The sequence below is a fragment of the Perca flavescens genome, chromosome 7, assembly GCF_004354835.1.
Source record: "Perca flavescens isolate YP-PL-M2 chromosome 7, PFLA_1.0, whole genome shotgun sequence".
Taxonomy (NCBI): Eukaryota; Metazoa; Chordata; class Actinopteri; order Perciformes; family Percidae; genus Perca; species Perca flavescens.
Window position 1 is genome coordinate 29,610,470 of NC_041337.1, and position 72,089 is coordinate 29,682,558.

The window sequence follows — 72,089 nt, forward strand, 5'->3', positions numbered from 1 at the left end:
TTGGGGGTAGCATTGTTGCCTCTATTTGGCACTGTAGAGATAGAGAGGGAACATAGGTAGAGAGAGGGTATGACATGCATCACAAGCTTCTTCGGCTGTAAGAAAGTCATTTGGAATCATGTTGCAGTTATGCTTTGCCTACCTGATACCCACAACATAGACATGCCTCTTTATCAGAGTTTTTATACATTGATGGCAGATTCCAATAACAATTGTGTTACCTGAAATGAACAGGAGAGTGAGAGCTCTGCTACTAAATCTAACCCAGTCATCAAATATAGACGTGCTGGTCTACTATAAGTAGTGGTGCGTGGGTGCGTGGGTGCATGCTTGCGTGCGTGTGTATTTTGTGTTTCTACTATAACATGTTAATATGAGTTTTTCTAATACTGCCCATGGCTGCTGCACCTGTATTCACCCTCTGTTGGAGCGCCTGTCTCTTTAAGCAATTATAAATATTGGTTATAGCCACTCTCAAATACCTCGGATTTTGTAGTAAGAAGTTTAGTTTAGTATTGATTTAGAGGTGCCTGAATAAATGTATCACACAACACCTACAATGTTTGAGTGCTGGATTTGTGGAGAGAAATGTAACTGGGGAAAATTCTTTCTGAAATCAAAGTTTTTTTTTTTTTTTTTTTTTTGAGTCATCTCACTCTAAAAAAACGTGTCTTTCCATCTTCATATTTGCCTTTAATTGCGATCATGTGGATCTGTTTGTGCTCGTGCTTGTGTGTGTGCGTGTGCGTTTGTGTGTGTGTGTGTGTGTGTGTGTGTGTGTGTGTGTGTGTGGGTGGGTGGGTGTGTGTGTGTGTGTGGGTGTTTATGAGCACAGGTAAATGTTGGCCACCAGTGGCCATGATGGGTTTGAAATCAAACCCACTCAGCACCCCGCCGGCAAGAGCAACAACAGCACTAGACACCACCTCACTCAGCCTCTTTCACTTTTCTATCCCATGCTCTCCCATTACTCTCCATTTCACCCCTCTCTCTCCTGACCTTCTTTGACTATCTGTCCATTTCACCCACCCACCCACCCACCCACCCCCTTTTCCTGCCATCTCCTCTCCATCCTTTCACCAAACATAACGGGATTGCAACATGCATCAGCAACTCTCAACTATCTCTCCACTTCTTCTATTCATTCCATATGCCTTCTTCCCCAGGAGCAACAGCTAGTTAGGAGATAGTTCTCTCCTCCCCCATGTGCACATCACCTGCCTGGTTGCTTTTCCCCTCTCCATACTAAATGGAAAAGTCGTAGATATGCATCTTCTTGCTTCGCTCTAATCAACTTTGACACTCACGCCATGAATAATGAAGCAGACATAGATGCTGGGGAAAAGGGGAGGGGGAGTGTGAGTCACAGTCTGTAAAAGAGTTTTGGGTGTTTATTGGTCGATTACCTGTCAGGTAATGAGATTCTACATGTTTTTACATCTACTGTATAACCTGTGAGAAGGATAAGAATAGGCTGCAATATTTGCTGGTTTTTCAAACTCTAAAAATGGGCTCTAATAAGGGAAATCAGCCTTTTTTTATTTACTGAATCACAAAGTTTATAACAAAAGCTGACATAGTTCTTCCACATAATTCTTTTTTGTGTTTGTGGCTTTAGAGAGTATGCTGAGGACAGCCAGTAGTCCAGATAGCCTACGATCCCGAACACCCATGATCACCCCTGACCTGGAGAGTGGAACCAAATTGTGGCATCTGGTGAAGAACCACGACCACTCGGACCAAAGGGAGGGCGACCGAGGCAGCAAGATGGTCTCTGAGATCTACCTGACCAGGCTGCTAGCTACAAAAGTAAGACAAAAGGAGTAAACTACACACCAGTGTTTTAAGAGTTTATTCCAGTCATTGTGAAAAAATATCCAACACTGCACTTTGGGGACCATTGGGGAACAGTAAAACTCACCACTGAAACTCAGACTAATGGAATATTTACAACATTATTATCTCTTTAAGACAAAGGGATCCACCTTACCTATTTGATGGGAGAGGAAACTACTAGTACACAAAGTTTGCAGGTCTAAAGGAGTCATATACTGTATTGAATCACATCTTCACAATTCAAGGCATTTCTATGTCAAATAATGGTACAAACATTTTACATTTACATGTATTTATTATACTTTTGTCCAAAGTGATAAGGAGCACATAGGAGAATAGTTTGGATTGAGATTTCCTAAAACAAAATGAGTTGAAATTGCTGCCGTGCAAGTGGCCACTCTATAGTGACTTGAACTTGGAAGCAGCAAGAAGGAGCCAGTTTAGGGCGATGAAAAGTGAAGTGACACAAGCTGTTTTTGGCTGGTTAAAGACCAGATATGGTGCCGCATTTCAAACCATTTGCAGAGTTTTTAGTGTGCGTGTTGGCAGCCCTGCCAGCATGGCGTTACAGTAGACAGGACTGGCTGAGATCACAAGGAGTTCAGTCTTGAAAAGATTGATCAGAAGGGGATGTTTCATCATCCATATTGAGGTATCAGTGAGCCAGGCTGAGATCCACGCTAACATAGTGGGGTGGTCTGACAGCATGGACAGATAGAGCTGGGTATTAGCATCACAGCATTGGTAAAGAAAAAACATGTGAGCGGATAATCAGACCAAGGGTGGTGGCATATATTGAGAAGGGAAGAGGACCAAGCACTGATCCTTGCGGTACCCCTGTGGAAAGAAAGTGAAGCTTTGCCCTATCACTAACAGTTTGAATGGAATGACCACTCTTTAAATCATACTGGTTTAGTTTGTGGGAGGAAATCTGAGACTTGAACTAAACCTGCTTACTGTACAACTTCAGGATAGGAAAGGTATAAAAAGTATAAACAGACCCATAACATTTCCATACAACTTGGATCCTTGCCTATCATTCCTTTACGCCTTCAGTGTCTCTCAGTTCATCGTCTCTATCCTAGATGTAAGAGGGGGAGAGAAATATAGCAATGGGCAGCAGTTACAAGTGGGCCGGTTTTTCAATTTCCAGTAGTTATAAGAAAAAACTGATTAATAAAAGTTGGGCATGTGGTGCAGATACAGGAGGTGTCAGGAGACAGGTAATTTGTTGAGGGATTAAAGAGGCCATACATGATGAAAAAACAGAGGCAAATGCAATTGAGAAGCTCATCTTGTCCCTGTCTCTCCATGGCTGTCTTTCTGCGTCTGTCTGCCCGGCCGTCTCATCTATGCAGATTTCAGTACTTTGATCCGCGACTGGGAAAGAATTCATTCCTGTTCCTTTTCGCAATGGCTGACTAAATACCATCCCCATACATTTCCTCAGTAATAGATTCTGCCAGATGGAGAAGTCTCGGAAACAAATGTGTCGTTAAGGAAATTCATTTAGCTACATTTGATATGATTATGTTGAAGCATTGTCATTGGAGGAATGCGCCATCCAAATCCGAGAGCTGGGGTTCCTGTTTGTGATTCTGCAGATCGAGACAGTCACAAAGCGTGGGTTATAACTGTGATTCCCACTGGGGCCATTCATACTAAAAATGCACACACTTATGGCCCATTCAGGTGCTGCGGATACAAGTGGCTGGAAATTGTACATATATTCTGTCACAGTGGAACTATGTTTATTGCCATTCTCTAAAGTACCTTCTCTTTGAGATTTCATAAGATGTTCTTCTTCTACAGTAATTAACAGGTAGATTTAAACAATATTTTTCAAGTGTTTTTGAGGATGATCATGAGTACCAGCACAAGAATGCTTAACAAGAGTGATCCAAATCAATTTAAGGAATAAAACAATAAACCCTCTTAAAAAAAAAGGTCAAAGGGATTTGCCATAATAAGGCAATATCACTGGAAAAAAAATGGCAATAGGAATCAGAGACAAACAACTGTACCTGCAAAATGCTTGTCAGTCATAAGATTCCAACGTCTACAGTACTTCTATATAGCAATTTTAAATATTAAGACCACTAATGTGTGCACAAAAGTCAATTACATTGGTATGGTGTTACATACAGTGCAATGTATAATGACCATCTCATGCTGGTTATATAACATGTCAACTTGTATTCAAGGTTTAATTAATACATCCATAAAAACAAGTGCTGCCATCCAAACCAACCAAACTTGATCACCAAAACATAGCATATAAATGTCCATAGAATACATTCATAGATGAAAACAACACTAAACTCGTTTCCATGTTAAAACAGCTAAGAGAACCATTCACACAACAACATAAAAACCAACTAAAACTTAAATAAATCCTTACAAATGTCTTGTTTTCTCTCTATCCTCGTCTTTCCATTCAGGGTACGCTACAGAAGTTTGTGGATGACCTGTTTGAGACTATCTTCAGCACGGCCCACAGAGGTAGCGCACTGCCGCTGGCCATCAAGTACATGTTCGACTTCCTGGACGAGCAGGCCGACAAACACTCCATCACAGACTACGACGTACGACATACCTGGAAGAGCAACTGGTAAATGAGAGAGTTCAAGTAATTACCATGGATGTTATTGGAACTGGCTACTGTTCCAAGATGGCAACCCCGTTCAGTCCAATAAAAAATCCATCTCCAGCACATAAAGATCTTCAAGTTTGGCCTCATGACATTTGCATTAGAGTCTCTCCCTAAACATTGGTAGATATTTGGTGGCTTTTAAATATGTGTATTTTAGTCATTTATTTAAGCAAACACGTCAAACATTGCCTGGTTCAAGCTTCTCAAATGTGTGGAGGTGTTGGTTTACTTTGTCTTATGTAAAAGTTAATGAATATCTTTAGGTTTTGGAGTGTTTGTCAGAAATAAAGAGCATGTGATGACATTACTAATTTCTGACTTTTTTGAACAAACAAATAACTGATTGTTCAAGGAAAAACCAAGATACATGCCTATTTGCAGCCCTGAGAGAGTACATTTTGAATGTTTTTGATAATTTTTCTGATCCAGATAATGTTATATACTCTCTGGAAAGTGAATATCTTTGTGAACTACACTGCAGAAAAACGTATTGCATTAAATCAATAAATCCAGGTCTGCAAAATTCATAAATCATTTAAACAGTTGCTGTGTCTCATGCTTGGTCATAATTTACTGGATGATTTAATAACATCTTCAGACTGGCATTGCAATATTTTTTCCATAAATTATTTATTTGCGTTTATTTCATTAAAATTTTATATTTGCACAGAATTTAGGTGAACTTCTTTATAAAGTTGTGACCAATTTCACACTACCTGTAAGCTGCTACATTGCCTAAGGGGCCATGGGGCTTACTGAGCAAGATTACTATATAAACCATTAGGAAAAAATTTGTTTATAAAGTGTCTATTCTGTGTTCCGGCTACAGTCTTCCTCTGCGGTTCTGGGTGAACGTCATCAAGAACCCCCAGTTTGTATTTGACATCCATAAGAACAGTATCACGGACGCCTGTCTGTCTGTGGTGGCCCAGACCTTCATGGACTCCTGTTCAACGTCAGAACACAAACTAGGAAAAGACTCACCTTCAAATAAGCTACTCTACGCTAAAGACATCCCCAACTACAAGAACTGGGTGGAAAGGTAAGTCCAAGTTCAACGCAGACAAATTCAAATCAATATTAAACTAGAAAAAGAAAAAAAAGAAATAAATGCTAATTGGAAAAGATCCATATGAGTTGTTGGAAGCTGGGAAGATTGACTAATTAGTAAAGTTGTTGAAAAATGAGGTGGAGAGATTGAAGTTAATTACACTTATAAACTACTAAGCTAAAAGCAACTGTGAGATAGTGAGAACATAACAGGTTGAACTTTTCTTTTCTGCTACTAGCATTTGAAGCATTTTTTACTGGACTCAGAGTACACAGTTCGATTAAATGAGTGCAAAGAAAGCATATACTGTAATTACAGCTTGATCCAGGCTCATAAATATGAAATACAGTGTACACAAGATTACAGAATATCTGTAATACCATGTGACATTTTAAACTCGCCATGTGAATTCAGGTCCAAGAAAAAGGCTAGCTGAAAAAAATGTGCTCTGGTTCACCCTCATCTTTTATTGAGCTCCAGAATGTTTAACTAAACTCAAGATAAGTTATGCACCGCCGATGCTTGTCCACAATCATTGTTTCTGCTGAGTGTGGAAGAGTCCAATAGTCTCTAAGTAGCTTTGGCAATGTGAATTACAGCTCCTCCCGCAGCTTGTATTGATGTTTTAAGAGTTGATGAAAGAGGCAGGATTTTTGTCTCATACCCAGATTGCCATGAACAGACAATATAAACTGCTAGCGATAAAAATGATGTATAAAACTAAATTATTGGATTCAACTATGTTAGTTAAAAAGTCAATTATATGGCCGCTGTGCATTCTCCCCTCCCTCTGGCTGCTGCAGGACTCAGACAATTATCCTGGTCCAAGGCCCATTTCTTTATTTTGACACACTGTACATAAATGTGCTACAGTTAGTCCTAACGCTTGCCGGGAGTATTTGAAAGCAGTATGAGATAAGAATTTATAGGTGATGGTTAATTAGGTGCAGTTAAACCTTGTTTTCTATTATGCCTCCTAACGACACTCAACCCCATTATGATAGTTGAGATATGGATTCTGCAAACAGGTCTGGGTACAGCTCAATATTAGGAGATTTTCTTAATATACTGTATTGTTTTCTGCCTGCCTCGCTTTCCATGGACATTTTGCTCTGCTGCAGCGGCCAACACCACTGAGTCGATAATGTGAAGGTTGTTGTTGCTCTGGCCAGATGGCCCTCAATAAGTGCAAGTTAACGCTCAGTCATGATAAGGGACTGTACGAAAATGATTGGGATGGGGATGGGGGGCTGAATCTTCTCTCTCGATTCCCTCTATTTTTAAATAGAGAGCCTCAAAATAAACTGTTATTACAGCCAGTGAATGAGTGGAGTGGACACACACGGCAGCTCTGTCGCTGCTGATGGAGTTGAGCACAGTATTTTCACCCCACCCTATATTCCAAATAGTAAAAATGTATATGGATATATATAAGACAATGCTATAGCCTAATATGTAGGAGATCAGATGTGTGGTTGACTGCCATAACCAGTTTACCTGTATTTAAATAATAAACTCACAAGGCAATAAAATAAAATATAAATCAGGAGTGATGATGACAACGAATGTAACACGCCCTCCAACCCGGTCGTATGGGTCCTTTGTTTCTACCGGTTCCTAACCTCTAATACGACCCACAGGAGTGTTTCCTAAATTAGCTCCCCCCCTAACCCTAACCCTACTGGTGGCAACAGATCAACACATCTTCATACCTAAACATAACGGTCGCAGTTTTAAAGTTGTGGTTAACGTTGTGAAACGGTTAAAGTTTGGTTAGGTTTAGGCAACGATCATGGGTTGGGTTAAAATAGGTATGTTTAGTAAACATTCTTATTTTACATATGTACGTAACGTAACATAGTTATGTACTTAACTTACAAGTTAACGTACGTAAGTTAAAATAAGTCAACGCAATCTCAAAGTGTGTTTGACCCATCCATCTACACCGACCCCCTCCCAATGCAGACTTTGGCGCTCTTACTTACTACGCCCCTGAATCCTTTGCTCCCGTCATAATTACTACGGCCACAAGAGGTCGCAGCCACAATAAATGTAAATGTTGGTTGTAATAAGCTCCTTTTACAAACAACCTATAGGTTCTTTTGTTTGTGGGGGGGAGGACAGTCTCAGAAATGTACCTACCCCTTAGCAAATGCAAAAAAAAATACCCCTCCCTTTCCCTTTAAATAGTTTTGCTACAGTCCCTTAAAAACGAGTCAACCTGTATATGTTATTAAATGATACACAGTGCACTCCTCTTCAGCTGTGTTTGGCTATATTCGCCCTCACGTGTCCATTCCTCCCGTCAAAGTGTCACTGAGCAAGACACTGAAACATCAGCTAAATATTGAACCTCAAAATGTGAACTGTATCAATCCCCCGAGTGAGAAGGCTGCCACCGTTTGCATTCAGAATATTTAACAACCAGTCCAACAAGTTTAGCCGGTGAGTGAACTTTTGGACGGAATACCAGTGGTGCAGTAGGTAAATCTCTCTGTCTGACCTTTCCTCTAGGTATTACTCCGATATCTCCCGTATGCCAGCCATCAGTGATCAGGACATGAGTGCCTACCTGGCAGAGCAGTCCCGCCTACACCTCAGCCAGTTCAACAGTATGTCTGCGCTGCACGAGATCTACTCCTACATCATCAAATACAAAGATGAGGTGAGCTCCCACTGCACGTGGAAGAGAATCGAACAGAACGCAAAAGAGTGTTTTTTTTATGTAATTACTCGGTAGCAGGGTGTGTCTTCTCCCCTCTACTAATTTTGACTAATGCCATGAGGTCATTTTAATTCAATTACACTGGTAAGGGCTGGAAGGTATTATCACCATTAGGATGCACATTAAAGCATGAGCTTAACACATTATGAAGCTAATGGAGCTTCATTAGAAGAGACCTGCATGTACAGTATCCTACATCTGCTGCTGGTTGATTGAAACGCAACATTTATGTAGAAACCAGGACTGTGTGTGTGTGTGTGTGTGTGTGTGTGTGTGTGTGTGTGTGTGTGTGTGTGTGTGTGTGTGTGTGCATGTGCGTGCGTGTGTTCGACATTTTGAAAAATACGGTTATTTGCTTTCTTGGTGGAGAGTTAGATGAGATGATCAGTACCATGCTTCTTTCCCGTACACTAAATATGAAGATACAGCCAGAGAGTCTTGTCATCGCGTGAAGTTGCCAAGCAACTCTACATGTATGTTTATAATAATATGTAATGACTCTATCTATAAATATGAGCATTACAAGAGAAACAGTGTGTACTATAAAGGACATTTTCCTGTGTCACACACATTCACAACCCTGCTATTTGTATGCACACAATGTAAGCCACTGGATCATGTTAAAACATGTTTCTCTTGAGTCATTCAAATGTACAACATACAAAAGCAGTCGTTTCTCTGTAACTCTTACTCTGCATTTGCTCATATTTAACGAATGCTGCCAGTCTCATCAAGGCTTTTTGTTTATGCACGTTTTTGTTTGGTAGGACCATCATTGATTCATGTCATGTTCTTATTTCTACATTCTCTGAATAATTTAAACTAGGTCTGGTGTTGTGTTAAGTTGAATGTTGTTATGTCTCTGTTATTATTTTTGTGATCATTGTTTCTGTGATGTATTGAATGTTGTTTTGTTATTACGATTGTTGTTTAATGTAATTATGCATTGCAATGTATAGATGCACTAGTTCTGGGCGGACTCCAGGAAGAATAGCTGTGGCTACGGCCCCAGTTTATGGAGATCCCAATAAATCTTAATCTGTATAGTAGTTAGACATTTTGGGAAATGCATTTATTCTATCAAGAGTTAGTAAGAGGACCGATGCCACTTGTATGTCTGTCCTTTTAAAACCAAATTGGACAAACAACAATGTGTGGTTTTAATTTTCTTGGCCGGACACTTTGGCTTCCTGGAGTTTCAGCTGGTTGCCTGGCAACCTCACCGTGACGACAAGACTCGTGAAAGTCACTGCACTGGCCAAGAAAAAGGCCGGCAGATAAGTTTGAATGTTGTTTTTTTGTAAGGATTAAACAAACAAGATGTTACATGTTAATTAGTGAGTTTTAGAAGTGCTGGTTATTGGCCTCCTTCCTGCACAACCCTTTACATTCTGCTCCCACAATTCATTCATATCCCGCCCTTTACTTTTACCCTCCTTCTCCAGTCCCTTATAGATAACTATATGCCGCCTCATCCTCTTCTCTTCCCCTCCTTCCTCCTTCCCATCCCGCCATAGCAACAATATTACAATAGTTATGCTGGCTGGTTGCAGCTGGTTCCATTCAAACCAACTGCTCCCCTTCATTACAGCCTATTATCCAGATGTAGGCAGCTGCACAGCCCCCATCGCCTCTAACACATACCCTAACCTTAAACGCACAAAAACACAGACACACACACACAGGCATAAATACATAGGGACATGCTTAACATGCTCGCATACACATGCTAATGCACATACACACACGAATATGAAATAGAATGATGCAGCACAAACACAAATGCCCACATAAATAGTATTTTTTCCACACACTGCACCAGATCCTCCCTCCCTTGTCACACCTAATGGCCACTGGGAGTGTGTGTTGGTGTCTTATTAACATGCCATTATAGACATCCCACAGCCCTAACACCTGCCCCGACCACCGTGTCCACGTTGTCAGCATCAGTTTAAAATGCAATCACTAACAGGGAAACTGAAATTAGCATCAGAACGCTTTTTTTCGCAGAAAGAGTCGGCGTGTCTGAGCATCAATTAAACATTTAGGGTTGAGAAGGGAAACTGTGTGCTTTGCTGCATGCAAACAAGTGAAACGAGTGATTAAGGCGCAATGGTGTAGTGTAATCTTCCTCCATATTTGTGTCCAGATCCTGTCGGCGTTACAGAAGGACGAGCAGTCGCGCAGACAGCGGCTACGCGGCAAGCTGGAGCAGGTCATCGACACCATGGCGCTGGCCAGCTGAGGACCGGCAAATCGGACGCCTCGGCTAGGGGGGAGAACCGGCCAACCAACTCTCCTTCCCTGACAACCTTTGTCGCCCGTGAAATTTTGACCCTCGGCATTTGAAGTCATTATCACCCTCACAAACAACAACAAACGGCAGCGAAAAAAAAAAGAAAAGAAAAGACTGCAATGGACACAAGTACCCAGCAGCAGCAGCAGCAGCAGCACACTGGAGAGACAGCAGAGTTTGGAAACTACGGCCCTGCCGGCCGGGTTGGCTTTTTGTTTTCTCTGAGCCGCCAACACAAGCCCCTTAACAACCAAATGAAGCGCACCCTCGTTCTTCAGCCGATACGGACCTCAGCTCAGAAGAGCGTTTGTTTTCATCAAGGCCCTCATTACATCTGGAGTCCTACGGGTGCAGCAGTTGGGTACTTTGGCCACAATCAGGACCGGTACATGCACATTGGTTACCAAACACTCATCTTGCTGGATATAGAGCTGGAAAATGCTACAGAAAAGGAAAGGTATAAGCCACCAGCTAGTAGCTCGCCACAGCCAAGGCTACGGTTCAGACTGTGAGCCAATACAAATCCAGGATATATCATTGCGATACTTGATCCCTGTGAGGAATTTCTCTTTTCTGTTTGCCGTCCTCCACAGAGAGGTCAGGGGTCAGAGACAGCTTACAGAGCAGCAGCCGTGGAGCTGTTAATGGATTCACTGTGTTGCTCAAAGACACTACAGCAGGGTGGATGGCTGCTAGGCAACACGTAGGCCACAGCCACTGCAGGGCAACCAGGCGAAAGGGACTTTGCAGGGAAACTCTTCCACCAGTACTGACTCTCAAACTCTCTAAACAAGAACTCCACTATTAGTCCAACGAAGGACTTTTTCAGTTTCATAACTCTGCATTTGATTTGTCATTGCATTTGATTCCGTTTTCTTTTTCTCTCCCCCAACTGAACTGCCCACTCTCCCCAGTGCTGTGCCACTTGTGTTACTGCTGAATTTGCACAACAAAGTTGAATCAAAAGAGAGAAGAGGATATATGAATATATATAGATATATAAATACAAACCTTTTTTTTTTTTAACAAATGAAAAGTTGAAAAAAAAACACGTTTTTCCATTTTAATGTACAAAAGATTTGATATTTCCAAGATGAAAAATTATGAAAACACAAAGGAAAAAGTCGTCCTGTGCCATGTTTTACTTTGAATGTTGTTTAGTGCAAAGAGACTTCTTTTCGTTAGATGAAATGTGCTATGATGATAATGTTGTCATGCTTAGTGACTGAAAGTGAGAGTTTAAAAATAGGTAAATGGCAAAATATATATATATATATATATGTGTGTGTATATATATATATATATATATATATATATATATATATATATATATATATATATATATATATATATATATATACTACAGATAGTTTCTATATTTCATGAGGTCGTGGTCGTGTGTTACATCTTTGGCTCTGAAGGTAGTAAAAAGACAAGTGATGTCTGTGAGCCAACCGACCTACAGTGCTTTCGTGTTTGTTTTAGAGAAACCAAATACATGGAGGCCTGCTCAGCTGATTTAGGTGACACGAAAGTCATTCCCGTGGAAGCCAGCCTCGTGCTGTGGTAGCAGACTAGAGAGGCAGTAGGCAAACATTTGAACAGTTGAACCCTGGCACACGCCGTGCTCTACAACTTGTTGTTCTTATTTTCTGGACTTCTCTTGTCTGAAAAAAAATATTATGAGGTGGGCCCTCCTAAATGAAGGACAGTTCTGATGTGCAGAAAAAGGTGAAACAGTATTGTCTAATTTCTTTGCTTGTTTTTTAGTCTGCAGTAAAGACAGTAAAGCTAAAGGTTCCACTTTTGAAATGTGAATGTGGTTTTTGAAAAAGATAATGAAATGTAGCTTGATTTATGTAAGTGTTTTGTACCAGTTGAAGGCCTATCTATTTTTTTTTGTTTTATATGGGGTAAAAAAAAAACTTAAAATGTTTTTTTTTCCTGTACGTGCTGGTCCACATTAACTTGCAGTGCTTCAAAAAACATGCATTCATAAACAAGACATTCCTTTTTCTTATGAGTGTACAAATGGTACAAGGCTAATATTAATGGCTAGAAAATACGCAAACAGGGTTATATACAGTAAACCATGTGTTGTATTCCATTCTAGAAGAGCTTGTTATGAAATGTAGAGCACCAGACCAGGCATATCAACGACTTCCCGACTCTTCTCCGTATCCCTGTTTGATTGGTTTGAAATCAAATCGTTTTTTTCTTTCAAAAGGGTGAAAAAAAAGTAGGTTAAAATGCATCAAATGCACATTTTAGAACAATGTGACTTTAAAGGGAACAGTTTAAGATGCCTCAAACTGATTTTCTTTTTCTTCCTCTTCGACAGTGCTTCCCTCAGATTTTCCCACTGTGACAGAGTGGAAAGGACTTTTGTTTCAGTCCAGTTCAGATAGCACAGAGCTTTGCAGATGCATCAGGAACCTTGCAGGCCAGAGCTGTCGTGAAAGGCCGGGTAGGTTTCTCTCAAATCAAATTAAAAGTTACTATAACCCCTCTGAGTTATCTTTTTCGCTTGCCCAAGACCCTATACTTAGACAGTCTGAGCTACAGTTTGAGAAAAGGAAACTAAAAGATCCCAGTTATTTCCAACCTCTGTCTTACTTTCTCGAGTCATAGCCATACTGAGAAATACAGAGAGAGTTTTGTGGAGCTGATAGTCTTAATTAGCTTTGTATCAACTCATTTGGCACTAAAGCTTTAAAGGGATCAGTGTTTTTAACCAGTCATTTTGGTGCCTAAAACTAACTGTCACAACCGACATTGTGACCATCACCTAATGGTGACTGGTTGCCGTTTAACCTGTCACCTACGGTTGACCTGTTGCTGTAATTTCATAAGAAATCATAGAAACCCGTTGATGATACGTTGAATTGGTGGGACTGTGCAATTGGTGAGTTTTAGTTCCTTTGAATTGTCACTTTGAGCAGCAATCCCTCCAATCTTTTAAAATGGCAAATAATATAAGTTTTTATAAGAATGACTTTGAAATAACCTATATTATCATTAAATGTTACACTGTAAAAATGAGTCATTGCTAAAAGTACTAGCAATATGTTAGCTGCTAGTTGATGTTGGCTACTGTAGATGGGGCATTTACCTAGGTGATCAGAGTGCTAAATTCATTGAACTATATTTTTCCAGCTATCTGCCAGAAGTGAACAATATATCTTCTCTCCGTCGTTGCCCAAGCACTGAAGGCCTCTAACATGGCCGATATTGGGAAGGTCACTCTATGGAAGAAAAAAAAAAGCCAAACTTAGACTTAAGTAACAGAATTCTTTTGCAAATTTAAAGCCATCTCCTTTTTTCTGGACCTATCCTTATGCCACCAAACCAAACACATTGCTGCTGTCAAATAAAAACTCTAGAAAGGAGTACATTACCCTTGATATAGTTAGGATTATTATGAAAATCCAGATCGTTATATATATATATATATATATATAAGCGTGTAGTTCTCAGATGCTGTGTTTTTATCTGACAGCAAATATGTGTCTGAACAGAATGAAACGTGCTGTATGTGCTACAATACTTGAACCACTGATCTACACAGGGTAAACCAACATACAGGACGGCTGACCAAAGCTTTATTCATCTACATCAGGAGAACCGCTCTGGGACAAGAGCATGTCTCTGATCCATCTTCTTTTCAGTTCTTCCACAAAATGACTCAAGCACTCCGCTATAGTCATTTAAATACCCCGTTATCGAACTGTTTATCTTTATGCTCGATGAATAGTGAAATTGAGGCGACATTACTTCCGTGTACAGGCACTCATTTACACATTCCGTTCAATTTGAAAGAATGACTAAAACGGTCTGAGGATCTGGACCACTGTATTGATGTTTGACTGCTATTCACTGGCTTAATTTTTCTTTTGATGAAGATGTGTGAAGATGACTTTAGTGATGTTGAAATAGTAATGAGGCTTAGTTAGCGAAGTATGAAAAAAAAAAAAAGTGCTGCAGTACCAAGAAGGCCCACTTGGTCTTCTGTTACTTAGCTTCTCTTCTTGTTTTCTGCTTTACCACTTGTTGGGGTAAAAGATGAAAAGACTTGGGCAATGCAGAGGAAATGCTTTGAAGGCTATGGTACCATAGGGTTCATTTTAACATTCAGTTGCATCTGTGGTGTTCGACTTCCACATAAAAAAAGACAGTGATGAAGGACGAGGGTGGAGTTTGAGAAGGAAAGAGGTGGAGGGAGAGATTGACCAAACAGAACTGTTCACTGTGCCTTGTCAGCCCTTTTCCCATACTGAAAATGATGTACAATATTTTTCATTAAAATCAATATATTTAAATATACATTTTGACAACAATCATTTAAGATGTATTTGTAACTTATAAAATATTCATATATTTTGTGGAATATGCTCATTGGCTTTCTTCCCCAGACTGAGATGAGGAGATTGATACCAATCTCATGTCAGAACGTTTAGCCAAGCTAGCATGAAAAAGGAAAGAGCTAGCCTAGTTCAGTCGATATAGGGAAAACATATGTCAACCAACGCCTCTAAAGCTGGCTAAGTGAACAAATTGTATCTTATTTACATCATGTAAAATCATGTCGTGGTAGAAAGAGTGGGCCTAACTTAAAGTCATTACTTCAGTTTTTCACTTTCCTTTATGCTAAACTGAGCTAAGCTAACTATGTCCTGACTCCAGCTCTGTTCTTAACATACAGACATAAGATTGATATTGTATTATCTCACTCTCTAAAACAAAAAAAATGAAAGTGTGCTTATTCGCTTTCTTGCCAATTGACTTAGGTAGAAGATTAATACTTCTTATATCTGTCTGTAAAGTGTGAAGCTGGAGCCAGGATACAGTTAGCTTTCCATAGCATAAACACTGAAAGCAGGAAAAAACAGCTAGCTTAACTCTTTCCGAATGTAACTTTTTTTTTTTTAAATAACAAATAGTGCACCTACAAGCACCACTTAGCTAGCTATAACTTATATATTATTAAATTATATCGCATTTGCCAAAGCCCGGCTAACTGTTATGCCTGCATCTAGTCTTTCTGCTTAGCTAACCGTATCTTAGCTCTAGCTTAAAATTTAGCGGCAGATGTGGGAGTGGTATCAATTTTCTCATCTAACTGTGAATAAGAGCATTTCCCATTTCTATTAAAAAATAAATAGATAAATCAGGAACCCACAAACATTTTGGGATATTCTAAAAGCCATTTCTGAATCTATTCTAAGTGTTTGGAAACTGACTTATTTTTCAGTATGGGCTGCACCCTCCAACGTGACACCTCCTCAGACCCATATAGACAAACCAACGCACAACCTTAATACTTCCCCTCGTGTGCCATTTTTGATCACCCTCCAAACCGCAACACTCAAGTTACAGCAAGTTTCTCATCCCTCCAGTTCTCTCCAGCTTCCTCACCTGCGGAGTTCACTTTGATTAAAGTACATTTCAGAGAAGGCGCATAGGACATAAAAAAACAACCTTCACACAGATTAAAGAAGAGAGAGGTAGAAAGGAAAAAAAATTATCTTAAAGAGTTTTAATACTTTATGAATTCTGATACCTTTTTAAGAGTTTCAGACTTGAAGCTGCTGTGACAGGTTTTGGCTGTTTCACGCCCGTGTAAATATCCTGCTCTTTCCTATTTTGCAGATTTATTACCTGTAAATAGACACGCATCAAGGAGAGATTAAACATGTTTTTGCTAAATCTGTCTCGTCTGATGTTTTTATTCCCCTTCTCCATCCCTGTACAGTACACCCTTTTAAAGTTATGGATTTGAAAGTTGTAACAAGTTTTAGGTTTATCTCATGAACATGAGCATATATGAGGCTTAAATATTATTGTACTCTATGCATTCTGGTAAAGCAAAAACTACTGCTTGTGTTTGATTTCCTCTCTTTCTTTCTTTTTACTACGGTGATGTTGATTAAGACATTGACAAGGATAAGAAAGTGATAATAATGATAATAAGCCTTTACATTGCAGACTGTACTGCCAGAAATCGCGCCCTGAAGTGAGCCAGGAAGATTCAAAGCTGAGTTTTAAGAGTACAATCACAGTTCAATACAATCAAGAGACTGAAATTGTCCCAGTGAGTGCCAGGCCAGTGAATCCCTAAATGACACTGTCAGATATGAGTGCTCTGTCGCAGTAATGATGTGATAGAAAATGTGCTTCAGAATCTCTGTGTTCCATTGATTTGGCATATACTGTAAATCTTTCAAAACAGACAGATAATCATAAATCTAAAAAAGTACAATATGTGTATCACTGTGCTTCACTGGGTGGAGAAAATATAGCAAGATACAATGGATGGTGATGAAGTATATGCCTATATATGGCTGTACTTTGTCACATTTTCTGTTTCCTGTTCCATGTTCTTTTTAGCCACGCTGGCTTTAAGGTTCTGAGGTAGGAAATGCTTGTCTGTCAGTCAGTCCACCAACATTTTAATTCCTCCAGTACTTTGGTTTAGACCCAAATACCTGAAAATCTGACATCAGTATCAGCTGTACTTCATGTAATGCTAATGTAAGCATGCTAGAGTCCTAACCTAAGATGGTGAAAATACTACCTGCTAGACATCAACATGCTAACACACTGTTGTTAGTCTATATCCACGACGTTCCACTTCCGAAATTGCCCCGGTGCCATCAGAAATTCCGCCGGAGTTATACTGCTCCTCAGATCTTTGCAGGGAAATCCAGACAGCTAGCTAGACTATCTTTCCAATGTGAGTTTTCTGTTGCACAACTAAAACAACTTTTAAAATACACGTTCCACCAAAACAAGTTCCTTCTTGAGGCTATTTTGCAGAGGCACCGTGGCTCTGTCCGGCGCTCAGCGCCGTCCAAGATGATTGTGATTGGTTCAAAGCAGAGACTTCAACAGGGGTTCATGGACCCCTAGGGTGTCCTCAGAGTCACTGCAGTGGGGCCTCCAAATTATTGTTAATTTTTGAAAGTTTTTTCAAATTAAAATGTCTTAAAGGAATACGCCACCGTTTGTTGAAATAGGGCTTATCACGGTCTACCCTGGCTGTAGATAGGTGGGCCAATGCATTTTTTTGTCTCAGTGCAAGTAATTAGGTGGGGTTTTTTGTCTTTTGTTGGCCCACTTTTACTAACAACATGCTAACCGGCAACATAGGATTCCATTCACTACGTTAAGCTAACTAGCGGCGGCACTGCCGGTGTTGCACCGGACTAAAACGATGCATGCACAAAAAATGCGTGATAAGCCCTATTTCAACAAACGGTGGCGTATCCCTTTAACATGAATCTAACATTATTAGAAAATATAAATCTCCACCGATGATAGACTTTCCGGCCTATGAGTAAGGTATTCACTAACATAGCCATCCACAGATACAGTTAATATTAAGAAATCACTGTGCTACATGTATGTTTAACATTAAAAGATTTATAAAATCATGCCAACAATTATTTTGTTGATAGCTTAGTATTCTACGCACTAAAAAGGTACAATATGTATAAAGGCTTTAGGCTAACCTACACATTATTGTAGGCCCAGTTTAATATGCAACTTTATTTTATACAGTATATGTAGTAGGGGGTCCCTGCTCCGCCTCTCTTTCAGTTAAGGGGTCCTTGGTTTAAAAAAAATGTTGAAGACCCCAAATGCCAATAAACCAGAGCACATTTTTTCTTCCATCCAGGAATGCTGTGTGGACTAGCCCGACCCTAGGTGTTCCCTTAACATTCATGTCAAATTGGAGTTATTTTGAGTATGAAATTCATGCAATATATAGTTCCCTCAAACAATTCCACAGTATGAGATGGATTTTATAGATAGAAAAATGACTGTTGTGTGACTCTACTACACCTGTAAGCCAAGACGCAAAATGATGATTCAAAAGTGTCCGACATGTCTGTATACTGTTCACTGTAGAGCAAATGATGGAGTGTCAGACACTGCTTTGAGCTTGTCACTTATGTCTATTGCTCTTTCACTTCATCCTTCCTTCGCAGAGCAAATTATATAAAAACAGATAAAGTCCTGCTCTCCCCACACGTCCCTCAGACGGTCTATTACCAATTGGAAAATGTAATATTTAAAATGTGTTGAGCCCTCCCCCTCGGGAACAAAACGATTTGACAGGCAACCCATCAATCAAATTAAAAAGCCCATTACGAAAACATAAAGACAAGAGATTCAGACCTCCGGAGAGAACTGACCTGGATATCACAGACAACGCGTCTTTGTTCTGAATGGGATTGACCTCTCTTTATTGTCCTAAGTGCTTTTTTTTTTTTTTTTTTTGTATTCTTTCCTCCATCTGTGAGGTCCTTTTAGTCTCTGGCTTTTATTTCTTCCTCGTCATGGTGAGGTTTCAAGCTGAGGCATTTGTAATTATCTCTCTTTCCTACCCAGTTTCTTTTCTTTGCCCTAATCCTCCTCTTTCCTATCTCTGATCTTTTACTTTTCTCCTCTCTCTACCAACTGTGGTCCTTCAGAGAGGCAGACGGAGTGAGTTTTCACAGAAGTTTCTCTCCCACCCCTTTTCTTCTCTCCATCCTCTCCTTTAATTTGCCTCATGCTTATTATTTGGACTCCCTGCTATAACACTTGTCACAGTAGGTGGGGCCAAGCAGTGCTTAGATAAAGCTACGGGTTGCACACACTCTCACAGACAGCACAGCAGACGCCACCGCCCGAATCGCCTGCAGCTCATATGTCTGGTTATGTGTTCAAGTATCTCAGGGCATCAGATTACCATGTTTGAATTGTGTTTGTTGTGAAAAATCACTCTCCGTCTCTTTTATTTTCCTCTTCTCTCCTTTTTTTTTTTTTTTTTTTTTTTTTTTTTGCACGCCCAGAGGCTTTTCTGGCAATTCAATCAACCCGACCACTCTCAACACAAACACTCGGCCGTCCTCTAAGATGCCCCGGCACAGAATAAACGACAAAGTCACATTGGCTTGGGCCCCACGCCGCCAACTCTCAGCTGGAGATTAAACTGTGATAAGACTCCTCTGTTTCTCCAGAGTGGAGAAGAGCATAACAGAGGGAGGGAGACGGGGGAATAAGAGAAAAAGCAACATGGGGTAAGAAGGACAGAGAGGGGAGAAGGTTGTCTCGGGAGGTTAATACGGCTAATACTCCCTCATTCTGTCTTTATGAAGCCCCAATAAATGACGACCAGCAGGGGAAATAAGATGATAGAGCAGAATCAGGACAGCAGACAGAGTCACGTCTGATCCGGCTGATTTCTCTCAGTCGAAGAGACTGAATTAAATGCAGTGCTGAATTGAACGACTGTGTGAGTGCATGTCTGGCTGTGCTTTAGAACTAACAAAACGTAAGTGAGCTTGCGTGATTTTAACTAATCACTATAACAAACAAAAAACTCAAAACCTTGCTGTTCTGAACTTTTAATGTCCATCAGGTCTGTCAGGTGAAAGGGAAGAAATGGGTTTATATATACCTGATGTGTTTGGGAAAAAAAGGGAAGAAATACTGTGAGTGGGAACTTAGGCTTTAACAAAAAAATCAGAAGACTTCACATGTATTGTTTGATTAACATCTGGAGAGTGCAGCAACTTCGATCAAGCTTGCAGCATGAAAGCCAGCGTGAAAGTGACTAACTTTTAAGCCTTTGACTTAATGGAATTCAATGGAAACAAACTCCAACTTATCTCTAGAAATCTAAGGTCTCAATAACTAATTGCATTTGTCTTCGTATGTGAACTGGTAGCATTTTGAAAATTGTTGCTCCATTAAGAAGATATTTAGGTGCAAAAAGTGAGTGTTTTGGGACATCTTTGCTTGATTGACAGGTCTGTCCAAATTTCAACTTTCAATGCCAACATTTAAAAACATTTCTTCAATATCTGCAAGTGCCAAGTAGAGTGTGGTTAATGGTGAAGGTTGGGAAACTAAAACTGAAAAAGCCAACATTAATTGTAGGCCTGTGAAGGGATCATGAATTCTTCCCCACCTCCTAATTTATACTTCCCGCCTCGTTAGACAAAGGACACACCACTTCATGCCTTGGGGCTCATTGGAATTGGATTTAAGTCGTGCATTGCAGAATTGTCCACTACCAGCTCAAATTCTTCAATACTGGGCTGGTTTTGACCCATTTTAAATTTCACCAAATTCACACTTGACTATTAAATCAGCTGTGAATTGGGGTGACCTCTAGCTCACCCAGTAAGAGCTATCCTACCTGTGGCCCTTTGCTGCGTGTCATCCCCCATCTATCTCCCACCTTTCCTGTCTATCCACTGTCACTCTGAAAGAAAGGGAAAAAAGCCCCAAAAAAAAACAAAAAAAAAAAAAGTAGCCTAGTATAGACATCCCATGGGAAACAGAAAAAAGGTATGATTCTACTTTTTTAGCCAGCGTTGTGGCTCTAGGGATAAAAACATCTGTCAGTCTGTCGGTCGGTCCACCACTGGTCCACACAGAAATAGTTCAACAACTATTGGATGGATTGCCATGACATTTTGTACAGATGTCCATGGTGTCCAGAGGATACATTCTAATGACTTTGGTGATCTAATGACTTTTCATGTAGTGCCAGCATAAGGTATACACGAGTTTAGTGACATTGAGTGAAATGTCTCAACACCTATTGGATTGCAATGAAATGTGGTACAGACATTTATATTCCCCTCAGGAGGAATTTTAATAACTTTGGTGATCCTGAGACTTTTCTCATCAGGTCAATTCTTTTTTGAACTTGTCCAATACTTTGGTTTATGACCAAATACCTGTATAATATTCCCCTCAGCTTCAGCTGTAAGTACTGCTTCATACTGTAGAGCTGCTAGCATGGCTGTGGTTTCTTAGTCTTGTTTCTGTTGCAGTTGCTAGATCATTTATAGAACTAGTGTTTTGCTGCGTATGAGACTAAATATATAGGGACCTATCGCCCAACGCAACGCCCGACGCAAGTGTCTTTGCTAGTTTAAGACCGACGTAGTTGTCAATTTCTCGTCCAGTACCCGCGTTGTTTAAATAGAAAAATGCATCGGCGCCCATCTGTGCGCCCATGGGTGTGCTGGTCTTACAGGGAGGTGTGTTCAGGTGCATTTATGGCGTATTGCGATCTTGAGGCAGCGGAAAGTGAACGCGCCATTGACCAACAAAGACCTGGTCTAAAGTCAATAACGCAGCATTTCATTGTTAGTCGTCTAGGCAGAGCACGCGCACACTATGTGCGTAAATAAAATAAAATAACAAATATTACAATGGGTGGGGGGCCTAATGCCTTTAATACATACCTTTTTATTAAAATAATTGTTGGCATGATTTTATAAATCATGTTTTAATGTTAAACATACATGTGGCAGAGTGAGACCTTAGGATTAACTGTATCTGTGGATGGCTACCTTTTTTTTTTTAAACTTTCAAAAAAATGAGCAATAATATGTTGGCCTAACTAATTACAGACAGTTGCCTTGTCAGTTGCCTTGTTCATGGCGTAATATTTGGTAATTCAAAAAATAAATCAAACTTCTGGCATGTTGGGGGTTCCCTGGGAAACACTGTAAACTGTGTACATGCATGCAAATGCAGTTTTACCAAAGGACTCTCCACCAGCTACCCCAGTTACTTTCTGAAAGGAATACAAAAAAAGCTATTTTCTGACTTTCATTGCACCGGGCTATATCAATGGATTCCAGAATAGCACCCATAAGGGAGTTCCTATAATATTTGAGGACCATAAGTGCTTCGCTGGCAAGCGGCGAATGAGAGACCACTGGAGACAATGAAAGGCAAGTGTGGCACTAGGAATTCAGCTTGTAAGTTCAGTTCAGGCTATTTTTCACCATCTCTAACACCCCCCGCCTGCTTTGCTCCTCGCTGTCCCCGCAGGAGCTCACTTCACCTTTCCTCTCACTAGCCGCTGAAGTATCCTCACACTCTCTCTCTGCCTCAGCAGGATGGACGGATGCTCAAACAAACTAGTCATCTTAGACCACGACCCCCACTCTCGTGCCTCTCCATTCTCCTCTGTCACTCCTCCACTTCCCCTGTCATCCTTTTATCTCTTCCGACCTCTCATCTACCCCCTCCCTCCCTTGCCGTCTCTCCTCTCTCCTGTGCTTCTGCTCTCTCTCCCTGTATCACTTATACGGCTTGGCTGCAGGCAGTGCTGTGGTATTGGAAGCAGCATGGGGCTTGAGGAGTCATCTGGTACTAAGCAGAGCTAAGCCCGGCTTCCCAAAAGCATCTTAGCACTTTGGTTTGGAAAAGGTTTACAAAGAATATCAGATGATAGAGCAGTAAAGCTGAGCACTTGGCCTCAGACACCTCGAGTCCGGGATGAGTAGCCGAGCTAACACAAATTTGGTCTAAGATAATTGTAAAAATCTGATCTGTGACAATACAGCGCTCATGGACCTAGCAAGACACTCTCAAGCGATCCCTATGACATTTTTTTTTAAAGCATTACTACAATCATTCCATAAGCTATAACCACGTGTTTACTGTAATATTGTAGCTTAGAAATATAGGAAATATTGGATAGGATAGAACAACATAATGTAATTCTGCTAAATAAAACATCAAATTCATTATTCATTTAACTTTGTTTAATTTTAAACAAATTGTATATCCGAATACAATACACATTTTCTATAAGCTGGTTCCATGGTATCAGAATTTTGGATAGTCATCATGGAAACAGTAATTGGTCCTCTGATACAATGGAAATCTCAATTGTCAGATTGACAGCACTCTAGCCCTAGCCCCTCCCCTGACCATGACAATAAAGGTCCCCTAACCTTAAGGAAGTAGTCATTTTAACCTAAACGTCCTGCCAATAGGGTTGTCAGATCAAAATGACTAGTGTCGTTTTAGAGCAGTTACAATTGGCGTCTTTTGTCCTTTATTTTTGAGGACTTCTTCTAGGACTTCTAATTCCTACTGACGTCTTTATCATTAAAAAAAATTCAACTAATGAAACAACACAGTCAATGTGTCATTCTAGAGGGCAATATATATTTAGTCATTTAATTTGGAGAACTTCTTCTTTGAAGGCGTTCCTCCCACTAATGAGTAGGGTGCATATTTTAATTGGTTAGTTTTTGAATTGACAAGAGACTTTTAGCTGTTGAGCTGTTAATTACGCTTAATGTCATAACCTATGCAGGTGTGACTAAAGTGTGCAATAAATCGTTATGATGGCTATAATGTGCAGTTTTGGTTTAAACTATTTTGTTGCTATGAAATGAACCTCAAACATGGGGTTGAGAGAAGAAAAAAAAAAAGTGGAAAGCTAACAAGCAGAAAGTTGAAGACTGGTATTCTCCTGTGTTGCCTCAGCCCTTGATCTGCAATCCCAAATGCTCACATTAATATGAAACAGTGACTGGAAGTTATATATAATATAAGTTTCTGATTTCCTGTGGTATACCACGGTGTTTTCTTTCCGATTTTGTTCTAATTAGTTCCCTGTGTGCACCACAGTCTTGCAAGTTTCTTCCAACCTCCCCTTGCCTGAGGATGGGGCCCTCCTCTAATACATAAGGTCACACCAGCATCGTCTTTGACTTTACAGGCGTTCCACCAAGGAAGTGTAACGTGTGCTTGGCTTCATCGCTGCCCATGGCACAGGTCGAGTCGGGTGATTGTCAAAGGTCAAATAGTCTATATCGACGACATTCCACTTCCGGGATTGTTCAGGTGCAGCTGGAAATTCCGCCGGATGTATCTCATTTTAGGCCGGATGTCCGTCACCTTCCGCTTTGTTTGTGTTGGCATTTTAAACTCCAATCAATTTATGACCATATGACTATGGTTAACTGCTCCTCAGATCTCTGCAGGGTAAAACCAGACAGCTAGCTAGACTATCTGTCCAATCTGAGTTTTCTGTTGCACGACTAAAACAACCTTTGAACGTACACATGTCCCACCAAAACAAGTTCCTTCCCGAGGCTATTTTGCAGAGGCACCGTTGCTCCTGCAGCATGTAGCGCCGCCCAAGATGATTGTGATTGGTTGAAAGAAATGGCAATAAACCAGAGCATGTTTTTCTTCCATCCCGGAATGCTGTATGGACTAGCCAGACCCTCCTGTGCGGCGCTGTGGAGGAAGGTCTGGCAATGCGAAACTAAGGGTCAGAGAACCGCAGAGCATTATGTGTCACTATAATTAACATAATAACATTTTTAGGTTAGGGACCCCAAAAAGCGGCAATATCGTCAAGACTACTTTATCTGTTGTTCTTTACTAGGTAATACAGTTATAAGAGCCATATGGAGCTGAGGGCAGCAGACGGCTGGTGGAGAGCAACTTTCTCTGCATACAGAGCTGATTTGGTTTCCTCAGATAAGGTCAAGCCATTCAGACTGTTTGTGTCAATGTGATTACAATGCACTTCAACACCCCAGATTCAGACAGACAAGATGTCACCTAAATATATTGCCATGAATTTAGAGATAATTTATTTGACTAAAAAACTAAAATGTTATGCTTCATATTTCAATGATTCTATAGCAGTGTTACAATGTTTGCAAGCAAATATCAATAATATATGTGCAACATTATCTGTATATTATCTGCGTTATCCAACCCAGCATATAGGCAATAAGTCAAAGTTCCTACTGTCACTCCCCAATCTTTCCTGTGCCGAACGTGGTTTAAAGTGACGAGGTCATATCCTAGATGCCATATATCAACCCTGTATTGAATTCATGTCATAATATTTCTTAATGAGTGAGTTGGCTGACTAAACAAGTGTTAGGTGATAGCAATGAACAGGCCGCAACAGTTGTTGGCTTGCGGTACTCTGGCTATAGCCAAACTTCCAATCATCCTAATGAAAGTTAGGAATTGATAAATAAAGAATACTGGCAGATAACAAGTTCCAAATAGGCTATTTGTTATTTTTGTTAAGAGCCGTGTATATATATATATATATATATATATATATATATATATATATATATATATATATATATATATATATACACACACACACATTTGAAAAATAGGAAATTATCAGCCAAAAAAAACAATTACTGTCTCCACCTTCTTAAATGTGAGGAATTGCTGCTTTTCTTAGTTGTTTTTTAAATGAAAAATCTAATGAATGCATTTTTCAGTATTTTCTGACAATTTATAGGCTAAATGATTTAAATAATAAAAAAAAGTATTCGACAGATTGATGTAAAATGAACAGCATATCTTTTTTATTTTTTTTTACAAAATGAACAGCATAATTGCAGCTTTCATTACGAACGTCATATCCTCACGCTGTTCCTCTCGCCGCCACTGGGTGGCACTGCTGTACACACAGGGATTAACGTTAGTGGAAACGGGCTACAGGAATTACGCATTTGTATTGAAAAGAAAAAGAAGAGAAAACTACTGCAATGACACTGAGGAGGACGGTGAAGGCACAAACTTTTAAAACAAGTCGTGGAATGAAAACAGCGAGGCAGTGGGAGAAAAAGTTAAAGTGACCGTGGTTCTGGGCTGATGCTAGCTAGTGCCGCTGCTGACGGGTTAATTAACCTGCGCCACCAGCAAGCTAGCTAGCTAAAGTACTCCACTTCGCGCTCGTTTTACGTGGTCGGGTCTAACCTGAAGAATTAACTAATACCATCGTATGGCAGATAGCTATATCAGACCTGCTCACTGGCCTGGAATAAAGTCTGGCGGTGGATGCTTCTGCACAGAGGAGGAAAAAACACTTGATTAAAGGTAAGACGTCACGCTGTGTTATAGCGTGTCTATTGCTAGTATAATGAGCAGTGCTGCAGTGCTTAATACTTTGCTAATTGGTAAGTTAGTGCTTGAGGGACACATTGCAGTCTTTCAGTGTGTGACTTGCCGGTGATATTTAGTGTAAGTCAGGTTTGATAGAGGTGGCAGACTGATGGCTTTGGATGGAAAATAACGTTAGAGCATGTTGTCGTTATTTCTCGGATAGAAAGTGACTAACCGGTGTACCTATGGCGAGTGACTCTCTTGGTGCTGTGAGTCTTTGCAGCAGATTTACTCTTGTTGATGTTGCTGGTGAGGCCTGCTTTGACGTTGCGTTATGAGTGAAGGGTATACATGCAGTTTAGTGTCACACATTCCCCATACAATGTCCTTAATTAATTACGAACCTGCTAAATCACCTGTGCTACCCTACCTTCCACCCTCACCTTAACCTGTCTCAAATAAGACCCTCATCATTTGGGACACTCAGTTTTTGGAAAATAATGACACTAAACTGCACGTACGCTGAATATCTACTTTAGGCTGGTCTCCAGAAACACCTGTGCTTTTCCTAAGTCAAAATATATGCCGGGAAAATATCTTTTTGTAAATGTATCCATACATCCACATGGCTTATTTGAATCAGATTGATTATCAAACATAATTTGGTAACTGCTGAAAAGTGCCGTAAAAAGCGGTATGCTCTCTTGAAGATTATGGGTTAGTGGCATCATTCTAATTATTGTGATTTCTAATGTGTGTATTCAAGTCACTAGAGTACCACCTTTTAGTTATGCGTGGATTTTTTACTCCAATTCCCCCCAGTGACTAAATGAACACTGTAGATTTTATTTCTACTAAGCTCTCTAGTTAAAATGTGCTGTTGATACTGTACAAGCTTCTTTCTGTTTCACTAGCACTGTAAATAACCAAGTAGGCCATAACCAAACCCTTCCAGTGTTTCCTTTAGGATGTTTTTTAGCAGTGGGAGCAGGTCCGTGTCCCCCCCACCCCCCATGAAACGGAACTGACACTTCCCTGCGACACAACTATATTTATTCACCTCTATTCACACACACACACAATGAGGCATATTCTCAGTTGTGATTGAACTGTATTTTTTGAGTTACTATATAGGCCAACTTTGATCTTGACATATAGGCTAAGCATTCTGTAGCAAATAACAATAAACCCACTATTAATTACATTATCTTAATGCAGTGTCACTACTTCAGCATGTAAATAATGCACCTCAAGTACAAACGTTCGACATGCACTCTAACAATGCAGCCCTATTTCTGATACCGTGGGGGGCAGAAATGTTGCCGTGGGGGGCCGCCACTGTCAAATCAACATAGAGGAAACACTGCATTCAGAAAAAAGGAAAACTCCTGGTGCTGCCAATGTAGTTGTGTGGAGTTACAAGAAAGTATCTAGTCTTGTCCTTTTTTATCCTTTTATTGTAGAGGTAGCAGCCATGTTTTAGCTTTTTGGTTTAATAAATAATAACAGCATTTCTGGGAAATTTCTGTTATTGCAACCCAAAACACTACTTTTAAGACAGTTATGGCATTAAATGCAGATTTACATAAAATGTAAAAATTTCCATCTATATCTTAGCAGCTGCTCTTTTTAGCAAAAACATGGAACCCATGCTTATATTATTATAACGGTATGTTTCATTTGCTGTCCCTTAAAGTTTGATTCTAGGTCCTTAACTCGTCTCTATCTCCATGCTTTAGCTTTAGAAAACAGCTCCCACCTTGGTACAGTATATCATATGCAGGCGACTCAGGGCTAGCTCAGGTTACTTACTCTAGTAAAAGACCTTGCGCCTTACAGACATAAATTGACAATGAATCTGAGATTGAATGCAAATGGGAAGCCAAATAATACAATTACTCTTCTTTAGCCTTTGTAAAGTATGCTAAGTGTTAAGCCTGCCTCTAGGAATCTGGGTAATATTAGATCACATCTGGTTGCGACGTAATTTCTAGAAACCTATCCTGTTTGCTCTATTTTAGCCTGTCTGCACTTAGACATAATTTTGGAGAATAGCTTTGAGGCATGTGTTGGGCTAGCACCACATTACATCTGTGAGCTCTCAGTTCCCTATGAGCCCAATGGCAGACAGGAATCCTTGGTCAGCGTCCTTATTAGTATGTTAAACATCTTGGCTGTGAGCAAGGGTGATGAAACCTTTTGCAGCGCGGGCATCAGCACTGTTGAAAAGCACAGATTTCTTGCATGAAGAGTGCAACAGTAACTGTCACAGCCTTTTCTTTCTTTAAGCTGGTAGGGCAGAAATTAATCGTGTTGTCTTCCCTACAACCTGCTGCCATCGTCTTGCTGCATTGCTTTCAGCTTCTGAAAAGATAAGTGAATACACATTTTCCACAGAAATCCACTTGGTGTTTGAGTAAAAATAATGCATAATTTTTGGGACTTGTGTGGAAACAACTTTATTTCCTCTCCCATTGTTATATTTTTGCATGGAGTCACGAGTGGAGTCATTCATGTAATCATTTGCAAAGAGACTGAACAAGTAGCTTATGAACTGGATTGAGTTTGGTCATCTGTAATAGCCGGGGATAATTTTGACAGCATGTGATGTGAAAACCAATTATTCAAGTCTCTTTGACTTCAATTACCTTCTAGTTCTTCGAGAATCGAGACTTGCCTTTTGAGGCTTCTCTGTTGAATTAAACTAGTCCATATGTGCTCTGGAAATTTTGAATCTTTCATCTATAGTTCGGTGGACTCTGTGAGATTCGGGGGTGAAATTGCAACATTGTTGCATTTTTCATTTGGTTCGGTTTGCTTTCACGCTGCACTTTGTCAGACGCACCAAACACTGTCTAGACACGCCACGCCATTTAGACGGTTTATCGGACAGAACATTCGAAACTCGCCGACACTTCTGCTCTCAGAAATAATGGAGTAACACCAAATTTATAACATCTTGGGTTTTCTGGTTCTTCTTTAGTGTTTCTAATATTTTAGAAGATGGCGAACAATGTGAGCAGCTGACAGACAGCGAGTGAAGGAGAGAGAGATGATGACGTCACACAGACGACCAGCGATGTGTGCTCATAATAAGTTATAGACCTGAAAGTTATCATCCCTTAAATCATATATGCTCTGTTTTTGGTCCACTTCCTGTATTTGGGTCGGATCGCATTCTCACCTGAAGTGAGCCGAAATCTAGCTCACTTGGAAGCGAACCGAGAGCCCCATTTTTAAACGGACCAGAGTTTGATTGTTTGATCCACACCAGTGTTTTCGGATGAGCTTTCACACCAGCCCAAACGAACCCGACTATCTGACCACACCAAATGTCATTTTAAACGGACAAAACGAGGTAGGTGTAAAAGCAACCTTAGATCCCTTATCTACAGAGAGAGTGTGCGTTGACAAATACACAGCAGCAGAGCAGTACAGGCCCAGGCAGGGCAGAGGATAATGTCGATGGAGATGACTTCACTGCACCAGACAAGGTCAAGGCACTGAGGGTCTGTGTGTGTCGCATTGATTATCAGACACGGAGTGCAATGGCGCAGCTGACCAGCTGAACAGACTCGTAGACTGCAAACTACCCAAATACAGACAGACAGGAGAAACGCTGCTTAGTACTTAGCAGACAGGTGTCGCTGTCAAGTACCATGACAGTGATATACTAAGACAGTGAGTCTGGCAGACACAATGCAAGTCAGGCAAACTAAACATAGGACAGGTAGACAATCCTTCTTCGGAATAAAGAAAGTGCAGACAGAGACAGACGGAGAGAAAGGATGGAAAAAAAGACAGTCATGCTGACAGGTAGGTAGATGGCAGACTGCAGAGTACAAGGAATAAACGGCACATTGTTTGGAAATTGCCTCGGAGGGTTGGAGATAATAAGATGGGCTAGTCGGGCATAAAGCGAGAACATTCAGATTTTCGTGTGTGAGGTAGGAGTAAAGTGTTGGGAGAGTCTGGAGGGGAAAAGAGAAGTGGTGCTAGTGCAAAGATATTGTTTTTCACTAACTTGACTGAATATAGTTATTTTTTGTGTATTGAAGCACGTTTGCACGCAGAAGCTATCATTGTCCTTACAGATTAAATATATTAAGCAATTTATTTACTTAAAAAAAAATCTAAACCTTCCAACTTTACCACAAGCATGTTACCCTCAAGAAAGCAAACAATGCACTTTAAATCGAGGTTTCAAATTTTCTCATCAAGAAAATGTTTTTATCACACTTGGTGTTGGTATTGTTTTTATCACCCAGTCCTTCTATGTTGCACATAACTGACCAACCCGGTCTCACGGCAGTTCGTGAAATGGTCACGTTATTTAATCTACTGATTCGTGTTCACGGGGACGTTTTTTTCGTGGTGGCCAGCACAAAAATGTAAACTCATGTATTTAAATGGGAAGCATATGTCGTGATCACAGCACGACTTTGGTAGCGAGTAGTATGAAATGCCGAAAATCCGCGTAAGGAGGTTGGTTGGGGTGGTGGATGGGTCAAACAATACAGGACTTTCACCCCAGGCCGGGGATCACGTCCTGCGGCCGCAAGTTGGTCCAGGCCACACCCCCACCCTCCACCTTGCCCCCTCTCTCTCCTCAATAGCATTTAAAGCTACAGACACAGAAATGGCACATCCTAAGGATAGCTCATTGTGGGACTGGCTCTAGTGGCTGTAATTCTGCACCAAGGCTGAATTTTGGGAAAGAGACTTCAATACAGTATTAGGGGACCACTAAGGCCTATATAAAAGCATCCAAAAAGCAGCATGTTGTAGGACCTTCTAAAAATAAAAAATAAAATAAAAAAAAATCCTTGACCAAATATTTTGTAAAAGTAGGGCAGGAACTATACAGTCAACTCCACTTTCTCATGCATCCATTAGTCTTCTGAGCATACAGATAGGAAAAGCAGACACACCCACACTAGATTAAAATAATATCTAAAAATAAAGATGTTTGAGCTGCAAACACACAGGATATGCATATGTATAAAGCATAAAGCTTTCCCTATGACATATGCAGTGCATGTGGAGAGCCACTGACTCACTGCTGGGCTCCTCTCTTGCCTGGAGTCAAATATCGTATGCTGGCAGCATACAGTATACAAACAGTATAGCAGTGTGGGAATCAAACAAGGGTGGCAGCCAGTAAAGACGATTCTACCACAGGTGGGATACCAAAGACTAGCATTGATGGTTCTCTGTTGATGCAAAGGATACTTACAATCATTTCTCTTGCCAGATCTCGACGGAAAGACTGTGATTTTAGCTTTCAGAAGCACGGGCCTATCGTACATGACAATGGTTGAATAAACGAAAGCATACAGCAGTGCAGTTAATTATTCATTGCGCTGCACCATTCATTGATGATGTTTTACACACAAAGTCCATTAAGAGAGGCTGTCTCAACAAGCGTGTAAAAGCCATCCTAATATACTGAGTTGCCAAATACAGAAACGGCTTGTTGTTTTTCTTTCTCTTCTGCTCATTCTCAGGAGGTGGATGCAGCCTTGGTTGACTGTATGTTGCAGTGTTTTGGAATTTGATAATTAATAAGATTGTAGTAAAAAGGAAAACTTCTGAAGAGTGTAATTTTGCAGCAAAACAATATTAGATGTCTAATAGATTGTAGGGGCATGGCAAATGAGGAGAAAGCCTTTTCATTTCATTTTGTTATTGTTATCAGCAGGGAAATCTGCATCTTTGTGTTGCCCCAGAGATTATCTGGCAAGGCATTCTGGGACCTCTAGGGTCGGGGATGAAAAATCAGTTCTGAATTGGAACCAGTTCCAGAATTATAAAACCCAAACATTTGGTTAATTTGCCTATGCATTAATCAATATGTTGTACAATGGATATGTACAGTAAAAATGAACCTTCTTTTTTTTTAGTACTGCATAGTGTTTGGTTTCTTTTTGTCCATTATTTGATTAGTATTTGTTTTTGCTGAAAAAACAATGGCAGAGAGAAACTTTCGTTTGCTAGCTGTGTTGTAGTCTTGCACTGCCAGATCTCCGTAGCGCTGTGGAGTAAGGTCTCGTTACACAACACATCAATTCTTGGATAAGAGAGAAAAAAAAATCTCTGGGTTGTAAGCATTTCTTTTAAACCAATTACAATCGTCTTGGGTGGCGCTAATTTCTGGACGCAGTGACAGTAGCTGCTAGGGCTGTGCAATTAATCGAAATTTAAATGTGATTATGATTTTGGCTCCCAATGATCACAAAAAACTGAATAATTGATAAAAACTATAATTTAGTTCATTACGTTTTGCAAGTAAACTCTTATTTTCTCTTGTGTTCTGAATTTAAAAAATTAAGTTTAAATAGGAAAAGTATTAAGGCAAATTTCACAGTTGTATGTGTTTTTTTTTTACTGTAGATTTAACTTTTTCCACTGTTTTTTAAGTTCAATAATTGCAACATCTTTCCAGAAGTCAATGAATAATCGTGTTAAATTATTGTGATTTCAAAATTGACCGAAATAATCGGGATTATATATTTTTTTTTCCATAATCGAGCAGCCCTAGTAGCTGCATCTCATGTCCCTTAAATTGCATCCCTGGCTCCTCCACTTGCCTCCCTTCCTTGCGTCATAGTCCCTCCCACCGAGGAAGCACGGGAGAGACGCATGGGAGGAAATCATGGGAGGAGAGAGGCAACGAGAAAATGTGTTTAAGAGGGATGAGACATCCTTTCCTCTGAAGCGTCTAATGAATTTGTCACCTGTATGGGCGGAGTTAGCAAATTTTTCAGTTGCACGGCTTCCGGAAAAGCTGCTCTCATGTTTTCCTCGCCTATCGCCCCTCGGCTTTGATTTCAGGGTCAGGGTCACATGCATGCTCGCTCTCGTTGGGACCGTTGAATAGATCGGAGCCAACGTTAGTGTTATCAGTAACACCTGTGCCTTTCCTACTATGACAAGTCAACATGTCTGCTGTGAGAAAAGCCTATTGTATTTCGGTTTTTTGTGCAGTGACTATGGTTGTTTTCTTGTAGTTTCATCCCTACAATGAACAAATGTGTTTTCTCTCTGGGTTATAGAGGATGTATGTATGGGGACCTTACCATAAAGATCTCATATGGGAGATATGGTGTATTTGTACAATCACTGCCAACAGCAAAGTGAAACCTAAAGAAAGCACATGTAAAGTACAACTCAGGAGTGGCGAGCAGGACTAATGAAGTGTGTAGCGCATGAAAGGCACAGGCTGGCCAGGTGAGTGAGAGTGCAGGCAACGAGAGTTGCAGAGTTCAGAACACCCTGTCTGTGCTCTTTCTCTGCAGCTTTCGCTCCAGCAAACTGACACCACAACCTCTATGCATTTTTCATGACCCGTGTTGGCTGACAAGCTCTCTCTCTCACTTTCTCTCCTCTTCGCCTCTTACCTTTGCAACACACACACACACACACACACACACACACACAGAGAGAGAGAGAATCGAACACGCACCATCACACATTCTTTTACTCTCAACTAAGCTATCTCCCGAAACCCTCAAAAACCATCAGTCTCACCAATTCACTCCCTAATGCAGAATGGCATTTCATTCTGAGACGACAGCAAGAGAAGAAAGACACTAAAGTGGATGAAAGAAAGTAGAAAATGAGGGTGAATGAATTTAAAGAGAATCTCCTCAAAGCATGACATTCTGCCTTTAGCTTATCGATAATAGTTGCTTCTCTACCATTGGGGCTAAGAGAGTAACATGGGACATGTAATGGGATTACAGTCATCTGAATCCAAAAGAATCAGATCACAGATACTTTTCAGCCTTATTGAAAAGTGTCTGTAATCTGATACGTCTTTGCGATTGGATATTGTCTTAAATAAGGCATGTTGGAAGGGGAAAATGGTTCATAATGGTTTATTAATGAACTATAAAAAAAAAAACTTTCTTAAATTGAAATAAATTATCTCTCCCACACAATAGATAGCTGTGGCAAAGTGATTTTGAAACAAAAAACAGAAATGAGACTCAGATTACTGAGTGATGATCCACTCTATTATTGATTGCAGCTGCATTGCAGGTAATCAGTCCTATTAATTGGATTAGCCTACATTTGAAAGCGCATCCCAAAAGCCTGATGCTGGCTTGTTATTGTCGTCCACAGCATTGGTCATGGCAACACACCGAGGACAAACTCAGTCCATTCAAATTAATCTGTAAACAAATGTCCAGCAGCATATTAAGGTCTAATTCAGTCCCACGATAATTAGTTTGTTATGAGGACTGTGTTTACCGTTTGCTTCTCAATGCTCTGCTGCACCCACATTACCACGGATATTGTTAACTTTTTAGGATCACTTGCCTGTTGTGCCTGGTTTGATTTATGTGCATACTGTAGTGCTATTGTTTTGTTGCCTTCTACACAACTTTTTTTGTGTTACAACTTTGTTTTCCGGGTTGACAACTTCCTAGAGGGGATTAGATTTGTAACTGTTAATTTATGACGATGTTTTTTTTTCCGTGAAGAACTGTGACCGTAAGCATTTTTTTTTTTTTTTCGTCCTATCTTCACATAATAGCACAGTCGAAGCAAAACATTCATGCCCCCTGGAGAGCTATAAATAAAACCATAATTTCTTGTTTTAGTATGAATTCTAAGTACGAATTTGATCAAATAATTATAAAAGTCAAAACACACAAGGGATTTACTGTATATGTATATTTCTTAGCAAAAATGAATGCAGATTGCTATTTGTCTTTTAAATTGAATGAATGTTTGGTAAGTTGCAGCTCACACATTTCCAATGTTTGCTCATCGGAAAACCCAGCCAAAGTATGTTTGTGGTCGCTGTTAAAGACAAAGGTTCTCAATATCTTACAGCAACCCTAAGTATCGCAGTGCTAGACATTGGCAGTATGGAAGACATAAGTGCTAACAAACCGCAGAACAAGATAAATAAGATAAAATGCCTTGACGCAAGATGTGACCCACACACCATCAAACTGAACTTGAGATGTGCTGCAAAGTGAGCAGCAGCTCCACTCATTCTGTAACGGAGCTGCAAGTGTCTGTGGCGATATCAAGGTTAATGTGTCTGATGTTGTTACAGCTTTCTATTATTGCCAATGAAAAGTCTGAAACACAAACTCAGAAGCGCCTACTGTGCTCCTGGAGGTGTGCCATGTTCTCCGAGGAGACACTTGTTTTCAAAAGATTTTTTTTGTATTTGTACCTTTTTGTTGCTCTAATGTACTAGTCTACCAATTGTACTGACTAATTGTACCGAATCATTTCATCCATTGTATAATTATTATAGACAATCTATGAATCACTGTAACAATGGTGTAAGATACCAGCTCATATTATAGGTCTGGGGTCTCATTTATAAAACGTTTGTGCGTAGGATCCTTAGTAAAAGTGTATGAACGCCCAAAAGCCAAAAATGGCGTATGGCAAAAAAGAAATCTGATTTATAAAACCGTGCATATGCACATTTGTAAGCAATGTTCCCTTTTATTAATGACAGATTACCCACAAGTGTGCGTATGTGAATCAGCCTCTTATCTCGCCCTGTACACACCAATTTTTAACCATAAATAGTCGATGCAAAGCACCCCATGAATGCTGATCAGTACGTTAATGACCCTGGCAATTGTTCTTTCGTTACGCCAAATCATGACGACTGGCGGGGGAAAAAGCAAATGACTTCTCAGATGCTCGGGAATTCCTGCAAATTAAATTATAATTTCGGCCTGTTCTCGCACAGTGTATGGAAATCTGATCTATAGACCTACCTATACAAGCATTACTAAGATAGAGTAATCTATCGTTATTCAAACTAAATGAAACAGCAAAGTGTGTGACTGGAGTAGAAAACTTAACAATTGTGTTAGGCCAGATAGAAACTGATAGAAAACATGCTGTACATCAACATCAACAACTAATTGTCCGCAAAACGTGTAAACCGTCGCATCGTGTGGTCGCAAGAAGTGTTGTCGCAAGACGTGTTGCAAAAGTCGAGGCGTAGATTCGCCACTTTGTGATGAGAGAGAGCACATGTGTGAAGTTGCAGTGACAGATTCGAGAGGTTGTAATCACTGAGTTGTGGTTGTGAAGGAAAGTGAACCCAAATAAATAAAATAAAAAAGTACACGAGTAAATGTTGCTCTACAAGTCATTGTGTTCATGCAAATATCAATCTACACATTTGTGAATATTTTTTTTCTTTGACTTCACATTCAGAATACAGGTGTGTGAATATTTTCTACAAGTGCAAATTTCAATTTACAAGTTAAGATTTTTTTACAAGCTCTCATGTGTTTCTTTTTCTTTTCTTTGTGTGACTTCATATTCAGTTAACGTGTGTGAATATTTTTTACAAGTGCAAATTGTAACGTAGAAGTTCAGATTTTTTTGTTCCGCAAATTCTCACGTTGTATTCTACAAGCTCTCACCTTTGCACCATATTTACCTTCATAGAAACCCAGCGTTATACACACACATGCGCTTATTATTGTTATTCTTCACAAGAGTTGGCTACTTGTTGTAGAATACATTTTAGTCAAAACTTTCCCCGATGCTTAGAGCTTATTGATGTTTCGGTACTGACCAGTCAGGAACCAGTACCAATATAGTACCAGTTCATGATACCGATCACTACTCTCACTCAAACCTGCTTTACTCTGAGCTGCCAGTCTCTCTTTCTGTATTGTCTCTTCTTCTGTGTCAGTGAATAGAACCTTCTTTTTTCTGTTATCACTGCAGGGGCTCTGACACAGCTAAGATACCTGCACTCAACTCTCTTAAAACACACTTTGGAACAAACATTACCTCATCTCTTAAACACACACACCTTCCACCCCACTTCTAAGCCTCAGTCTGCTTCACCTCATTCATCGCACGTCCTTTCCTCCACCCCCTCTCCCCTCCACCCTCCCTGCCCTCTCTTTTCTCGCTGCTCTCCACTGATCAGGGGTCAGCCCGCAGTGTCTCCATTAGTCACGTCTCATTTCTTCCTGGCTCTCTGACTCTGATCCAGGGTCAGGGACTGCCCAGCAGCCATTTCCCCTCCCTACCGGAGCGCGGGTGTTCTGGCTAACCCTACCTCTTATCTCTGTTAAGTCAGACACTCGCTGGCGGTGGTCCTCTCATCGCCTTTCTCCCCCAGTGCGTGCGTGCGCACACACACACACACACACACACACACTCTCTCTACCGGCACACAAAGTGTACTAACATTACACACACATACACAGGTGCACATACATGCATGAAAAGAAGCATGCATGTTAGAGATGGTCCGATACCATTTTTTGCTTCCCGATACCAATTCCGATACCTGAACTTGCGTATCGGCCGATACAGAGTACCGATCCGATACCAGTGTGTCATATATTTTATTATGTTTTAACAGCTGTATACTACTACCCCTGTATGGATGTGATATGATTTCTATCTTTGTTGTCGGTCTGGCTCAGGTTAAACTCTTTGTGAAACATGAACAAACACAGAACTTTCTTTTATTTTCCAGTTTGACAATGAGTTATAACGGAAAAAGAACATAAATAAACTACTTTAACGTAGATTTTCTTTAGGGCTTTTTTACGTGTATCGGATCGGTGCATAAAGTCCAGTACTTCCCAATACCGATACCAGCGTTTAAGGCAGTATCGGAGCCGATACCGATACTGGTATCGGTATCGGAACATCTCTAATGCATGTCTCCTTTCAAATCAATTGGATGAAATTGATGCCGTCACTGTGAAATAAGTAACATAAAATAGAAGAATATATATATATATATATATATATATATATATATATATATATATATATATATATATATATATCTATCTCCTTAGTTCTCCTTTGTGACAGTGAACTAAATGGGTTTTGACTATTGTTGAGACAAAGCAAGACATTTGAAAAGATTACCCAACGGCTTTCGGAAACTGTGATGGATATTGTTTACTATTTTCTGACATTTTATGGATTAAATGATTCATTGATAAATTGACAAAATAATCCATATAGATTGATCAATAATGAAAATAAGCGTTTAGTTGCAGCATAAGTGTCTGGTCAATGGTTTCCATAAAACAATCTAAAAGTATTTTAGGGTTTGTAGATAAGAGTTTATGTGTTAAACCACAGTTCTTTATTGCTCCCACTCCTCACTCGCACCTGGTTCTCCTCCAACCTGACCCTCTCAGCTGGACCTCCACCGGGCCAACCAGGGTCGCTGGTGGGTAAACTTATTTTGCACAGCTCAATACACCCCTGTGCGTGTTCTACTGGGTGTTCTGGGTGGATGTGTACTGTATGTCTATGAGTTTGCATCCCTGACTCTCCGCTCGTCAATCCATCGCTCTTACTTTCCCTGTTGGCCCTGAACTGGCTGACCTGTCGGGGTAAACTAAGGTTGTACTAGTTACAAACTTACTTAGTTTAGCTTAGTTGCAGACTGGAGCAAATGAGCTCACATCCTCATCGATATCACAGTCTGTCAGGCAGTGAAATTTAATGTATTTTTATTTTTTATTGTTTGTCATTATTTTCAACTTTCCTTCATTGCTTTTTTGAAGTATAGTTAAAGATGGAAAGATAACAATAGAGAGTACAGGATGGAAGTAAGGAAATTAAGCGAGAACAGTGCCTGTCGGGGGACATTATACAGTACATACAAGCAATATTTAACACTTATGTCTCTTTTTTTGCCAAGTACATTAGCCATTTATCCAAACCTTTAGAAAATGAGTCTTCCATAGTCTTTAATCTATATGTGAGTTTCTCCATCATTTGAATTAGGGCTGAACGATTTTTGAAAATAATCTAATTGCGATTTTTTCAACCAATATTGCGATTGCGATTCGATATTCGATTATTTTTTTAAGCTCTTTGTCTTGTGATTTATTGTTTGTCTTTGTTGAATAATACATTGTATAGTATGAACAACACACAATTACACACTAGACAGTTAAATAAGTAAAAACCCATACATACATATATACACATATATGTATGTATGTATGTGTGTGTGTGTGTGTGTGTGTGTGTGTGTGTGTGTGTATATATATATATATATATATATATATATATATATATATATATATATATATATATACACACACATACATACATACATACATTTTTTTTACAGTGCACAGAGAGGAGCTGCCTCCAGCCCCTCCCCCTCGTGAAGTTGTGTGCCGACACCGTCAACACTGCACTAGCTCAGAGAGGCTATCGTTACGTTAGCTGCTGCTGGTCTTGCCGTGGGATTAACTGTACTAATAACACTGTTGAAACCCCGCGGCCACGCTGCTGTGAAAGCTCCCCAAACGTCATTTATCAGTTTGGTTGTTACCCCTCTCAGTGGCAGCTCCTCCACTCATATCTTTATAACGGCGCTAACCGCTAACCGGAGCTAACCGCTAATCAGAGCTAGCTCGTTGCCAACCGAGCCTTCAGTTCTGCGTGCCTGTATCCATTAACTGCATGTATGGACTCGAGCCCGAACAAAACCCTTCATTTTATTAAACTGGCTGTAAAAGATTTAAACTTCAACTCAGAATTGTTTGAATGACAGAGATCAGCTCAAGGTACGGTGTAGCGTTAGCGTGCTAAGTTGATGCTTTCTCTGCGGAGTGCATACTGATTTGCTCTCGCGAGTCATCAAATCGAGACCAAATCGCAGCCTTTGCGATTAGGAAATCGCGTTTTAACATATCGCGATATTATCGCAAATGCAATTAATCGTTCAGCCCTAATTTGAATGTCAGTGATAATGAGCAGCCATTGTCTCTGTTCAGGTGCATCAGTCTGGAGCCAGTTCTTAGTGATGGCCTTTTTTTTTGCAGCAAGAAGAATCTTGACCAAATATCCCAGGTATAGAACAAGACCGGTTTGGGATGTTGTAACCTAGAACCTCACACAGCACCAAGTGTTTATTGTTTGTCATTGATTGACATTATGTAAATCGTTGTTCGCGGAAACGTCAACACATAACACCAATTTCCACTCGAATGACGCATAACTAAATTGCTCCCCTTGATTGGCAATTTGAAAGACTGTTCTATCAAATCTCGTCTCCCTGTGACATGCCTTTCTGGGTATTTTTGATGGACTGTAATGTCTCCTCATCGCACTTTGTCTTTTTTTTAAATGATTTGTCGTCTACGTGGCTGATTTGCACCAACGTAATTATAATAATCTTTTATCAACCACTGCTCCCGATGGCAATTTCAGCACAGCCACTGACTTTTCTTTTTTTTTTTTTTTTTTTTTTTTTTTTACGGCTGGTTAACGAGCTGCTCCCATTTTATCATTTTTTGCATTTTGTAAATTTTGTATCATGCCTTGAGAGATGTGCTGTGAGTGGGTTTTGTGCATGCCTGCTCAAAGGTATGTACCCTATGGGGCAAAACAAAGCTAAATCTATAAACACATCTGAAGCTTACACAGTGTTTTGAGCTTCCTGATTTCAATCGATAGCCCAACCTTTGTTCATTTTTTAATCATTCATAGTCTAACCTTGAATGTAATAGTGGCTTAAGGGCGTGATAAGCCGAGCACCTGGTCTATAAATGATGGCGCGGCATTAGCCGTAGGCTGCAGAATGACATGGAATCGATGAAGTGGGCCCGGTTTTGAATGCAAAAGAATATTTACCTGTATCACTTTAAATTAATTAGAGTATAAGCCCGTCTTACATGATTTATGAAATTCAATCCCAAAGATATTTTGTCCATCTGTTATAATTAAGACTTTGGTACTGACCACCGGCATCAGCCTGCTATCAAGTTCTCCCTCTGTTCTCTTTCAACTTTATTCATATGCAGACGCTCCGCACTGTACAGACTGTACAGCAGTGTGGTTACAGAGCCCCCGTTGTGAAGATCACTACAAGCGAGGCAGAGACAACCAATGTGAAACTGCAACCTTGGAATAACTCTGTAACTATTCCCCCATCAGCTATCCTCTGCTGTAATGTATAGTGCATGTGGAGGGAACATCTGAGAGACTTTCTATTTATTATGGAACAAAGCTGGCTGCTATCGTGCTATTGTACAGTAAAAAAAAACGTGGTGTGTGTTTGCCTGTAGTTGCTTGTGTGGACGTACTGTATGCCCAAAGCTCCTGATGCATCTATCAGGATGTGTGCTGTGTTTTTGTCTGAGAGCAGAAATTGGGTTATTAAGCTCTACTCCCAAGCTATACACACACACACACACACTTTTTTAGACCAGTATGTCATCAGTGATACTCAACAGTTTCTCTCACTAATTAGTCTCTGGATAGGTTCACATTGCACAGAGAAAAACGAAAAACAAAAGTGTGAAAGAGACAACTGTAATGGGATTACTTTTGCAGGGGGAAATGGGATAACTTAATAATAACCAGTTGTTGGGGACCAAGAAGCTGGTTAAACATTGATCTTAACCAAAAATGGCTCAGACTGAGCTGACTGCAGAGACAAAGGATCTTGGCCTACATGTGAATCCCAAAGCCAGTTTCACCAAACTCCTACAGGCAGAGTTGCCAAAATGGAGAATCTACCTTCAACACGTGTGGGACAAGGCAGACTGGTGGTGAGACAAAGAACTGCTTCACACCTGTGACAAAGTTGCAGTTTTCCCATTGGCTGTTGGGCCTTTGAATGCACCACCCCGCCATTAGGAGGCGGAGGAAGGATTAAAGCTGTCCGCGTTTGTGTTTCTTGGCTTTTTCCACGGTGACTCAGGTTACTACAGGAGGCACTCTAGTCCGGGCTAGCTAGCCAGCATCACCTCGCTGGTCGAGTTTGGAGCTGGGACAACTTTATATCGGTCTGATATACAAAGGGGATCCGAGGAAATACTGGCCGAGTATTCCCTCATCTGCAGCGGGTTTAATCAGCCTGGATTCAAGAAAAGGACGGCGTTCTGTTTCTTGCTTGTCGACCTGGATCACGTATCGTCCCCTGCTCTGGACGAAACAGATCGTTAACCTCTGGCAGGAGATTAACTGACAAACAACGCACAGTAAGGCTGTACACAGTTCTGGGCAGACGTTAGAACTAGTGTGTTTTGGTTTGTTTATTAATGAGCAAAGGGTTCGCTACCGCTTGTGCCATTAATGTGATCTGATTGTAATCATGTAATGGTCCATATATGATTATTAATCTGTTTTCTGTGAATGTATCAATAGATCACGATACCGTTGATTATGTTGTGTTAAGTAGCTGGGTATAACTCTAATCGCCACCTGCTAAATCACTCCTTTCACGGAGTTTAGTTACTGTCCGCGAGACATTCGCGGTAAATCAGCTGTTAGCCACTGGAGTGGTTATCGATAACTAAGATCAGAGTGCCTCTTTTCTTTACTCCTCTTTCTTCTTTTACTAACACAAACACACACACGACACAGGCTAGCCGCGTAGCTCCCGAGCTAACGCTGTAGTTTAGCCACGTGGAATCGGCTTACGTTTGTACAGAGCTAACACAGGAACTAGCTACCATACCGGCTAAGCGTGTGCGTTGCCTAGCAACCCCCCGGCTTCTTCAGCCCCTCCTCGTGCACCCAGCACCACTACCGCCCTCTTCAGGCTAAATAGTTTTGTGCAGCTCACAGGTGTAGCCATTTTTGGAGTTGTTTTTGTGTTAGAACTATTTCAACACCGCCCCTCCTTTTTCACTCACTCTCTCTCACACACACACTCTCACACACACAGACACAGACGTGTCCATGCTGCTTTGTTTTTGCTTTGTTTTTGGTTGTGATATTGTAAAAAGGTATATAAGTTTATTATTGAAGGATTATTGATTAACTACTGATAATTGTGATGTTAATGAATCTTATTATACTTAATTAGCAGTTGCTTGTGATTATTTGTGTACTTGTTGTAGTAATTGCTGGCTGAACGGGTCCGTGCTCGAAATCACTCCTTCCTTTATTTCCTTTCAAAGGATTTTCACAGAAATGAGACTGTTCCACAGTTTGATTATTGGTCCCTGACTTGCAGGGTGGTGCCCTGTTTTGATTGTTTGTCGTTTTGATACAGTTATTAATAACCATATTCATAACTTTTATTAATATTGATAAAACATCTTTTGATAATTTGACAATACTCAAATCTGTACCCTACGGGAATCCAACATTTTTACAAATGTTTGATTCCCTTAGGGTACAGATAATCAACGGTATCGTGATCTATTGATACATTCACAGAAAACAGATTAATAATCATATATGGACCATTACATGATTACAATCAGATCACATTAATGGCACAAGCGGTAGCGAACCCTTTGCTCATTAATAAACAAACCAAAACACACTAGTTCTAACGTCTGCCCAGAACTGTGTACAGCCTTACTGTGCGTTGTTTGTCAGTTAATCTCCTGCCAGAGGTTAACGATCTGTTTCGTCCAGAGCAGGGGACGATACGTGATCCAGGTCGACAAGCAAGAAACAGAACGCCGTCCTTTTCTTGAATCCAGGCTGATTAAACCCGCTGCAGATGAGGGAATACTCGGCCAGTATTTCCTCGGATCCCCTTTGTATATCAGACCGATATAAAGTTGTCCCAGCTCCAAACTCGACCAGCGAGGTGATGCTGGCTAGCTAGCCGGACTAGAGTGCCTCCTGTAGTAACCTGAGTCACCGTGGAAAAAGCCAAGAAACACAAACGCGACAGCTTTAATCCTTCCTCCGCCTCCTAATGGCGGGGTGGTGCATTCAAAGGCCCAACAGCCAATGGGAAAACTGCAACTTTGTCACAGGTGTGAAGCAGTTCTTTGTCTCACCACCAGTCTGCCTTGTCCCACACGTGTTGAAGGTAGATTCTCCATTTTGGCAACTCTGCCTGTAGGAGTTTGGTGAAACTGGCTTTGGGATTCACATGTAGGCCAAGATCCTTTGTCTCTGCAGTCAGCTCAGTCTGAGCCATTTTTGGTTTGGTCAATGTTTAACCAGCTTCTTGGTCCCCAACACAGTACATGCTTGACATTGTAGTCATGTCCATATCTGTCAAGATCTTTTTTACAGACAGAAGTGCCGGCAAAACTCCTGGCCAGTTTTTCTTCCTCTAATATGCCTAGTAGAAAAAAATAACCTCTGGTAAAACCTGTCCCTCAGAGTTGTTGGTCTTGTTCTTAACAAAAAGTTGTTTGGACTGTTGACACCAAACAACAGCTGAGGTGCTTAAATCAGACCAGACCAACTGTTTTCATTAACCCATGTTATTACGGCAACTCTTCGTAAATTCTGATGTAGACAGACCTCATCACTTATTTTGGAGGCTTACATCTCCTCCTATCTTTTATTCTAATAAAGTAATAATCATGCAACTATTAACATTAATGTGAGTTCTATTGCATTGAGGTGTGTCACTAACCCATGGCAGTGAGCCAGCATGTGTGATGGAAGGGCCCTAACACTGTAACACCTACAAAGAATGAAACATTATGAAAGTCATTACACCTGTTAGATATGTTGATATGCCCTCTGTTCACACGGACATGGAAAATATGAGTGTTTTAAATGTTACAAGTGTACATTATATCAACTAATAACTAATAAATAATGATGAAATTCATATAAATAAATAAATGCTAATTTTATCGATACAGTAGCATCTGCATCGATTTGCGTTTCAAGAAGGAGTAGGTCGCAATATATTGCTGTATCGATATTTTGAGCACAGCCTTAGTCTAATTATTTACAATTCATTCTGAAGTTTTTGGATGGGGTTGAAGTCAGTGCTAGGGCTGGGCGATATGACAATTTAAAAATGTCTTTTATATGAAGTTTATAATTGCCATAACGGGAGTCCACGGTCTCTTTTAACTCACCACTGAACTTGGCACACAGGAGGCTTTAGTGGATGAGGCAATGCAGAGATCTCACCTGCGGAGCCGCATCTGCCATCCTCCCCGGCGAGCTCCTGAACCCTGCCCGCCAAAGAGGGCGCACCATCCGTCACCAACATGTTGATGTGTGCCAAATCCAAGTTGTTCTCCTCAAAGAATGAAGCAATTTTGGTGAAGAGAATCTCACCAGTAGTGTGCCAAAGACGTCACCTCGGCCTTCCTCAGCTTGTCCAAAGGCGTCTCGAAAATGTCTGATGCAAGGGACTTGACTCTCCTCATATTTGACTTGTCAGAAATTGGAATTTGCTTGATCGAATCGATAATGTTTTTTGGGGTTTTCTCATCTGTTACCACCTCCTCAATGGATGCTAGCATACACTCCTTGACTGTCTCGGAGTCTGTAAATGGCTTTTTCTTTTTGCCCAATATCCATGCCACTCGTAATGATTGATCTGTACAGGCTAGGGGTGGGCGATATGGACAAAAAATAATATCTCGATATTTTTTCAGATTTTGACGATAACGATAATTAGACAATATCCTTTTAAAAATGTGTTTTTTAAAAGTCTGAGTTACTTAATCACTGATGATGATAATAATGGGCACAATGTTGAATGAAAACCGTTTTTTTTTTGTTTTTTTTTAATCTTTAAATTTAAGTATTCAAGTAAAAACAATTCAAAGACAAAATACTAATACTATACTAATTGAACTAGTATAGGAACATTGAACTCTGAGTACACATTCAGTTGTTCACCTCTGCTGTAATGTAAATTGTGCAGCATACAAGCAAGATGAAATCATAACAATAAACAAAGGGCTCTGTTCTCTAACATATTGGGCCTCATTCACCAACCGTTCTTACGAAAAAAATGTGTTCTTAAACCCTTCTTACGCACTTTTTTACGAAGATTCTGGCATTCACTAATGTTTTCTTAACTTGGATTTGTTCTTAGCTAAGAACAAAATCTACGAACACTGAAAAGCACTCTTACGCACATTTGAGTGATGACAATTTGCTCCAAATGATTGCTTACTGCATTTTATTTAATTCTACAGTCGTTTACAATGATAGTATTGTACTGTAATGTATTTCTGATCATTTGTTGATAAAAAATCATATTATTCAAAAAAGACACTAACACTGCAATTTACATCAGCAATTAAACTGATTAAATCCTGCGTCATTTGGTGATTGATCGCTATTTATAGGGCCGAAATGCAGTGGTAGAATGTAACAAAGTACAAATTCTTTGTAACTGTACTTAAGTACATTTTTCATGTATCTGTACTTTAAGTAGACTCAATAGTGCATAGCCCACTTTTGACTTTTACTTTGTTACATTTTGCAGCAATTATCTATACTTTTTACTCCACTACATTTCTACAATGTTCCGTTACATTTTCTGATCAGTTTCCCCCCCTGCCAAAACGTCTTCCTGACCGTCACCCGTTTGTCTCACCAGTAAAGTTTGGTTGCCGTAGATACTGTATATATGGAGCACCGCTGATCCAAGCCGGTTCTGGTGCTCCAGAGCCCGGGCGCAGCGCCGCTGACCCTCGGTAATACAGCCCCGGTAAAAGTGAAAATGAAAACGTTTTTTTTTTTTTTATTATTCCCGTTTTTAAATCAAAGTTGCCATCTACTTCTCTCCACAGCGTCGTTTACTCCTCCGCCAGGCTGTGTAAGATGCGTTCATATCTTATTTATTTGGCTGGACCTGTTCACATCTCCCCATTTGCGCTGCTTCACACACTTTATTTGCTTACTTGCATAGTTAAAGAAAATGAAATACATCCATGAATAAAACCAACCGCATTCCGATTCTAACAACATATTTCTGTTTCATGGTTAGGATAGGAACTTTTCTTAAAAGCCAGGCCTTGTTTGTGGTTGTGGACACCTTCTACTTTTACTAAAGTAAATACGTCTCTGGTTATTTGTATTTTTATTTAAGTACTGAGATTCAGTACTTCCTCCACCGCGGCTCCGACAAGCTCCGACAAGCTCCGACAACCTGTCTCCCAGGAGGTGCACAGGAAGCATCATGTCCTTATATGGTAATTTGCGGGGCGTTTTCTTATGCTAATTAGGAACAACTGGCACGCGTTTTCAGTTACAAAGACGTGGGATTCATCAATCCTAAGAACACAGGTGCGAACAAATCTGCTGTTTAAGAACATGTCATGAATCTGGCGTAAACTTTTCTTAGAAACCTTCTTAAGAATATATTTAAGAGAAAACTTAGGAAGATATTGGTGAATGAGGCCCATTGTACACAACCAGTCCTGGAGATGAGACAGGGCAGTGTCAGGTCAGGTTCTGATAGTCCTTCTACTTGGCTGTATAGTCCTGACTGGGATTTGTGCTGGGATCAGGATTAGTTTATGTGAGCTGACTGGCCCAGGTGAGGGAGAGGTGCAGTTCTGTGTGCTTTCTTGATGTTAGTGTATACATGGTCTAGTGTGTTCTTCCCTCTAGTAACACAATCTACATTCTGGAAAAAGCATGGGGAGTATAGACTTTAAGGATGCCTTGTAAAAGTCCCCTCCAGGTGATCGCGCTGCAGTTTGTTCACTATGGTTAGCTGTGAGCCAAACTTGTGCTAACGTTAGCATCGGGTGCTATGTGGACGGCAGTGTGCTGTTTTCGTAGTAAATAAAATGGCCTGTATATTACCGACAGGGCTCCAGGTCAGGTGAGACGTGCTGGGCAACGATCCTGCGGTCGGTACTCCATTCATTGTGCACAAAAATGCAGTCCTCCGCTCCGCCTCTGGGGTTATTTTCTCATCCTGCCAGTAGCTAGCTCGGCGTGCTAGCTCGGCGTGCTAGCGCCGACAACAAGCTGGAGCGGCCGGTCTGACTATGTCCTACGGGATGTTATGAGCCACCTGGAAGGCTCTCGTAATGGCTGTGTTGTATCGTGGTCCTGTATTGATTATTTCAACTTGGCTGTACTTGTATAAATATACACCGACAGGAGAGCTAGCAGCCGCTGCACAATCGCGCGCCGCCATCTTTGTTGACATGAGTGAATGTGTAGCGTTCCAATCTGTTCCAATGCGTGTTTTGAAGTGTTTTTTTCTAAGTAATTTAAATACTCGATAATGTCAATTTGCACATCGTTAACACAACAATGACGATATTATCATAAACGATATATATCGCCCACCCCTAGTACAGGGGTTAATTTAATTCATGTGCTTTCAACAGAATAACTGCAGCAACACAAACTATACACAAGCTATTATCAGCCAGTTATCATAGGTATTTCAGTTAAAACGTCCACTGACTACTATAAAAAGTAAGAAGATAAATCTGTGAGCTCTATTATGAAACCTTGTTTGACTAAAGAGAACTGAGAAAGGGAGATAAAGGACAATATCAGGAACTTAACAAGTTGAGATAGTCAATGCAGCACGCAGTAATATTAGGGTGCGAATAGATGAGTGCGCTGTACTTTAGCAGCCTGATCTCAACATCAAAGAGATTTGTCTGAAAATGAACCCACCCTAATGTGGATAATTAAATTATGGCCGTGTCCTGTTAGGATTCAACAGTGGCTGTTACACAGCTCCAGGTAATGTGGAAGTTGTATAGGTCAAATTGTAAATTAAGCAAATAAATTCTTACAGCTATAATGACACAATTTTTATTTCCCTTGTAGCACATGAAACGGGAGAAATTAGATGCATTGTGAAGACATTGCCCAAGTACCTATTTTCACTTCCCAACACAAGGAGGTAAGCAATTACCAAGATCTTTATCACTTATCGTTTATCCCTATTGAGAAAAAAAAAAAAACCTGCTCTGTTTTGGCACCTCCATAATCACATCAAGTCAAGGCTGATCTTTAGAGCAGCTTTCATTCCAGGCAGATTGAAATGATGGTGTGCGGCTGTTGTATAGGCCAAGGCTAGAGAAACTTCTGCAATCAAGCTGTCAACACTCCCATTCCTGTCTCAGGATGTGTACGAGCTTGGACCCTTTTAATGTTACATTTGATATTCAGGATGCACTTAATGTTAAGCCTAAGCATACCAGAGTACCATCAGTAAACAACGTGTCATCTCTCCAGGAAATGAATGAATGAATGAATGAATGAAGGTCATATGAGACACAGCTGTCTTCTAACTATGTACAAACTGGGAACTATATTCTCAGAAAGGCGAAGCACTGCTACTTCTGCTACTTGGGCGGAGTGATTTGCTAGCAGCACCTGAAGCCCTGTGGTGAGGAGCAGAGAGGTCGCTCAGAATTGGAGTAATAGAGTCAACAATTACTAGATAGTAAAAGCATAGTGACCTTGTTATTTGTACACCCTGTGACTATACAAATCACAACATGTAAACTGGAACATGTTGGCATTATTTTGGCACTTATTCGGAGCAATAGGCTAGTTGGAACCGGTTACCTCCAGGATCTGTGCTAGGCTTAGCTAGCGCTGGGGTCATCAGAGTTACAACACGCACGGGGATTAGAAGGGTATGTATTGACTTGTCTAACTCTGGGGGTTACGGTGAATAAGCTAAAGTCTCAATAAGTCGGCGTATTCCTTTTAAAAATAATGTCAAAGTAGCTAATGTTCTATCCATGGAATAAAAATCAGCAGATACCTTAAGGCCGTTTTATGCTTCTGCGTCGAATCAACGGTGTACCCCCGCAGACCCATCTTCGTCTACGCCGGACCCTATGCCGTAGCCTGATGTGCACCTCTCGAAACATTTAACTACACGTCGCAGCGATGCACATTGCTCGGCTGTGGCTTGGTAGCGTTGCAGTTCCCCTGACTCATTTCCTGGTTCTCCTTTTCCATAAACAACATGAAATCAAGGAGAGGGTTAACTTTTCCTGCTAAAGATTTCCCACCTTGATCAGAAAACACAGGAGACACTTTGTTTCTCTCACTACGACTCGCTCCAAAGCTAATCGCGTCACTCTCTCACTTCTCCCTCGCTCTAACACACTCCCAACACACACACACACATGCCGGCTTGACGCACACACCAGCGCACAAGTATAAACATCAGTCCACTTATGTATGTCGGGCGAAAGCTCTGCGTGGAGCCTCCGCAGAACCATAAAACGTCCTTTAGTTCCAATATGATTAAGCTAGAAAAGCAGCTTTTTGTTTATTTGTGGTAGTCATTCAGTTTGAAATATCCCACTATCTCTCGATGGGAAAATATTTTTTTCCCCGCAAATGGAGGGTGACAACATTTTTGACCGCACGTGAAGGCAGCGGAGAGAAAAGAAAAGAGATGAAGCGACTGCTTCAGTGTTGCAGGACACAGTCATCTATTGTTACACACATGGGCAGTTCATTGCTGCTTGTTTTTTTTTTTTTTTTTTTATGTTTTTATAGGTTAATTTAAAGCCATGGTTTTTACTTTACTGTCCAGGGTATTGGAATCCTTTCCAATGAAATACAGTCACACTACACGATTAGCTGTCTGCATTTTAAACGTGTTTAAGCCAGCTAACGTTACTAGCTAACGGTAAGCTAACGTTACCAGCTGTGTAATGTTAAAGTTAGCCTCACGCCCTAGGCTGTTCAAAGATTGCTTCGCAATTCATTTTTTTATCTCAACCTGTTGTCATCTTTACACATTTAAACAAATTTTGAAGCTAGTCACATTGCATCGTTACATTATAATAAAGTTCATTTTTGAAAACTTTCAGAAACTAAATAACGAGCCAGTGCTTTTGTTCTGCTGCAAAATAACTGTCTTAGAAGAACAGGGCGGGAGGTTTTCCCGTTGACTTTAAGATAATTACTTTTCAAAAGTGAGCGAATCAATCCTGGCTGATGTGATGGACAATGTAGTCTGACAGGGAAAGAATATTTGAATCAGAACTTTTGCAGGCGGTGGGGTTTAAAGGTCAAATGTGTAACATTTTAAGTTACTTATCAAAATCTGTGTTGCCCGTTCACAAAATTGTCCTTTTTCATGAATATTTACCACCACCATCAATTCCAAGTATTCCTATTGGCTTGAAATTTTACATTTGCGTTTACATGAACTGGGGTAGACGCTGCATATTCATGCGCCATCTTTAAATACGTTAGCTGGTAAGGGACATACAGGATATACTGCTCCGCCTTTTGTGTTTTCGCTGTCACATGATAAACACACAGGTGCTGTTAATGCTGCTAATGGCTATCGTCGCTTCTAGGCCCCGGCAAGTTTGAAGAACGAAACGTGGAGGACCACACGTATTCAAAATCCAAATTTCAGGAACAGGAGTCTTCTTCTTCGCCCAGAAAAAGAAAAGGGATATTGAAAAGAGCAAAAGACTGGCATCGTCAGAAAAAACTGTGAAGGCTACCGTAGCTGTAATACGTACTTTGAACTGCGTGGCGCGAGAGATTTGATTGCAATATATGATCTCATTGCTAGATGGGAGAAATTCCCACACATTGGACCTTTTTAAAGGGATAATTCACCTATTTAACATTAAGCTTTGTATTTGTAGAAACACTGTAGTATTTTCGAATGACCGTGCTTCCCTCCCTCATGTCCCCCTGAGACGAGAGATCTCTGTATTGTGGGTCTGGAAAAAATCTTGGTTTTCCGTCATCGGAAGATTTTGTTGCCCAGAGGCAATGGACTACAGCCAGTAGTAGGAGCTGCTTCCAAATGTTTTCAACCCACCCATAGGGGGTTGGACTGTCGTCTTTACTCGAAACTTGCCGAAGCAAAACGAGTTGTTTATACTCTCTGTTTACAGCCCACCAAGCGCTAATGCTAGTATGCGTTAGCTGAACTTTACGGAGCCTATAATGTGTGTGCACTAAATGTAGTGTGGCAAGCCCAGGGGTGTGGGTGTCCACGTCACCAGTTCAAGAAGATAAGCCGGCACCAGGAGTACAGTTGGAAAACAGTTGAAAAGTTTATTGCAGACAATGAGGGGAATTTCCACAACACTTCACCATCTACTGCTGCAATGTCCATAATCCATTCACGTTGTCTTTAATCCACAGGTCATCCACAAACGGGTCCTCGTCCAGAACAGTTAGGTACACAGGGGGGTAGTCAGCCAGTCCAGGTCACAGCTCTTAATCACACATTTTAGTTCAGTTCACTCCTCAGTAATTTCCACTCTGTCTCACTCAGCTCTCCTCCTTTCTTCTCTCTACTCCTTTTGTTCCCAGTTCAAACCTGCTTTCCTTTTTTTTCCCCTCCAAAACCCCAATCACCTAATTAATCCCAGCCTCTCCTTGTTGGAAGAGGAAGTCCATAAAAGGCTCGGGGGTGGAGCCAACGGGCCGCAATATACCTCCCTTCGATTACCACTCCCCTCACCTCTCCCTGCAATCTACCACAGTAGCCTGTTTTGTATGTTGTTTTTATATAATGTCGTTTTTATATTTGTTATAAAGCTGATTTCACTAATTAGTAGTGAAATCAGCTGGCTGAGTTCATTGGTGGAATAAACACATGGCAGGACTTTTACTTTCTGGACCTGGAATTGACACCTCTGGAAATTACAATAAAACACACTTAAATTGAGTTGACCGTCTCACTGTCTGTCTGTCTGTCTGTCTGTAAACGGTAGGCGTGGCTTGGGAGTGGACTCTAAAGCAGCGAAGCAAGTGCATTCTGGGACTTGGTGTCTTTCATCCACATGAGCCAAAAAAAACAAATTTTCTGGCTTTTCTCGGCCTAGAAGCCACCAATTTCTAAAAAACAGATTTCTACTACATAAGTGACCCAATTTAAAGATATATTATTCTTTCCAACGGTGAAATATCCCTTTAAGGACCTTCCGGGGGATTATACTGGTTGACACTGTAGAGTCCCACTGCGGGTAGCTCACATTTCTACCCCGGACTTGGAAACTAAAACTAAAACATGCAGCTTCTTTCAACGACTCATGCATTTCACACCTCAAAAAAAAAAGAAAAAATGAACTAAAGAATATCATTTAAAAAGCAGATTAGATTCATGTGGGATTACAGTATTTATAAATAATACAGAAAACATTTAATTATCAAAGTATTGCTATGACAAGTCAAAAGGAGGCGTTTGATTCAAATATCTCTTTTCCTCCTCCCACTCGTCTGTCCCATTTTTCATCTGCATTGTAATGGCCATCCTCTACTCAGTCAGAGTACATCGCTTGCTTTTAATTACAGCATCTGTGTTGACAGAAGAAAAAAAGGATGTTATTAATGTCTGGTCTAAAGTGGGGTAGATCCCAGGGCACAAACGTTTCTCATGTGTGTTTTTATAATTAATGCACAGTAGAAGCCAGGCAACAAGTCAGTTTGAGCTTTTGAAGTGACACAATAATGTACAGCGGTATGAATTACAGTCCACCCAGAGCTCTTGTTTATGCTAGGGATGTAAATCACAAGTTTTATCACGATACAATAATATATTGATTCTTTGGACAATGATAGCATATTTGTTATCTTAAAGTCTGTCACTGTACGATTTCAATTCATTTCAGGGGCCTGCGACTGATATGAGTCACATGAGATTAAAGGTCCAATATGTAATAAATGTACTGTAATAAATCCAAAAATGACACCAATGCCTCATCAGATATTAAGGAAACATGTTAAGCTGAAATACTATCTTTTCTGACAACAATGCTAATGTCGGTATTTTTTCTTTTTGAAATTTACATTCCGTGACGGAATTTGTTTGTTTTGATCTGTGTGTTGTTATCAACGGCCCAGTTTGACAGGCAGGCCGGGTTGCCAGATATACCTGTAAAAACGTAAACCCAGAACACTACAGCTGTAACGTTAGTACAGCCATGAAAGCAGCAAACAAACAAACAGGATCAACGGAGGTAGATTCTACCTGACCTAAAAAAAAAAAAAAAAAAAAAACAGTTGTGTGACCAGAGACGTAACAAACCCCTGGTAAATATTGGAGATGTATTTGAAAGATGGAGACAGCTTAGAGCCCAAAAGGACTCAGAGTTGGCTTATTTCCTCCTGAACAGGTAAGCATTAGCTTCAGGCTAATTTATCATAGCTACTAGGGACGGGCATGTTATGTCATTTCAACATTTGTGTTCTCACATTGAATGATATAGCTTGATTACCAGAGTTGGTTACTTGCAAAAACAATTGAGACACAGCCATTAAAGTGATCTCTACTGGTCCTGGCTGGTCCTGGCTAGTCTTGGCTAACACTGCCAAGCTAACCCTGCTAACTGCTAACGTTACCGGGGGACCAGGCAAGCAGCCCATGGCTGTTTACAACATGTAGTTCTATTTTGTATAGGCTTTGCCCTCTAAGCCACGCTATGGGTTTATCCCTTCGCGCATGCGCAGTCGTGAAGATTTTCTTTCCCGCCCTTGCGTGCCGCACGGGCTTCAACTACGTCCGCAATTACTGTATAAAAACAGGGCGGACCCGTTGCTCTGCTCCCACTTTTTCTTCAAGCAAGTTCAAGTTCCACTTTATTTATCCTTAGAAAAGGAAATTTGATTTGCAGCAGGATATTCAAAAACACACACATACATGTGTAAGCAACATTATAAACACAGCACAGGACACACATCAACACCTTCAATAGAGACACCTTCCCCAAAACCAGTGACAAGATCCAATTGGACAGTACACAGGTCAATATGTCATAATGAACAGTAATGAAAATAAGATAATAAATAAGAACATTTCTATATAAAAAAATTCAATGATGTCACTCAAGTGAATTCAGGTTCCTAATAGCCACAGAAATAAAAGAATCCCTGGCACGTTTAGTTCTTAACATAGGCAGCCTAAAACGGCGACCTGAGGGGAGCAAATTAAACTCCCCAAAGAGTGGGTGATCAGGGCAGTTTAAAATTTGGTTAGCCTTACCCCTGACCCGTCTATCATATATGTGTTGCAGCTGTGATAACTGTACCCCAACCAACTTAGACGCTACATTTACCAGCTTTGTTAGCTTACGCTTATTGGTCATTGGAAGACCACTGTACCACACCACGATACAAAATTTCAAGACTGATTCAATAAAACACTGGTAAAACAAAGTCATCAGAGTCCTGCACACGCTAAATGATTTCATCTTCCTCAAGAAGAAAAGTCTCTGTTGGGCCTTTTTACAGGCTGCATCTGTGTTGCTCTCAAAGGATAATTTACTGTCAATGAAGGTTCCTAAATATTTATATTCATCTACTGTCTCAATGTTCATGTTCAGGATAACAGTTTGTGAAACATTATGCTGTGATCTACGGAAATCAATAATCATATCCTTTGTCTTAGAAACGTTAATAGACAAATAGGAGTTTTCACACCACGCAATGAAACCATCAACTACAGGGCCATGCCCCACCTCATCATTATTCGAAAGGCTCACTATAACAGTGTCATCTGCAAATTTCACACAGTGCCTTTTCTCATACTTACTCCTACAGTCATTTGTGTATAAAATGAAAAGCAATGGAGAAAGAACACAGCCCTGAGGAGAGCCTGTGGAAGTAAGGACTTTTGAGGATAAAACACCATTGACCCTTACACACTGCGACCTGTTCAACAAAAAATTCATTATCCAGCCATTTAAGTTAGGGTTCAAGTTAAAAATAGACTGAAGTTTCTAAGCCAACAAGTACGGCTGAATAGTATTGAATGCTGAAGAGAAGTCTATAAAAAGGAGCCTAGCATGAGTCTTTGAGGTTTCCAGATGTTGATAAAGGGAATTTAGCAATGTCAGTATTGCATCCTCAACACCTCTGCTAGCCCTATAAGCAAACTGAAGAGGGTCTAGCTGTTCTTCCACCTGCTTCAGTACCTCCTGCTTAACCAGCTTCTCAAAAGTCTTCATCACCAATGAGGTGAGATCAACAGGCCGAAAGTCATTTAAGACCTTTGGATTCTTACACTTAGCCACAGGAATGATAGTAGAATGTTTCCAAATCTTTGGCACTGTTTGCGTCTGGAGTGATTGAGTAAAAATCACTTTAAAAATCTCACTTAACTGACCAGCACAAGACTTAAGGACTCGACCACTGATGTTGTCAGGGCCAGGACTTTTCCTAACCTTAGTTTGTTTAAATAATGTTTTGACCTTAGATACATCAAAATCAAAAACAGAGGAATCACTGACCAAATTCTCTCTCATGTGACTGATTTCCGCACTAAAATCATTATTAGAAAATCTCATATAAAAACTATTTAATTCATTTGCTAACTGCTCATCAGTTATCAAGAGCAGTGATGAAGAAGGTAATGAAGACTACCAGCTCCAGCGGCGTCCGCATCTGCCCCTCCTGCGAGGCCGGCTACATCTTCTCGCCGGACCTCCATCCCCGCTGCGAGACCTGCCTCGGCGCCTCTCATGCCGGCAAGGCTCTCACCTCCGACGCCTCCTGCCCGTTCAGCGCCCGCCTGCCTTCTAAAGAGCTTCAACAGCGGGCAGACGCTTTTCTGGCCTTTGAGGTCGACGGAGAGGGGGACGGCAGCTGGGCGGACCGACGCGACACCGTCGACGCCCTGGAACCACTGGAAGAGGGCGTCTTCGACGAACACGAGTCCGATGACTCGTCTCCCCCGAACGACTGCTCTCTCACCGGGTTTCCTTCCTCCCCACTGGGAGGACTGGATCTGGAGACAGGGATCGATGCCTTTCCGCTACGGCTCTCCCAGTCTCCAGAACGGCCAGGGGCACCGCCTCAGCGGTCTTCCCCTCTGCCGCAGGTGGCTCCACCCTCCACCACCAAGGCTCTTTTTATGGACCTGCCGGAGATCATAAAAAGGGCGGCGGATCAGAGGGGCATAGCGCTTCCAGCGGAGCCTCCAGCCCCCTCTCGCGGAGGTCAGGCGCAAGCTTCTGTACGGTCCCATAGCTCCCGATGGACTATTTGGACCTCGTCTACAGACAGCCGCATCCCACCTCCACCAGGCAGCCGAAGAAGTGGAGCGGCTACGGTGGCTTGGCTCCTGGAAGGCGGCGCCTCAACAACCGCCATAAGAGGAAACGCCCCACAGCCTCTGCTGCGGCTGCGCCCTCCCAGGCTTCGACATCCGCCCCTCCGCCTGCCCCACTGCAGCGACAGCTGCCCCCCGACCGGCAGGCTTCACGGGGTCGAAGGATCATGAAGGCAGCTCCCACCTGGCCCCCGAAGCCACCCACCAAGCAGCGGCGACTGTGGCAATGACGGGGCGCTGGGAACTTCTGTCCCTCCACGGTTGAAAATCGGAAACACAACGGCCCTTTTAAGGGCCACTCAAGTCTTTCTAAAGAGCAGTTTCCCCTCAACCTAGCAGCACTTTTTCCAAGTGCATGGAGACGGCACTTCAGCCGTTGCGGAAAAAAGGCGTCAGAGTCCTGTTTTATCTGGACGATTTGCTCATCCTGGCTCCCTCTCGGAAAAGGCGGCGCTACACACCGTGTCAGTCCTGCAGCACCTGCAGACACTCGGTTTCGCCATAAACTGGCAGAAAAGCGCATTGGTTCCCTCACAATCGATAGTTTATCTGGCCGTAGTGCTAAACTCGATTGTTATGAGGGCCAGGCTGTCAACACCGAGGCAAGATGCGCTGCTTTCTCTCCTGTTGCGCACCCCGCCCCGCGCAAAGGTGTCAGCGCTGTCTATCATGCGCCTTCTGGGCTGGATGTCCGCGGGCTACATGGTAGTACCCCTGGGGTTTCTCCACATGAGGAAAATCCAGAGGTGGTTCCTTTGTCAGCACATCGACCCCATACGCCACATGTGGCGAATGCTGACTATCCCTCCCTCTCTGCAGTAAGACCTGTCATACTGGGGAAACCCCCAGACCCTGTCAGCTGGGGTTCCCTTGGGCAGAGTGACGTCATACGTGACGGTGTACACGGATGCGTCCCTCACTGGCTGGGGAGGAATGTGCAAATCACAGGTGGTGGGAGGGGAATGGCCTCCTCCTCCCCTCCCACACATAAACTGCCTGGAGCTGTCCACGGTGCTGAAAGTCTTGAAGCACTTCGCCCCGAAGGTAGCAGGGAGACATGTTGTGGTGCAGACCGACAATGTCTCAGCAGCGGCGTTCATAAATCGCCAGGGCGGCGTACGCTCGGCCCGGCTATTGGTAATAGCCAGGAGCCTCCTGCTGTGGTCTCACAGTCATCTGCTGTTCCCAACGCTGGTCCATCTGCTGGCGGCTCCCCCCTGGCAATTGCAGTGGCACAAGGACGCCCTGTCACAGCTGGACGGCGCGATAGCCAACCCCCCGGTGATAACCCAGCGACTGTGGGGCTGGCTGCTGAGCGGGAATGCTTGCAGAGGTTAGGCTTGCCACCTGCCGTGGTGCGCACCATTCAGAGCGCGAGAGCTCCCTCTACAACAGCGTGTTACGCAGAGAGGGAGTCAGACCCATATCGTGCCCCCTGCCCGTCGTACTGACTTATCTCCAAACACTGGTAGATAACCTGCCACGGTCAAAGCCTACGCGGCGGCCATTTCATCTTGCCACGAAGGCTATGGAGAGAGAATGGTTTTTGCGCACCCCCTAGTTAAACGTTTTTTGAAAGGGGTCCAATGGCAGAAACCCGCCGTGTGTTCTCTCACGCCCCAATGGGATCTGACCCTGGTACTCCGAGCTCTGGGGAAGCCCCCTTTTGAGCCCCTGGCACAAGCCCCTCTCAGGTTGCTGTCTCTAAAAACCGCGCTCCTCCTTGCACTGACATCAGCCAAGCGAGTGAGCGACTTATGTGCGCTGTCAGTCTCGCCGTCATGTCTCTCAATCAGAGGCGACGGGAGTGCAGCCACCCTACAGCCCAACCCTTCCTTCACACCAAAAATTTTAACAAATTCCTTTCGGTCAAGGGTTTTTTCCCTCCAGGGTTTTTTCCCCCCGCCTCATAACAACGACGCGGAGGAGGCTTCCCACAGATTTTGCCCGGTGCGTGCGTTTTACGCACGGTGGACATAAGGCGGACAGAGCAGCTGTTTGTTCACTACAGGGAACACTCCCAATGGGCGGCCCTGTCGAAACAACGCCTGTCCCACTGGCTGTGCGAGGCTATCACCCAGGCCTATAACACGGAGGGGGCGGTGCCCCCCCAGGGCATTCGGGCACTTTCTACACGGGCTCTGTCTGCATTGACAGCCCTGTTCAGAGGCATGTCAGTGGCCGAAATCTGTGCTGCGGCCTCTTGGGCATCTCCATGCCCTTTCATCCGCTTCTATTTGCGGGATGTGTCTGAACCCTCCCTGACTCACTCGGTCCTCTCTTCTCACAATGACGAATGAGGCCCCGTCGTATGTATAATTGTATATATTATGTACATATGTATATGTTTTTGTCACTATTATACAATCGCGACACACCCCGCTTTATGTTTTCTTCTGCCCCCTCCCCTCCCCCCCTACTCTGGGTGTCTGGGAGGAACTCGGGTGTCCCATAATTATCAATCATGTATTTCCCTCATCAATCATGCACGCCTGCATTCTCGGCTTGGGCTTTCAGCCAGCTAACAGGTCATTGCCATGGCGGCACATGAGAGATAAAGTGACAGTAAGGGAAAATAGTTAGTCTATGTTCCACTTGTGGGATCTGTCGCAGGTGACATTGACTACATCAGCTTCGCCTTAACCCATAGCGTGGCTTAGAGGGCGAAGCCTATACGAAATGGAACGATAGTTACGTTATTGTAACTCCAGATTCTATGAGTATAGGCGTAGCCCTCTAAGATTCGGGCCACCTGCTCCTATTGCATTAGCTGAAGAAAAAGCTGATATTGGGAGCAGAGCAACTGGTCCGCTCTGTACATATACAGTAATTGCGGACGTAGTTGAAGCCCGTGCGGCACGTAAGGGCGGGAAAGAAAATCTTCACGACTGCGCATGCGCGAAGGGATAAACCCATAGCGTGGCTTAGAGGGCTACGCCTATACTCATAGAATCTGGAGTTACAATAACGTAACTATCGTTCAGCGGCCAGAGACGACAACGGTGAGTTATTTTAAGCCAAGGGGGGGGGGGCCTGGGCCTGTGAGTTTGCAGTGTGTTTAGCGATTGTTGCCGTAATTCTAAGCCAATGAAGTGTGTTCAGTCTCTAAGGTAGTGGTATTTTTAGCGGCTCCTATTGTAATTCTAAGCCGAGGAAGTGTACCTGTCTGGCATGTGGAGAGGACGGCAAGGTTGTAGAGTTTTTGGCGGTTCCTGCTGTAATTCTAAGGCTAAAAAGTGTGTCCGTTAATTGGGTACAGAGCTCCGCGTGAGCACGGGCTTTTATGACTGTCAATATAGCCAGCATCTAACGTTAGCTACTACGCTGTGCTGTGAAGTAATGTCTGGCTATGTGAGACAATCGTCTAGCAACATTGTTGTGGATGCTGCGATCTCAGCCTGGCAACCAACGTGAACTTCGAGTCTGGGGACGAGGGGGCAGGGGTTGCTGAACTGGTACTTTTAAAACAATTCAGATTCCTAAACAGATTTTTGAAAACTGAAAAATGACATCAAAGATGTAATATGTTTACTAGCGATCACATGCGGTGAATGGTTAATATGCTTTTACCTCTGTTTTGGTGAGCCCAGAGGGAAAATATAGCATTTTAAAAGTAGCCTACATTTACGGTAGCTGGCTAACGGTAGACTACAGAGAAAGTGTGATATTTTTCCGTCCGTTTCGAAGCGACAGAGGCAAACTATTTCAGTCGACACATTAAGTGGAACCAAAATGAGGAACCAAAATTTGCGTTCTAATCCGATCCGATTCCTACCGGTTGCGTAGGAACCGGTTCCATAGTGGAACCGGGTTTCGGTACCCAACCCTACATGAGATACATAAGCCCATTTGACTCCGTTCCATTTATATCAACTCAGAAAACCTGAAACATGATTTGACAATTTAAATTAAAAACAAACTATTCTTTTTAATAAAAAGAATAAATATAAAGTGGGATTTTGAAAATAAAGGGACATCTTAAAGACGATATGTATAGATATTTTCTTTTTTGCATTGATAATATTGGATTGTGGATCACTGATTCGATACATCGTTCCAGAACAACGTATCGTCACACTGTGACGTGATTTTACGTTTTATTTGTCCTTTTCGTGTTATCTGATGTTTCTTTTAGTTTTAGAGATGATTGACTCTTAAAGTTTCTACGTGTTGTTGTATAATTATAGTGCTTGAGATATCATCCGTAGAGTGGTAGATGAGTGCTAGGCTGTTTTGCCTTGTCCAAATGGAATTTTTTGTGGTTTTCTTTTGCTGGCTGTCGTGTTAAATTTATACATCATAATGACATTTAAAATAGTTATTAAGCTGTAAGAAATAATTATTGGTCTTTGCATTAATGAAAGAAATATAGCCTAGTTGAACACACATATAAAGCGATACGTATGTTATATGAAACAAGAACTAGTATAGCTTTAACTTTATAGATTATCTTATATAGTATATATTTACATGTGTTTCTTCCTCTTTTATTTCCTATTTAAATTATAATCCATAAGAAACAGCTGTTTGCATTGATCATTACATTCTTTTAGGGATGAGCATACCAAATTAAGAAAAACACACTGAACTGATCTGAGTCTGTTTGTTGACTCTTACTACTAGGGTTGGGTACCGAAACCTGGTGCTAAAATGGCACCGGTGCCTAAACAACCGGTATGTACCGGAAGGAATAACAACGCAGATTTTGGTGCCTTATTTGGATGCCACTGAAATGCCTGTGCTTCTCTCTGATGCTCCGAAACGGACGTTACAGGCAACGGAAACATTGCTTCACGTGACGCTAGTTAACACTACACTTGACAGCAGGTAATGTTAGCCTACCGTTAGTAGCTGGATCAAACACTGTTAAAATGCTGACAGCAAACTCTAAACGGTGTAAAATTTCGGTCTTTCGGTCGTACAACAGTCTGCAGCTGCCGTTGTTGGTAAAACAACACAGACGGTGCGTTCACTTGAAACTGGTAGCCTTGTGGTGTATTCATTGCACCATCTGGTGGTTGTTTTTTGTCATTTAACAGCAATTTACTGGTAAAGTAAGTAATTGTTATAAGTTATTGTTATCACATTATTAATAAATCTTTTAATTTTGACCACATGGCCTTAGCAATAAACAAGCCATTTTGTAATGTCGCCGACTGTCGTTTTTTTTTTTACTTATTTCAAAAGTACCAAGAAACAGAAACGCAGCAGGAGCAGATGAATAAGTGTTCATACATTTTTGATCTATCTGTGTTGAAACGGATTACTAAAAGTAGATGCCAGTGCTTTGTTTAGGTAAAGCATATGTGATGACCCACGTTTTGAAATATGACAGCCTTGCAAGTGGTGCAGGTCCTTTTGATAATGTTTGCTCAAGTGTCCTGCACATAAAGACCTACATTATGCCGTTTCAATCCTTGCTGCATTTTGTGAAATGAATTTCCATATTTCCATATCAATTTTTTTGCCCTGCTTTTTTCAAGTTCCGAGTTAGATATCATTACTGAGATATGAACCACTGTTCCACCGTGTTGCACATATCTTACCTCCGGGTGTCTGCAGTAGTTCAAAATCCCTCTTTAGCCTTCTGCCCTTCACAGGTAATGGTGATTTAAATCGAATTCTGTCAAGGATCAAACCTCACCCTTCTCCGTCTATTGCAGAGAAAGATCAGGTGTTTCTAATATTTCAGTCTCCAGCTTGCTGTGTATCAGTTGTCAATACATACTTCCAACAAGGACAAAAAAGAGACAACCTACACCATATTATAGTGTGTGTGTGTGTGTGTTTTGCCTACCCATGTCCTTCACCCTTTGCCTCCTCCCCCCTGTTCTGGTGGATAGTGCTTGTTTAGACTTTGTTATTGTTTCTTCATGTAACACTGCTGAGGCAGAGAAAGAATGGGCCCGGTGTACACCGCAACAATACTGTGATGGATGAGTGTGGCTGCGGTAATTATATGAGGACCAACAGGTAACGGAGCAGAGACAGAGAGCAGCGGCCTGCCTGGGGATGATAGGGCAGATCTGCTCTGCTTTGTTTTGTTTTGTTCTATGAGGCCGGCACAGATACAGTAGTGCACGCACACACACACACACAAAGTTGCTAAAAGTCGCCAGAGTGCTTGTGCAGACGCAGCATCCAGGCACACACACACGAACACACGCACACACATTTGCTCACATATGTGTCAATGCTAAAATATACAACCTATGTGTCTGTACTCTGTTACACACGCCGCTCCCGTTACTTGTTTTGAACACACTTTCTCACATAGACCTGTTGTACATGCTAAAATGTACAACATATCATGTATCTGTACTCTGTTACACACGCTCCCGTTGCTTGTTTTGAATTCTGCTTCGGTGATATCGTTTCAGATAAACAGTCCGGCCAGTGAAGTCTGTGAAATGACTGGGAGAGAAGAGGGAAGACGCCACTTCAAGGTTTTCCCCACTTGAGTGTATTACGGAATTATTGTCGCAGACAATAGCTAACAGAGACAGACAGATTGAGGTCGTTACACGAGAGAGGCAGATGAGAGAGAGAAACAGAGTGAAGATGAAAAGGCTTCGGGGGTGTGCCTCCCTGCTGTTTCAATACAGTGTTGCACTAAGAAAAAAAATATCCAGGAAGAAGAAAGAGGAGATGGAAAGGGAGGGGAAGAGAGGAGTGTATGTGTGTAGGGGGACAAACTGCTGTAAAATGTCTCGGACCAAAAAGTGGTGGTTTGACGAGAGAAATGAAACATGAAAAAGTGAAAGAACGAGACGAATCGGAGTAAATGTGCAAGAGGTGGTTATATTTGTCTGATTGAAATAAGAGAAGGAATAACGAAAAGTACTTGTGTCCCAGCAAAATACCCCAAGTACAAGTCTAGTACACTATTCCACGAGAACACCCAGGTCTATGTGAAGATCTGGCTCTGCTTTGTATGCGAATGTAGTTCTTCAGAGTGAGGCTGTGCTCTGCAGGAACACCTCCTCCACTCAACAACTGACAACTGATTGTGGCTGCTACATCAAAACACACCTCTTCAGATTAGCTTTCCACATACAATAGGCTTACATTCCTCACCTGATAGTTACTGGTTTTATTGTTTTAAATTGCTTTTAATGTGCTTGTTTTATGTGTTGGTTTCATCGCTTATCTGTTTTTAATGTGCTACATGTGCTGTTTTTTACTGTAAAGTGTCTTTGAGTATAGGGCTGAACGATTAATTGCATTTGCAGTAATATCGCAATATGTTAAAACGCGATTTCCTAATCACAAAGGCTGCGATTTGGTCACGTGACTCTCAAGAGCAAATCAGTCTGCTCTCCGCAGAGAAAGCATCAACGTAGCACGCTAACGCTATGCTGTACCTTGAGCAGATTTCTGTCATTCCAACAACTCTTGAGTTGTAGTTTAAAACTTTTACAGCCATTTTAATAAAATGAAGGGTTGTATTCAGGCTCGAGTCCATAAATGCAGTTAATGGATACAGGCACGCAGAACTGAAGGCTCGGTTGGCAACAATTAGCTCTTATTAGCGGTTAGCTCCAGTTAGCTAGCTCTGTTATAAAGATATGGAGCGGAGGAGACTGCCGTGGAGAGGGGTAACAACCAGACTCTGATAAATTACGTTCGGGGAGCTTTCACAGCAGCGTGGCCGCGGTGTTTCAACAGCTTTATTAGTACAGTTGAGCACAATCCCACGGGAAGACCAGCAGCATGCTACTACTAACGTAACGATAGCATCTCTGTCTCTGAGTGCAACGTTGACGCTGTCATGCACGCGGCACGCAACTTCATGAGGGGAGGGAGGGGCTGGAGGCAGCTCCTCTCTGTGCCCTGTAAAAAAAAATAAAAATACACCGTTGTATATACTATATTTTTACTTATTTAACGGTCTGGTAAAGTTCAAAGACAGTGTTTTAAAAGTGCAATCCACATGTTTACATATGTTTATTACAGTAAATAATAATTAAATAATCTAAATACTAAGTGTGGTAAAGCCACATATTTGTTTTTTATATTTCTGCAATTTTTTTCATTTGTTAAAAAGTACATCACATGTATTTTCAACTTTCAGTCTGCTTTGCTGGAAACGGAATTAATGTAGTAGTCATAGGAGGTACCGTTTAAACAGAAAATATGTAGGTGAATAATAGTGGAAAATAAAGAAATTCAAAAATATCTATTCTAGGGGGAATAATCTTTTTTTTTTTTTTTTTTTCCTCGCAAAAAAAATCACAATACCTACGATTTTTTTTTAATCCCCTACCCGACCCCTACTGACCATCCACCATGTGTTCCTTCCCCATACTGATATATGGGCCTTAACTCAAGTTAAGTGCCTATGCCGAGCACCCATCCTGTGCCAGTGCTCTTTTTTCCCCCCCAAATTTAGACTACTCAAAATGCAACAGGAAGGATGCAACCTACAGTCCTTAAGCCTAAGAAAAAAAGGAAGCCCACATGATCTCCCCATAGCCCGGCCTCCCATTCACCACTGTACCCCAGCTTCCTCTCACCCCAAAGTAATTGAAGTTCAGTTCATTGTCGTTTATTAGCACATCTTTCTCTCCATGTGTGACTTTGTGGTCCTACAGAACAAGGTTGTCGCTCTGGTGCAGTGCAGTTCATCATCATGCATATGTTCATACGCTAATCTAACTGCAACATAACAAATGAGCTGATTATCTACATCTTGTCTCTCTGTATGTGTGTGTGTGTGTGTGTGTGTGTGTGTGTGTGTGTGTGTGTGTGTGTTTTTTTTTGTGTGGGGCAAAGACTGAATAGGCAACAGGAACAGGTGTATATGGGGGTATGAACACCCCATATATCATGCTGTAGCAGGTATGCACACTCTCCCTCACCCCCTACAACACCACCACTCACTGGAGAGCAGCATGTACACCCCCCCCACCCCGTGCCTTGACACACGCACACACGCACGCACATCCAGTAGACGACAACCCCTGGAGGTCGACCTACATTGTGCGTCCTCCTGCCTCTGATCTGACTATTCATCACCACATGGCACCAGTCCCCCACTGGGAACGAGGTAGGGGTAGTTTTGTGGAGGAGAGCGAGTGAGAAGGGGAAACTGAGGGGCGACAGAGTGCGGTATACTACATAGCGTAGGACAGGTCGTCCTTTACACCTCCAGAACAATGGGACCTTCCTTCAACAGTAGTGCTGCCAGGTGAAACTATTTATGGGAAGAAGAAAAAAACAGAGTGACAAACTGAGTCATGAGTGATTTACATGGACAAAAAGCTGCACAAGCTAATTCAAGGGATAGTATATAGAGCCCAAGTCCCCAATGTTGTTTGTGGGCTAGCCGCTGTTCCAACAGCTTTCAACACTCATTGAGGTTTTAATTCAATACGTTTTATTAAAAAAAATTCAAACGTGTTCCTGGGGATTGTCCATGCAATGCATGTCCGTCCAAGTCACTGCACCCGGCCCACTGTTCATCAAGATAAAGTTGTAGCACATAACTCCTCATAAGACCATCATTTTTAGCAATGTCTGTCTGTCTGTCGCTCCACGTCCAGACTGAACAACTATTGGATGGATTGCCATGCAATTTGGTACAGCCATTCATGGCCCACAGAGGATAAATTCTTAAGTGATCCCCTGACTTTTCGTGTAGTGCCACCAGCAGTCCATGTTACATATCCAGTGAACATTTACCTGACTGATTGGAACAAAACTTTAAACATTCATGGTTTGTAAATGGACAAATGTAACAACTGTTGGGATCTTTTTTTTTTTTTTTTATAAAGAACTGTGTAGAACATTTTTTTTTTCTTAATTGTCCTCAAACATTTTTGCTGATCATACAGAGCAAGTGATTTTCCTCTGCCTTGTGTCTTGGATTCAATACGTGGTCTATTCATTGTCACCCAAAGCTGTTCATGGAACAACTTTACAGCTGAAGTCACTGAATCCCCACTGGACTCTGCAACAAAGTTTAGGTCTAATTCATTTAATTTCAAGTTATTACCATTGTATTAGGGCTGGACCCGAATATTCGAATATTTGTTCGGTGGGTTGGTATTAGATTTTAAAATTTGACATTCGAATATTCTTTTTTTTATTTTTATTTTTTTTATTTTGGTTTATTTATTTTCTGCATTTATCTCTCGTTAACAGTCCAGTTGGTGTTGGTAATGCACATTTAAGTTGGTTTGCCAACCGCCAATAAACTACAAAGAAGAAGAAGAAGAAACTGTCGGTACACGATGACGCCCACTTTGAGCATTTAGCAAGCTGGGCAGAGAAGCTAGCGGTGATAACAAGTGCGGAAATGGAAAACTGTTTTGCGTTTTTTCCATTGTGATTCGGCCAGAAACTTCAACATTGTGAGGCGAAGAGATCGTTTTGGAATATAAAGCTTGGATATTACATTTCCTTGGACTCTTGGGGATTTATGAAAATCAAGTTTTGGTCAAAATACCACTTTGTTGCTGAAAGGACAACTAAAACAGGTATGCATGCACTCTCGGCGGCGCAGATTACGGCTGAATTGTTTTATTTTGTTACTTTGTAACAGTTGTGTACATGGCTGTATATTTTAAAGATTTAATGCTTTAAAGTTATAAAAACGCTCATGAGTGGAAGTTTTATTGAGGTTACAGCGACGCCCCAGTCACAAAGTGTCCCGTTGACGGGACGGTGATCCTTGAGAGGTTAAAAGTTTATTAATTCGGAACGCGTCTGGCCTGTCTATCTATATTGCACCAAATATGACGCTGCACTCCCTTGTGAAGTCGTTTGGATGAAAGGTTCTCAAAATAATCAAAATGCAAACAAACAGACAGACACATAGATATTCCTGCCTTTATTAGAGATAATAATATGTTCAGCCCACTCTCTCCGAAGCTTCGAATATTCGATGCTCATTACTTCCGAAGCTTCGAAGCTCAAAAAATGGTATCTGGACCAGCCCTAGTATTCATGTTTCGGATCCTGACATATAACAAGGTCTGGGAGACTTATTGGTAATGGTGTGAAAGTAGTCCGTCCACTCAGCCACCGTAACAAACTGTGATCCCAGCCCGGCTTGACTGCATTGATTTGGGAATTTTAATGTAAGTGGACAAGAACAAACAACCAGAGTCCCAAAAAAGAAAAAACTGTGTATCTTTGAAACAAAAAGCATAATGCATCTTAAGCATATTACTTTTCCTTGAGAAATCTGCCTCCGTCACTGTGAGTTGGGGAAAAAAAAAGTTGAGATGTAGCATTCTTTGTAGGACACTGACAATCATTTTAGCTCTATTTGTTGGGCACAGTGATTGCACCGGTCTTGACTGATTGCACTGATTGGAGAGTTTGAAGACGATGGGATGGTAGGAGGACGAGGCCAGATACGCATTCTACAAGAAAGGGCTGATCCCGCCAGTTTAAAAAAAAAAAAAAAAATGTAAATCTTATGTAAATCCCAGCACAAGTACTTTGTTTATCTCATATGATTTCAGCATTTGGATATTAGCTATTTCACTTAAAAATGGCACACCGAGTGATCGTAAACCTTGATGAGCTTTTTGAATGGCAAAGCCAAATGGCACATTTTAATTAATCTACTTTGTCTCAGACCACAACATGGCATCATGACTTTGCGTAAATATACACGCCACTTTCATAAAGCAAAATACAGCTGTATACAGCTGATGTAAACATACCCACCACGTGGCCTCGCCACGTTGCGTGTTATTGTGAGAACGCGACGTACTATCGCGAGAACAATGTCACACGCCTGTAAAAAAAAAAAAAAAAAAAAAAAAAAAGGTTGGGTTTAGGAAAAGAACACAGGGAAAGGCTTTAGTAACAAAACAGTGACAAAAACACGGAAAAGAAACCTTGGGTAAGGCTTATTAAAACAAACAAACAAACAAAAAAAACTGCTGAAACGGCTGAAAAATCGCCGCACGCGGGTCGCGAACCCGGCTCTCCCGGCTCTCCCGGGTGAAAGTCCTGTGCTCACTTAAGCTATATGACTTATAGTTTTTGAATTATCTGCCTCAGAGCGACAAGACTGTCGGTGGATCTTTCGTTGACGATGATGTTATTTATCTTCATCCACTCTTAAGCCACAAACGCAAACTTTGAAACTCCGATTTCAGAGTCATTTTTAATTTTTATCTACACAAATTATATACCAATACGTTCACAAAGGCCTTCCGGCGCTAACGATGAGGTCTTTTATACTTATACCACCTATAGTTCAGGCTGTCTGAGGCTTCTTTTCACAGGTCGCTCTCTGTGTCCCTAATGGCCGCAGTCTGACACGGGTGACACGGCGTCGTTAGCTGATTACAGAGATCAAAGCGATCTCCTCTGGGTGTACAAACATGGCCGCTGATTAGTAAGCATGATACAGCATTTTCGCCAGAAAGTCAAATTGCAACTACAGACCGTAAAATGAATATTAACACAACATTAAAGTTAAACTACACACACACACACACACACACACACACACACACACACACACACACACATGTTTTCATTTACTATTGTGCACAGGTGTGTCTTAATTTACTTAAAAGAAACTCAGTCACTCGATGTCTGCATCAGAGCGTATCACACAGCGTGGCACAAACGTTGTCTGATCAGGGTTCAAGTCTCCTTTTGGAGATTCAAACCAAGCCAGTCTAGATGGGTATATCCCTGGTATGACAATGCAGAGATCACCTGGGTCAACCTGGGAGCACAGCATAACAATTACCTTAAGTTCTAGAAATGGGCAGGGCTTTACACGTCCTATTCAGTGAACCGCTAACATCACATACTCCCGTCCAGCTGTATACCAGCAGAACTGTTTTGTAGCTACTTGAAATTGTCATTGTACAGCTGAGAGAGAGAGAAATAAAGCTATTTGATGATTTCTCCGCAGTGACTACATTCTAATTCCTCCTCCTCTGCATATTTATTGCAGGAGCTGGACAAGGGAGTAGGTTACTAGTATTGATTTTTGACCATTTTAAGACCAGAGTAGAACATTTCTCTTTGTTTGAATTCATTTAGAGTAAAGATGGGCTGTGCTGTTGTCTTCACGACTCATTTTAAAATTGACAGACAGAAAGAAAGCGAGAGATTCGCGCTACGCAGCTGCCGCCGTGGTGCCGCGGTGTGCCGAACGGATGTCGCTCGCTTGCCTGCTGTGCCACTGTTGTAACACCGACAACTTTCATACAATATGGCTATTAATACACTTTTAAAGATATCATATTATTAGAACAATTATCACTTTTCCACATTTCTTACAACTTTACCTTTTTCTTACACATTTTAACCAGAAATCCAGTTTAGCTTTAGCATTAGCTTTTCAAAAAAAATAACTACTTTAATAAGGTCACATCTTTTTTACATTAGTGGTGTTATTCAATTTTTAAATGAAATTCATACTTATTAAAAACCATTCCCACTTTTACAACTATTCTCACTACTTCAACTTCTTCTTACGGATTTAAGCTAATAATCCAGTTTAGATTTAGCTATTCAGCATTCACACACATTTTCTGCAGGAAATGTATTTTCTAGTATACTTTGAAAACCTTAATGATTTTTGATCAGGCGTTTATAAATGCTGTGTGTGCGTGCGCGTGCGTGCGTGTGTGTGACAAGAAACTCCACTTCTGGAAACCAGAAATCCAGTATGTTTTGTTGATCCTTGTTGATTCTGTGGCCTTTTCTTTTGTGGTTTATGGGTTTGTTTCCCTCTCTTTATTGCAGCTCCATTCATAGCAGCCATTGTGAATTTATTCAGGCCACTCAGCAGGGGTGAGAGCAGTGGTTTCATAAGAAAAAGTTACATCAATGCATACCCTGGATTCAACAGCCTCATGCATTGCCTTGCACCGAATAAAGCACAGTATGGGTCTGCTCTCTACATGGGTGGGAATATTGATTATGTTGTAAATTCATCTAATTTTTCATTGCATTTTAAATGTTTCAACACGTATACATTCTGTAGATATACACAAGTAGATTCATGAAACATAATGCATCCCCATAACGCATTATTTAAGAATCTTCTTCCATATAACGAGTGCACCATAGGGCCCGAAAACTCAGATCAGATTTTCCGTATGTGCTCCATTTAGTCTGTGCCAGTGTTTTGGCCTCAATTGGCCTAAATGGCCTTGATTCTGCATGTGAGTGGTCCCATATAAAGCCAGTGGTTCTTTTGTCTTTATTCAGCCTTCAAAATAGGTTTGTCTGATTGAGATGAGATAGATTTCTTTTCCTTCTTTTTGTGCCAGACACAATCTCCGTCTCCCCGTTTTCCCTCTGGATCTGGAGAGAAAAAGAGAGCAGAGGAGATTTTAATTGCTCTCCTCTCATCCACATCTGCCCCACCACATTCATCAGCTCATCTTCCCCTCTGCAGAAAGGGGCTGGAGGGTAGCGGGGAGTGAGGCGGCAGGATTTTATTATTTTGGGGCGAGGAGGGATTCTCTCATGGGATGGGGCACATCTGGGAAAGGGATGGTGATTGAGGATAAAGGGATGAGGCACAGAGATTGGGGTTTGTGTGTGCATATGAAGCTGTCTGGGCCTGAGTGTGAGTGTGTGTGTGTGTGTGTGTGTGTGTCTCATGGGGGGAGGATGACTGTAGAGGGCCTCAAATCCTTGGGGAGTCTGTGATTGGGAGGGAAATGGGGAATTGGGACTCTGGGAGTATGAAGTAGAGGTGGAGGAGGGAGAAAAAGACAAGCTGGAGGATGGTAGGGCAGAAAGGTTTGAGGAGGAGGAATGAAAAGGGCAAATTAATGCTCGGGTGCAGCAAAAATTCACAATTAAACGATGTGAGAAAAGACAAGTACACTTTACAAAGTTCTTGGCAGGGACCTCCGCCTCCAGCAAATAGAACAGTCCTTAAAAGAAGCGAAAAGGGGCTCTCCGTTGGTCAAAATCATTACTTGAAAATCATCACACTAAACCTGTACTTTCACTTTCTTTTATAATGAAAAGAGAATGTGGCCACAACATGCTGACACATGTCTCTCTAATAACAGGTTTCAGCACAGTATAGTCAATGAGTGATGCTTTTTCTATCTTTCCAAGAACTTTTCCTCTAAAACGCCAAACGCATTCATTGCTGCCAACTTCCAAACTGCATAATGATAC

At 41.4% G+C, this 72,089-nt stretch overlaps 1 protein-coding gene and 1 long non-coding RNA gene across 4 annotated transcripts in view; both read left to right on the top strand.

The window, feature by feature from the left end:
• LOC114558410 (plexin-A1) overlaps positions 1 to 13,825 on the top strand; it is a 295,347-nt gene extending 281,522 nt beyond the window's left edge. For 2 of the 3 annotated variants that reach the window (XM_028582402.1, XM_028582403.1), the window contains exons 30-34: positions 1,619 to 1,809; positions 4,278 to 4,447; positions 5,319 to 5,531; positions 8,055 to 8,205; positions 10,415 to 11,811. In XM_028582402.1, coding sequence (XP_028438203.1) covers positions 1,619 to 1,809; positions 4,278 to 4,447; positions 5,319 to 5,531; positions 8,055 to 8,205; positions 10,415 to 10,510 — 821 coding nt within the window. In that variant the 3' untranslated portion in view covers positions 10,511 to 11,811. Of the gene's footprint in view, positions 1 to 1,618; positions 1,810 to 4,277; positions 4,448 to 5,318; positions 5,532 to 8,054; positions 8,206 to 10,414; positions 11,812 to 12,902 lie in introns of those variants that run through there. The other variant, XM_028582404.1, reaches the window with a different exon arrangement.
• An 11,969-nt stretch (positions 13,826 to 25,794) lies between these two features.
• Positions 25,795 to 52,420, top strand: LOC114559028 (uncharacterized). The gene is made up of 3 exons (XR_003693003.1): positions 25,795 to 26,242; positions 48,734 to 48,809; positions 52,052 to 52,420. It is a non-coding gene; the product is annotated as an uncharacterized LOC114559028 (long non-coding RNA).
• The last annotated feature ends 19,669 nt before the right edge of the window (positions 52,421 to 72,089 follow it).